Source organism: Macrotis lagotis, chromosome 6 (genome assembly GCF_037893015.1).
Source record: "Macrotis lagotis isolate mMagLag1 chromosome 6, bilby.v1.9.chrom.fasta, whole genome shotgun sequence".
Taxonomy (NCBI): Eukaryota; Metazoa; Chordata; class Mammalia; order Peramelemorphia; family Peramelidae; genus Macrotis; species Macrotis lagotis.
The window spans coordinates 92990148-93062236 of NC_133663.1; the positions used below are offsets into that span (position 1 = coordinate 92990148).

Sequence of the window (72089 nt, forward strand, 5' to 3'; positions counted from 1 at the left end):
TTTCAACACATTCACTTGTGAAGTGAACAATTATGGAAGTTTTATTTCTGTTAAAGTGAAGTATGTATATCAGTGTGACAGTAAGTCAAAATGTGAATCATAATAGCTCTAGAATTTTATTCTCATGATAAAATATAAGTCTGATAAGATGTTAAGAAGTTCCTTTACTAGAAGAGATGATCTCAAAAAGTCATGTGAACTGTAAACTCTGAAGATTCATAAAGAGATTGAATGCCTCCAAAGGAAAAAAAAATAAAAGGGAGAGAAACTAGAGGGGTCTATGTGTGTGTGTATGTGTTGTTTGGTCAGGGAGTGGAATATTCCCAATAAAACTTTCTTAGGGATATTTCCAAAGGAAGACCTCTCGGGACTAAGAAATATTAAGACAAGAACTTATGAGCCACCTGATTTATGATAAGATTATTTTTACTAACTAGGACAGAAGACTATTCCAAGAAAGACCATGCATTTTTAGACATTTCTTCACTTAGGTATAGAAGGTCATTAAAATCTTTTTTGTTTATATTCTCACCATTTAGATGGTGAGGTATATTTTGGAAAAATTTCATTCTTTTCTTTGTTACTGGGTAGATTTTCTTCAAATAAGATTGTACCTCCAGAGACCCAGGCAATGGGTTAAAGGAGAAGGTGGTTAAGGGGGGGCGGGGATCTACATTAGGACCTATATAATCTTGCTTGGTTTGAATCTTGGTTGCAGCTCTTTGATCATGACTCTGCCCTTCTCTCAAGAAAAGCAAATAAAAACTTTCTTTTGTTCAGACTAGTCTTTGAAAATTTTCTTTAGTGTAATTTTATCCCACAAATATATATATATGTATATATATATACACACACATACACATACTTATATGTATATATGTGTGTACACATGCATTTATATATACCTTTATATATGTACACATATACCACATACAAGTGTGTACATATACCTATATATGATAGTTCAACACATTTTTTACAAGGCAAATGTGTGCAAGAATTCTATTTGAGGGCAGCTAGGTGGCACAGTGTATAGAGTACTGGCCCTGGAATTTGGAGAACCTGAAATCAACTCTGGACTCGGATATTTAATAATTACCTAGCTGTGTGGCCTTGGACACGTCACTTAATCCCATTGCCTTGCAAAAAGTAAAAAAAAAGAATTCTATCTGAGAACAATACCAGATCACATAAACTTCATGAAAAATATTATGTAACAAAACCATATATATTTTGATGAATGCTCTGAAATAGACAGGAAGGAACTGTTTCTATTTAGCCATGCAGTCAGTAAAATTCCCAGGATATTATACAATGGAGCAGGGATTTTAGATCATAAATTAATGTGAATTCAATGAATTGAATGAATCAACTCTGATTATGTTTATATACTCACTTTAGTCATGGCTCAACTTTTTCCTAGATTTCTAATACCATAAGTACCAGGATAAGCCTCATGTGAAGCCAGGATTCTATTATAACAAACATCCCTTCACTAATCAGTACTTTTCTTCTGATTCTTATTTACTTTTCTGATTTAAAATTTTTTAAATAAGCAACTTATTGGTAATTATGAACACTGGTTGTTGGACATTTTGTTTCGAGCAGAATTTAGACTTCTACAATTTAATTACAGTTAATGGAGTGAAACTTGAGAAAATCATGATTATCTCTTTAAAGACAGCCTATGTAGAAGGCTTTGGCATATGGTCAAAGAGAGGCAAATAGACACAGAGAGATAAACAGAGACAGAGATATAGAAAAGAGATATTTAGACTGAGAGACAGAGATGGAAAGACAGAGAGCTATTAAATCCTATTTCAGATTAGAACGAAAGTGATTAATAATCTATTAATCATTACCTAATAGATGATACCAGAAATGTAGACAGAAATCTACTACTAAGGATTTGTAAAAAGGACCAAAGGGTTTTTATTTGAATATAAGTTTAAGACAAATTAATAGCATGACATAGCTAATAATGCAATCTCAAATGGCATTAGAGACAATGAAAGGACATAGCAGCAACCATTTTCTATGAACATCAAACATCTGACACTGAATTCATTTTAAGAAGAACATTAACAAAATCAAGTACAACAATAAGAGGATGACAAGAGATATGGATCATCTTGAAGCTTGTCATATGAGAAACAATTAAAGGACCTGAGAATGTTTGGCAGGGGAAAGACATGGCCAGTACATAAGAACAATCTTTCAAAAACAGGGTTTTAGGTTTGTTTGTTTTTTTTGGGGGGGGGGGGGTTCTTTGTTTTGCTGACAACAGTCATCCTTTGACAATTTACTGGAACCTGGAAATGAATGGTTCTAGGATGCTGAGATGACAAAAATTCTGGCAAACTCTGCCAGGAACTGAGGTCTTAAATATGGTTTCATCCTTAAAACAGTTTCTACTATTTGAGGATAAGCCTAGCTGAGTAAGGAGAGGCTTATCACAGTAAATTTGCAACACGGGATTCTTTGGCCATGGTAATCAATGAAACGAAGAAAAAACATTTTGATGGTCTTTTTCAATCCTATGCAACTGTATTTTATACAGCAGAGGGGTGAAAAACATGTAGATGTAAAGAAACATAATTCTAAATATGCAATACTTTTAAGAAACTGTGCCAACCCCCTCAAGCTATCATCCTATAGCTCTCATGCCTTTCACAAACTCCTAAAAGTCATCTGCTCATTTCCATTTCATCATCTCCCACTCAGTTTTCAACATCTTGCAGTGTGACTTCTGATTCTGCCACTTACATGAAACAATCATTTCCTATGTTACTAAGTCTTCTCTCTCTCTCTGTGTGTGTGTGTGTGTGTGTGTGTGTGTGTGTGTGTGTGTGTGTCTGTCCATCTCTCTACCCCACATTGATTCAGCAGATCACAGGTCCCCTACATTTCTATCACCCTTAGTGTTGCTGGTCAAGAATCTGGGTTGATCACCTATTAATCACTAAATCCAGTTGGCCTTTTCTCAGTAATAATGGTTCTTGATCTCAGTGTAACTGTTATCTTTTTAGCATCTTCTGGTGTTCTACAGCTACAAACTATGGAACAACACTGTTTCCAAAGAATAATATTTTGGGTTAACTAAAAGGAAAATGAGCTACCTGGGTAGAACTAGGCCACAACTTATTAACAATGACTGATTTGCTTGGAAGTAGTGGTTTGAGATGTCATCTAAGAGAAGTATGACTTAAGGAGTATGACTTAAGGAAGTAGACTGGACAGTTATCATGCTGCAAAGAACCCCACATGATACTGCAAGACTTACTGCAAGAAATACTTTGAAAACTTACCCTCAAGGTAAGCTTTATGGAAGAATGTGGGCCAGAACCATAGGATGAAAAGGATAGTCAGTAAATATTTAAGGAGCTCACAATCTAATGGGTGAAGACAACATGAAAACATCTACATACAAACAAGATACATATAAGATAAATAGGAAATGATTAACAAAGGGAAGGTACAAGAATTAAAGATTAGGGAAGACTTCCTTCAGATAAAGGATATGATCTATTTATTCTATTTCAGTATCTTCACTGATGAAAGCTCTGATCCATTAAAGTTTTGAACTATTAGGAAAATTTTTCTAACGATTTAGGTTATTCAGAAATGGAAAATGTCATGTGAAATAGTGAGAGATATGAGCTATCACCATGAGTATTAATATTATCAGAATTATTAAAGTAAAGGTTGGATAATTACCTGTCAGATTAATAGAAAAGATCATACTAATGGTCTCTATGGTCAAATACAACTCTTAAGATTTTGTGAATTCAACATGGCAAAGAAAAAAAAAAGGAATATTCTATAATTAGAATCCAGATTCAACTCCTTCATGGAAGCCAAAAATCAAATTTCTGGGATATTCAAAGGCCACCAACATTCAAGGGATTCTCTAGTACAAGGGTGTCCAACCTTTTAGCTCTTCTTGGCTGCATTGCCCAACAAAAATCCCAGAAGAGCCAATCACAATACCCATTCATGAATACAATATAACCTACATCACCTTGAACAAGCCCAGAGCGGACATCACATACACCTGCTCTAGTCTGATGGGTCTATATTCTGTAGCTTCTCACCCACTCTGTTCCAATACTACTAAATGTTTCTCAGATCACTACTACGCAGGACCTCAAGGAAGTTTGTGACAGAATCCAGACATATTTTTTTAATTCTAAAAGAAATTGCTAAAACCTAGATGGGCAGTAGATAATCTTTTTTTCTGCCAAAAGCCATTTGAATATTTATAGCATTATATATAGGCCATATAAAATTTGCCTACTACCTTTGAACAAACATTTAATTGATTTGTACCTAAAAGGGTCCTAGATTTATTGAATTTCAAGTTCCCTCCCACCCCATGGTGGACCTTCCCAGTCCCTGATCTAGATGAACATAGTATTGACTTGAAAATCTTGCCTCTGACACTCAGTAGCTGTGTGACCTAGAAAAACACTTACTTAATCCTTGGGTTGATTTTCTCATCTGTTAAATGAGGGAGTTTAGACTAGCTCATGGCTGAGGTCCCTTCCAGGTCTAATTTTATGAGCTATTGATTTAGAGGAATCACTTGGAATGATTACAGACTGTGACTAAGACATAGGGTTTCTAATAATTTTGGCATCACTTCTTGTGTTTGTCCTTGATTGAATCATGCATATTTCAAAAGTTTTGAAGGAAACTGCATAACTTAATTTTTTCACTCTTTTGTCTAGTCCTGTAATTTCACTGGTATAGAGGATTCTCCATGAAGAAACTGTCTTCACTAGTGCAGATCAGCACCTCTTCTACAGTTTAGAGTCTGAGAGTGATAGACAGTGACTTGCCCAGAGACAAATAAGTGTTAAGTAATATTTTTTAAAAGTATTAAATACCATATGTCTGAACATAAAACATTTTAAAGGGCTAAAAGGTTTAATTGACAGTTTATTTAAAACAGAAAATGGTTTCATGTCTAGTACCAAAATACAAAGGTGATAAAGAAATACTTAATCTAATATTTAATTCATTCTTTTAGTCAAATGTTGTTCCAAGCTTACAAAAAAAAATAGCAATATTACATTTATAAAGACTCCTGGTGGTAAGGTTATCTTTCCTTCTAGATGAATTTTACAATATTAAGTATAGAAAAATTAACTACCACGCTGCTTTTAGAATATAAAATGGAAATTTGTAAGAAACTTAGTGCTATTCATAAGTCAACTCTCCCTCTAATTCAGTCATTTCATGGGTACACATATTACTTATTCCTCCATCTAAATTTGCCACCAAAACATTTCCTGTTTCCAAAACCATAGATATTTATTAAGCACCTGTAACAAGGTACTCTACTGGTTGTTGGAAACACAAAAACAGTCCCTGCTCTTATAGAGCTTACACTCTCCTGGGAAAGTGATATAATATGCAAACAGAAAAGCATACAAGACAATTTGAGGAAGAGGGACAAGTGCCAACAGGGAGAATAAGGAAAAGTTTCTCAGTGGAAGTTGACAGAATCCTTTAACAAGGAATTTTGAGCAGGGTTGAGAAGAAGGTGCATTCTTGTGAAAGGGAAAACATAGAGTAGGAGGTAGAAGATGAGAGGACAAATACTTTCTGAAAGCAACAGAAAGAAATAAGCGTACAAAATGACAGATCCCCTTTTCCAGGGCTAAAAGATGACTTTTTAAAGGAGAAATAAGTCTTCTTTAATATTCACTGGTGATGAAGTACTTTCTCATCAAAGATAAGGCAAAAATATATTCTATGATACCATGATTTTATATCAATCAATTCACGCTTATCTGCTTTGGAAAAATAAAGTTTGTGAGTCATATTTTCCCCAAGCTGGGCCAAAAATATCAAGTATTTTGATTAAATACTTCTTGCTTAGCTGCAAGGAAAGAGTAAAACGAGGTATCACTGTATCAACACAAGACTTATTCAAGTTAATTATTTTAAAATGCAAGATATAACAATTGATTGCCTAGAAAAAGTGCTGCATACAATGAGGTGGACAATAAGTCTAAGGATTATGGAAACTCATAAAAGTGTTTTCAAAATGTTGTGACAAGGGGCCGCTAGGTAGCGCAGTGTATAGAGCACTGACCCTGGAGTCAGGAGTACCAGAGTTCAAATCTGCCCTCAGACACTTAATAATTACCTAGTTGTGTGGCCTCAGGCAAGCCACTTAACCCCATTTGCCTTGCAAAAATCCTAAAAAAAAAAAAAAAAGTGACAAGCCAGTCCTGGAGTCAGGAGGACCTGAGTTCAAATCCAGCCTCAGATACTATTTAATAATTACCTAGCTATGTAACCTTTGGCAAGTCACTTAAACCCATTGCCTTGCACAAAAACTAAAACAACAAAACAAAAAATGTTGTGACAAAACACATTAAACATCTATTTGTTATGTCTAAGATACTTCCCTAAAATTAATACATTAAACAAACATTTTTCTGAGAGCTCAGTCGAAGTTTATGCAAGATCATATATCAAGTCCTGTGGAAAATCTAAAAATGTTGACCTATAACAGAGAAAGGACATGAATACAAATAATTATATATATAGATATAGATACAGATATACATATACATATACATATATATAAAGTAAACTGTGTTAAGTGCATATGAGAAATATAAAGTGCAAAGAAATTTCAGAAGAGGGAAAATTACATTTGGCTTGGTAGGGTTGAAGAGGAGTGCAGGATGGAAGAAAATCAGAGAAGGCTTCAAAAGAACTAGGAAGAGACTCATCTGATATAATCTATAGCAATTAATGATAATATTTAATAGCAACATCCTTTACAATTACAAAGTAATTTACATTTGATCCACAAAACCTATGAGGTAGGTAATAAAAATATTATACCCATTTTACAGATAGAAAATCTGAAGTTTTAAATTACATGCTTTGGCTAAAATTATGCAGAGAATTAAACTGTTAAACTCAGATCTTCTGATTCATAAGTACCAAGTTCTTTCTACATACCATGCAGCCTAATGTACACAATAAATAATGAAAACAATCTCAAAGCATTATCTGGGAAGATATATGCTAATCTGTATAGTAAAGCACATCCAGAAAAAGTTCTTCCCATTAAAATCCTTATCACTGTGAAACAGTTTAACTTCAAAACAGAAATGACTTTATCAATGAAAGTAACATTAAAGATGCTAAATAACAAAATAACAATTACCAGAAACATGGGCTGAAATCTCCTCTATGTGCTTTCTTTCTCTATTAGAAGATAAGTTCCTGGAAAGCAGTAGCTATCTAATTTTTCTATTTGTACCCTCAGTACTTAAGATGGTGTGTTGTGCATAATAAACATTCAATAAGAGCTTTATCTCTCTCTTTATAGTCTTTCTTCATAATTTAACATAGATAAAATTGACCATAGCAGTTCTAAAAAGAATAAAATAAATTTATTTGGTTCAAATTGATAATGAAACTATGAATTTTCTTGAAGATAGGTAACTTATTTTTCAACCATCTAAACTTAGGTAAATCAAATAGCTAAATTTTTTCTTATAAGCAAGACTCAAATAAGCAAAGTCATCCCAAGGGCATTTAATGATGAAATCAGAACCTTATCAGAACATATTATTATTTCCTCCTGCCTCTAACATGATGATCAAGTGACTGTTAACTGTTAGACAAGTTAACTGTTAATCCATATGCCTACTTTACCCATCTAAAGAAAATCTTTATAATAATAAACAGTCACTGACGAAGAAAAAGGCTTTTACCGTATCACAGTTTACAATATCACAACTGACTAAAAGGTAAAGAGAATACAAGATGCCACTGAGCTTACTATCTGACTGTAAACAAGAATTTAATAAAGTAAAAAAAAAACTACCTTAAAGGCTCTCTTCCAAAAACTTGTCTCCCATATGTACATCAAAAGCATGTAAGATATGAGATATTATCCACAACTCTAATTATAAATACCAGATGAGTTATACAACAGGAAAAGACATAACTATCATGGAGGAGATCTGGTGGAGTCAAAGACCTAGATGAGTAGGTCCTGGAGATGGTCATCTGGAGATGACACAGGGTTAACTGAATCAAATAATGGAATATTACAGAGCCTCTTACATAAAAGCTATAATCATTTAAAAGATAATATGACCTATTTCTATCGGGTCTAAAACTATATTATAAAGTAGAAATCATCAAAGCTATCTGGTATTGGTTAAGAAAAAGAGAGGTAGATCAGTGGATTAGATTTCAAAAGAAACAATAGTACCTGACTATAGTAATCTACTGTTTGATAAACCCAAAGACTCCAGCTTCTGGGCTAAGAAGTCACTAGATAACTGCTGGAAAAACTGAAAAGTAGTTTGGAAAAAACTAGGCCTCACTACCTATACAAGATAAAGTTGAGATGGGTTCAGAACTTAGAAATAGTGATATCATTCTTATTTCTAAAATATATATATAAATAACTGAGTCAAATTTATAAGAATACAAGTCATTCTCCAGTGCATAAATGGTCAAAGGATATGAACCAGCAGTTTTCCAATGAATACATTAAAGCTTCTATAGACATATGAAAAAAATGCTCCAAATTATTATTGATTAGGGAAATATAATTAAAAACAACTATGAGATACCACCTCACACCTATCAGATTGGTGAAAATGAAAAAAAAAAAAGAAAATGATCAATGTTAGAGAGGATGTGAGAATATTGGGACACTAATGCACTGTTGGTGGAATTGAGAACTGAGAGCAAATTGGAACTGCACCCTAAGGGCAATAAAACTGTGCACACCCTCTGATCCAGCAAATCCACTAGTAGGCCTATATTCCAAAGAATGCATAAAAAAGGTAAAAAGATCCACAAGTATAAAAATATCTATAGCAGCAAATTATGTAGTGACAAAGAACTGAAAATTGAGGGGATGTCCATTAACTGGGAAATGGCTAACAAGTTATGGTTATATGAATGTTATGGACCACTATTCCTCTGCAAGAAATCATGACAGACTGGACTTCAGAAAAGCCTTAAGACATGCATGAACTAATTCTGATTGAAGAGAGCAGAAGGAGGAGAACATTGTTCATATTAACAGCAACACTGTGAGATGATCAACTATGACGGATGCAGCCCCTCTCAGCAATTCAGTGATCAAGGACAATCCTGAGAGACCTGGTATGGAAAATGCCATCCACATCCAGAGAAAAAAAATTATGAATTCTAAATGCAGACCAAAGCATTACTATTTTCACTTTTTAAAACTTGTTTTATGCTTGTTTTTCTTTCTCTTGGATTTCCCCCCTTAGTTCTAATTCTTTCTTGACAACATGATTAATATGTAAATATACTAAACACAATTGTACATGTACAATCTATATAAGATTGTTTGCTGCCATGGGGAGAGGGAAGAGAAGGGAGGGTAACAGAAAAGTGTAGAACTCAGAAGCTTGAAAAAGGATGAATGATGAAAACTATCTTTGCCTACAATTGGAAGGGAAAAAAAAGAACAAGTATGGTCAAAAAAACGAATATGGCAAAACAATCAATACAGAAAAAAATCAAATAATTGATAAATGCCTATTGCCCAAAATGGGTAGCTATGTGGTGCAATGGATAGAGCACTGCCTTGAAGTCAGAAGGATGGCAGTTTAAATCTGGCCTCAGTCACCTGCCACTTACTAGCTGTGTGACCTTGGGTGAGTCACTTAACCCTGATCATCTCACATCCAGGATCATCTCCATCATCCTCATTCATATCTGGCCACTGGACCCAGATGATTCTAGAGGGGAAAGTGAGACTGGTGACTTAGCACAGCAACCCCTCACTCAAATCCAATTCACATGCTTAAGAATGAGGACAAAAGGGGCAGCTAGGTGGCCCAGTGCAGGGGCAGCTAGGTGGCGCAGTAGATAAAGCACCAGCCCTGGAGTCAGGAGTACCTGGGTTCAAATCCAATCTCAGACACTTTAAAAAAAAAAAAGGAATGAAGACAAAAACCAATTTTAAAAAAATCATTGTCCAAACGAAGATATGAAGTTGGGAGACAATCCATTGACATATACTGTTGGACAAACACCACAAACAGAAAACAATATGGACCCAGAACTGAACTGAATGAGAAGTTCAAGCTAGACTTCTTTTCTTTTTTAATCTTATATATTTAAGGTTAAGTGACTTGCCCAAGGACAAACAGCTAGGGAATTAAGTGTCTGAAGCTGAATTTGAACTCAGGTCCTCCTGACTCCGGGGCTGGTTCTCTATCCACTGTGCCACCTATCTGCCCCCACAAGCTTTCTTTTGGGAAATAGCAAAATTTTTAAATTTCTTTCAAAACAAAAGTCTATTGCCTGATGATGCCATATGGTTGTGTTATGAAATAATACATTCTCCAAGGAATTAATTAAACATCATACGAAGAAAAGATAAATTCAGAAGCATGTGGTATCAAGAGTAATCTGACACTTCAAATAAGGAATTATACAAAAAAAGGGCTTAAAGGAGATTACTAGAGAAATATATAACTAAAAAAAAGTCTATGTCATGGAACAAAACAGAGGGATAACTAATAGTCTACATGTTATACATATGATACCCAGAAGAACATCTTTCAGGTCCCTATCATGACTTTATGGGAATATATAGATTAATCTTCCAAGATGGGCAGGCATGGCAAGGTTATAATCTGCATCACTGAAAAGAATATTCAAATTGATGAGATCTCAGAACCACTGGAATACTGGAACCAGTTGTACAGATGGTGGGGAAACAACCCAGGCAAGCCTTCAGATTTGTACCTGTAAAATACAATATAATCGAACATAAAAAAGATATTTGCTTAAAGAATCAGGAAAAAGCATCCCACCTTACTTTCTGGCAGCATATATCAATCAAATATACTGATATAATATAAATCTATTATAGATAGGAAAAATAAAGAGCATATCAAAATATGTGCATTGTTAAAAATTATTGTGGAGAAAAATACTGATGTATATTCACAATTTATCTTTTGGCTTTACAACATAACTGAAGATATAGGAGTGGTGTAATAAGAATGGAATATTATTCACTGGAATTTACTATTTGTTAGTGTGAATAAAAATCAACATTCACAATGATGCAACATTTCTGTGAGCTTGAATGTTTCTCCAATAGATATTAACTTTAAAAATTAAATTTATTTTCCTGCATTACCTGCAAATAGCTGATATAAATTGGACTAAATATCAACTATGTCTGCACATAGTATTTTAATGACAAGTTGTTCAAAGATTATTCCTTCAGGTGGTAAATAGAAAGATAAACAATTTAAAAAATGAGAAATTTAGTCTCAACAAATCATACTTCCTGGTGTCAACATTTAATGGCATAATATATTCATTAGTACATGCCCCAAGTAAATTAAATCATCCATTATTAATATATAAACACAAATTTTTTTTACAACTGTCATTAAAAATGAGAAATTTTAATCAATAGACTGTAAAAAAATGTGAATTTTGGATTTGGCTATATACTATTAGTAGAACAACTTCATGTTTTCAATATTGTATTTACTCTTCAAAATTTCACTAATGATGGCCAATCTATTTTTCACTTGGGGCTGAAATATTTTTCTCATTTATGTTGGACTACTAGATCTCATAACAGTAAATAAATAGCCTAAGATAGTCAGTAAAATATCATTTTATCACAAGGACATACAAGATTTTAAGAATGACAAAATGTGTATGTGAAGAATTCAATATTCTTCAGGTTCTCCCCTAATGACTATTGACATATCCATGGTTCAAGGATCAAAGACTTTAGAGTCAGAATGAAATCACCCAATATAACTCCTTCATTTTTTTTCCAGACAAGAATATCAAGGCTTTGGAGTTATTCAGAGACTTGCCAAAGAGTACTGAGCACACTGGCAATACAATATAGACAACGACTCAGGCCTTCAGACTCTTGGGCCAGTGTTTTTCCCACCATATCAGCTGCAGTTTCCTTGTCTGTCAAGAAAGTTCTAAATAGATTCACATATATTTAAAAAAATATTATCTTCAAAATTCTTTAAAAAAAGATGAACAGTACACTTAAACATGCAGAAAACAAAGTCAAATTTTATAAACAGTTTTTGAGTACTCACATAGGAATTTAAAAATCACAGATTCTATCTCAGACTTGAGGGAGGTAATATATGGTGTCTCAGTGAGAGCTGTAAGGGAAAGGTCACCTTTTCCCTTTTCTTTACAGATGAAGAAACTGAGATCTACAGAAGGATAAGTGATTGCCAAAGGTCCCACAGGCAGGAACAGAGCTTCACATTCAACACCCCTTGCCAACAGGCAGCTTCACAAGGAAAGACCAGAGTCTGAATTGTGTCTCTGGATGATATGAATTATGAGAGTACGAATAAGTCACTTAACATCTCTAGCACTACCAAGCTCAAAAAATGGTAATGACAAAAGTGATTTGGAACTACAGAAATGTGAGCTATTATTGTTATTATCATAATCTATTAACTAAGAAAAGAGGCAGCTGCCCTTCAGGAATGATCATCTTAGAGAAAATAATGAATAAACCTGTCCCTATGATCTTCCTATACTGAAGCAAATTCAAAATAAAGTTCTGACTATCCCACAAGTAAAAAAAGAAATTATGCAATTATTAGGAATTTAACCCACCATGGAAAACTTTAATTCACAAACAATCTTTTAATGCTTTCTAACTGGGTTTAGTAAAAAGAAAAAAGAACTTACCATACTTACTCTCTAATTAATATGAAGCCTATTTGTGACCCAAAATTATTGCCATCTCGGACATGAGAGAAGAACATATCAGGATGACAGGATGTACAAAGGTCAAGATTTTGGCTGTCAGATTTGGAATCACCTTTAATATTCTGAGGAAGAATTCCTCCTCGTTCTAAAAGAATTCTTGAAAAAAAACAAAAAGCATAAAAAAGGCATCAACAACTTGTATGACAATAACCAAATAATCATAATAGTGTTTACAAGACATTATTCTAGGCAGGGGGAGGTGATTGATTTTGGTATGAGACTGTTCTAGTAAAGATCTAAAAACCAAAAGGAAAATTATATTTCAAATATGATATCGGGTCTATCCTACAAATTAGTTCTTTATCCTTAATCAATACAACCTCCCATATTGTTCTCTATAGATACTTGGTTTAAGTATAACACTTTGGAAACAACAAAAACAATACAAAGAGATACTTACAAAGCAAACATAAGTATTTTTATTCAAGACTCAATTCAATCATAGCATTAAGCTGGATTCAAACATTTAAAAATTGTTTTTAAAAGCATCTGGCATTCTTTTCTTTCTTTCTCTGACTGGATTTTTTTAATTAAAGAAGTGGTATATTATATACAAGGCTATCAAGTAATAAGTTTGGTTCTTAAAGTCATATGTGTAAATAAATTGTATTCTTTTATATTTGTACAAAAAAATTTAAAAAACTCCTTCCAGGTAACTCTTCTTCTGGAAGCAAAAGAACAGAATCAAACAGATAGATCAATGCTGCTATGTGCAACCACACCCAGTTTTCTAAAGGTATTAATAATAAAAACAAAAAAAATTCAAATAGAAGGCTCCAGAAAAATTATCTTTAAAGGTACTAGTTTTTATATCATCTGAGCTAGTTTAAAATAAAGAATCAAATTCCTCTACCCAGCTGATAATAAAAGTGTTCTCTGGTAATGTGCTGCTTTGCTCAAACAGATCAGCTTAATATTTCACTATTCTTGGAAAACTTTATCCTATGTGTTATGCATGATTAAAAGTAAACTTTTATCTGTCTACCTAAAGTATCAAAGAAATTAATAAATCACATACCAAATATTTCTTTTTCCTTTCAAATCAAAAGAGGTTTGCACAAAGTCTAGGAAAAATTTCTATATTGTTTAGCTTAGAACAGGTTTCATTTTTTAATCTAGATTTTTTGCTCAAAATCCATCATTTTAGATAACTGAATTCTCAGCTAGTTAATGTCATTTTGATCTTATGATGAAAAGACTGATACTTTGTGTTCTACAGAAAAGAAATCAAACTTACCGAGTGGCTCTACGTATATCAACATAGGGATTTGGTGAATCAAATAGTCTTACACATTGAGGGTCAAGATTATAAAAGGTCTTTGCTGAATCTCTTGGAAGAGTGAAACAACAAGGTCCCACTGAAGGGCCCATTACAACAAGAATATCTTCCAGATGACAGTCATATTCCGCTACCAGGGCATTGATAGTAGCCATAGCAACTCCTAACATTGTACCCTTCCATCCTAGATAAGAACAAGAGGAAAAATAAAAATTTGAGAATGCTGGATAATTATGACTTGAACAGTATTTCTCACATTATTGTAAAATATCCAATGAATTACATAGTACTAGTTCTTGAAAAAGCTTCCACATTCCAAAATAGTACCAGATTAAATATATAAGAATGATGAAAGCAATCTTCTGAGCACTCCTTAGGACTAAGTAAGTAAGGGTCACCAGCTTTAGGACAGAAATGTAGCAAGATTCAAGAAAGGAAGAATGAAAACAAATATTCACACTTAATTACTTTGAGGATCATTAATTTCATCAACCAATGCAGGAAAAAACCCATCTAAACCTCAGAAGTTCATGAAAAGCTATGGCCAGTTTTGTGGTGACTGGGCTTTCCAAATTTAGCAAGGCTGGTTATTGGACAACAGCCACACAATTCACTGCCAAGCCTTTCCAGGTTGGTAGAACCTACCAGAGTTTGAACTCTTCTCAGTATTTGAAAGTACAGAGTACAATGAGCCATGAAAATAAGACTTAAGAGAAAGAGAATATTAAATAAATGCATATATTATCATTAAGAATGGGATGATTATGGGCGGCACCGGCCCTGGAGTCAGGAGTACCTGAGTTCAAATCCGGCCTCAGACACTTAATAATTACCTAGCTATGTGGCTTTGGGCAAGCCACTTAAACCCATTGCCTTTAAAAAAAAAACCTAAAAAAAAAAAGAATGGGATGATTTGATGATTCTTAGAAATAATAATTAACACTACATATTAACAGAACATTGTGCAATTGATGGAAATATGTTCCTATGATGGAATTACTTCTTCTCAATAATTCAGTAACCCAAGACAATTCTAAAAGACTTGCTTGGGAAAATACCATCCACATCCATAGAAGGAACTATGGAATCTGAAAACAGATTATTTTCAACTTTTAATTTTGCTTTTTTGCTTCTTCCCTTCTCATGGTTCTTTCCTTTTTGTTTTGATTCTTCTTTCATATGACTAATATGTAAATACATGTAACATAATCATACATATATAACCTATGTTAGATTACCTGATCTCCTAGGTGGAAGGAAGGGAAGAGAGGGAGAGAGAAAAACTTTATAAAAATGAATGTGAAAATTATTTCTCTATATAATGGGAAAAATAAATTTCAAAAACTGGAAAAAACATAACTATTTTCTAACTAAAATTTCTAACTAGAATTAAATAGGAAGAATTTAACAAGGAAAAAGAAATAATATTAAAATTTTAAAAATAGGTAGACCATATGTGCTGATTAATACTGAAATAAACTTTGATAAAAGATTATGGATTCCCAATCCTTGACTATAAGTATGATCTGAGAAACCAGGAACACCAGTTGATGTTTAATAAATGTCAAGTATGTTTTCAGTAGTATATTAGAAATGTTAGTTGGAGTTCTACCCAGGTGATCTCAGAGGTCTCTCTTCCAGTCTACAGAGAATTTCAAAACTTCATAAGATAGGGTTTTATAGAGAATGAGTAGGGAAATAACAAATGAGAAGATTCCCTTTACCAATGAAAGGCAGATGCATACCTTCTCTGCTAAATAAAGTTCTCCTGTATTTAAAAACGCAAAACCCATTCTTAGCTCACAAGCCTTATATAAACATAAACCTTATATAAACCTTTTCTAAACAACTGAGAGGATAAGTGACTTGTCCAGAGTCATATAGCCAATATGTGTCAGAAACTGGAACTAAACCCAGGTCTTTCTTGATTCCAAAGTCATTTCTCTATCCACTAACTCCCTGGTTTCTTTTTTTTATGCAATATAAAAGAAAAAATGAACAGTATTTTGAATTTTAAAAGCAAGCATGCTGAATGCACAAGCAGATGTGGAGATTCAGTATTAAGAAGCCATACCTTTCATAGATTTGTTGAACATGTTAATTTGACAGAAATTAGGTATTGTGGTAATATATATATATATATATATATACTCTGATTATAGTCTATTTACTACAGTACATTGAAACCAGATGATCACCATTACATGTCCCAGGAAATGGGGAAAAAAATTTTAAAGGAATTATATGTATGTGTAATTCTTATGCTATTTACATTTACCTCTGCTTTTTTATTCCAATTTATCATACTTCCTTATTCTCAGATGGATGCTACCTCTAAATATATACTGAGATGGTGGTTCTTAATTGGCAAAGATACTGGAGCAATTTGACATTTTCTTCTCCAAGTTCATTTTACAGATGGGAAACTGAGGCAAACAGGGATAAGGATCACATAACTAGATAGTATCTAAAATCAGATTTGAATGCAAGAAGATGAGTCTTCCTCATTCCAGACCCAGTACTCTATCCATTGTACCAGCTAGCTGCCCTAACATTAGTCATGTTTTAATCTGGGACAAAAATTTCCTATCCTCTCTTCAATCTTTTAATTAGATTCTTTTTTTCCACCAAAGAAATGCTCTTAATTCATAGAACTGTTTATAAGAACTTCCAAAAAAAATAGCATAATAAGAAAACAAGTTTCTGCTCTATTTTCACTCTAGACTCTATTTCAAAGTTTTACATTACCACTTCAAGAGCCAATCATATAGAGGCAGTTTCAGGAAATATTTTATTACACAAGAATTTCTACAACTTATGTGATTGTATGTTTGCAGATCTAGATCATATGCCTATTAAATATACTGTTAGGAGTCACATCTACACTATTTCTAATTTCATCGAAGCATGCCTTGTAAACTGCAAATTAATACTTCAAGATATAAAAAGAATGATTCAAATTCAACATAAAGCAAGTATAGTAGACTCTTTCCAAAGTAGAACATGTAAATAAGGGACCTGAATTAGTTCCTCCTAACCAAAATACAATTTTCTGAAAATACAAGGGCATTGATTATTCTTTCAGTCTTTAGTTCACTAACTTGTCAAAAAGAAAGTTTAGTTGAACAGATGGCCACAGATAATTTGCTTTGGTCTTCTCTCGAGGATAGTTGTAGGACCAGATTACAGCTCTCTGAAGGTTATAAAAAGAATGTGAATTTCTTAGGCCCTAAATTTATGCCCAAATTATAACCCTACTTCTAAAATGATAAAAGTGAATTCACTGGCTTCTTATATTTTGTGGTTAAATCAATTTACCTCCTTTTCAAGAACTTGATTGGTTATAGAATATGGAAAGGATTTTACTTTCAAGAGCATCTTGCAAATGGATATATACTATTTCTATATGGTCTGCATCTCATATATTTTAAAACCTCACGAATTTCCAGTAAAATATAAGATTTTTTTTTCTTTGTATTCTTGGCATTAAGTGCAAGTCCTTAATAAATATTTGTTGAATTGAATCTGAGTCTTTGAAACAACAAATAGAACCCAAATGTTCTATCAGGAAATGGGGATAGAGTAAAAACTGTGTTCCCCAGAAATATTAACTTGGCTACAAATCATCAAATGCCATTGTTATAATATGATTAGAAACATCACTGGGAAGTTTTTTTCTTAGAGCTATGATATCTGGAGGCAAAGTAAGGGACTTTCTGAAAGTGAAAAGAGACTTGGTAATTCTGCATAATCCCTGTTTTAAGGAAATACCCTTTTAATTCTTCCTTCATTATTGCCTACTTTCTCTACAAAGTTTTTTAAACTTTTCTCTCTTCAACCCTTCCTCCCACTTCCCTCTTCCTATCCTCTCTTACCAAAGAACCTTATCTCTTATTTTTCAAAGAAAAATAGCATCTTAAACTTAAGAGGCCCAAAACAGAACTTACTATCTTTTACCTCAAACCCAAACTTTAAAAGCTTTCTATTTTTGTCAAAAGCCCCAACATTTTACCAGCCTCCCAGGTTTTCTCATTGATTCACCTCTCATTTCATTTATGCAATAGCCACATCTTTTTGTTTCTACCTCCACCATTTCTATTGCACACTCCTTTCCTGTTTCCTTCAACTGCTGGTTCTCTTCCACTTCACCTTTTATTTAGCTACTTAATGTATTTTTACCTTTGTTTTGTGTATACTTACCTATGCCCTGCTGTCTCACAGATGAGGAGGGGTTGTTGGATTTGTCCTACAGTAATTTTTAGCTTTGAGCTCAATGCTCTGCAGGCACAAGACAGGAGTGCTGATTGACGGAAGACCACACTCAGAGAATCCACATATTGTTCTAAAAATAACTCCAGGAATTTTTTATCCTCCCCAACCCATGCATGCTAGTGATCCTTGCTACTCGGAAGTTTGTCTTTATATTGATTTTAAATTCTTTAAGCTTCAGCTTCTTCTCCCATCCTAACATATCTCAACAGCAGCTGTCCAATATCGGCAAAACCTTAAAGACTCTGGTAAAGAGGGCCTGCAGTGAAATGAATAATGAAACATAGTTACCAGAATGAGCAACGCCACATGCTTTTTTAACAGGATCTGCGAAAATCAAAGGCATGCAGTCAGCACCAAGAGCAGCTATGGTGACACCTTTTTGATTGGTTGTTATTCCATCATAAGATTCAGGCTCTTTCTTGCCCATTATCCAGACACCATTGGCATGATCAGTCTAATAATAGGGAAGATTCAGGGCAAATAAGAAAAAAAAAGTTTTAAAATAGAAATTCATTTATCACTCTGAATGAAATGATGATAAATAAATATTATCTTCAGATTACTACTAAACTGTTAAGTCCATGAGATATCAGCCTCTCCTACAGCTGATAAATTGTCCTTGGACAAACAGATTATCATATCTGATATAAAAATGTAAAACAATATACTTTTAAAAACTTTTTAATGAAAATTTCCATAAATCTTAAAGGAAAATGAGAAAACTCAAAGGTCCCAAAGTAAAAAGTACAAACAGAGGAAGCTAGGTGGCACAGTGAATAGAAGGCAGTGCTTAGAGTCCGGAAGACCTGAGTCACTGGGTCAGTCACTTAACCTATGTCTGAGTCTCTTAGGCTAATAAAAATAGCCATATCCCAGGGTTGTTATGAGGATCAAATGAGATGGTTGGCCAACAGTAAGTCCTTCACACACTCATTTCCTTCCTTCCTAGAAGACATAGGTTTTGCTAGGGAAAGGCAGTTTCCCAGCCATGAGGGCTCCCTTGGATTCTGCTGCTACTTGATGAATTCCCTTTGTGTTTAACCATATCCAACACACTCTGGAAAATCCAAAAAGTCAGCTTGTGAAGCTACCTACCAGTAGGATCAGATTTTACAGTAACCAGGATGGTCCTACAGTAATTTTAGGAGCTCCAGGTACAGATAAATATTATGCAAGATCTATAGGGTTTGAGGTGCTGATTGAAGAAAATCAAGAGTAAATGTCCTTAGACCAAAGGTGGAAAAGATGAAGCAAAAAGAAACCTGATCAAAAGTCACATGGTGAAATGGACTCAATTTTCTTATCCAGGAAACTATAAATACCTTTATACGATGAAATTTTTCAGGATCAAACCCTGCTGCTTGAGCCAATCTGCGCAGATTTTCTTGAACAACGGCTTTGGGATCTCTACGCTTGGTACTACTGAAGAGATTGAAAGAACTGAGAGTGGGTATGTAAGATATCCCACCTGTCCTGGTAGTGAAGCCATGTATGAAAGAATCTGTTGAAAATATTCAGTAAGAGATACAAAATTAATTCCATGCTTATACTTCACAATACTCCTGTCAGATGTTATTGATAAGAGACACTGATCAGATACCAACAAGGACTTTTTTTTTTGTCTGTTGAGATAGCTAGTAAGGATTGAGCTAAACAAATGGGCCTGAGTTTATCTAGTGTAAAAGGCAATAAGGGCAAGCTTGATGGTGCAATGGATAGAGCACTGGCCCTGGAGTCAGGAGGAGCTGAGTTTAGATCCAGCCTCAGACACAATACCTACTTAGCTGGGTGACCTTAGGCAAAAAAAAAAAAAAGCAATGGAAACCTTCTGAAAATCTTCAAAGTTAAGAATTGCTACATCAAACAGCCATTACTATGGGTCTTCTACTGGGGGCTCTGGAGGGTTTAGCTGTTTTTATCATTAGATGACCTCTTCCAGCATGCCATAAATTGTTTAGACACTACTCTAGACTAATACTATGCACCTGGATTCTTGCCCTGATAGCCTACTTTCCAGGAACTGATCCAATCTTCCATGGGAACTGACCCATATTGGCAATCTTTGAGAATAGTTCATTTCTCATGTTGTAACTGACCACGTGGCCTAGCTATGACAGTTTATTCCAAGTCGATATTGTAGAATGGAGGCCCAAACAATGGAAATACAGGTCCTGTGCCCTGCTCCAACAACAGGTAAGTAGAGAATGTGAGCAAAATAGGGAGCTGAGACACAAGTGCTATATAAATCCTAGTGCTGAGGACCCAGATACTTGTATCAATGGACGAAAGCTCATGTACATTCAGTACGGTTTGCAGTTTTCCCAAGCCCCAGACAGAAAGATAATGTAAACATTATTTTTCTTTGACAGGTTCTCATCTATTTTCCCAAATTTATCTAATTCCTCCTTAGTTTCCAGCTCCATGTTTTTCCTCTCATGAACATAGTCTTTGAGGGAGATGAAACAATATTTTTTTCTTTGACAGGTTCTTATCTATTTTCCCAAATTCATCTAATTCCTCTTTATTTTTCAGCTCCATGTTTCTCCTCTCATGAAGCAAAGTCTTTTAGGGAGATGAAACAATATTATGTAACATTATAATTTATATAATTAGAGAGCTTTCCAAAAGGATTGTCACCAAAAGTAACAAAGGAAGAGACTTTTTAAAAGAGTGGCATTCAAGCTGGATTTTAAAGAATGGGTAAGAATTAACAAATTACAGAAGGGGAAGAACATTTTAGGAATAAGAAACTGTATAGGCAAGCAACACCAGAAAAGTCAAACATGCCTTATCACATTTACAGCACAGAACATTTCAGGCTTTTTTTTTTTTGGAGTAAGACATGAAAGGTAGGATAGCATTAAATAATAGTAGAAAAAAATATCATCTGGGACCAGAGAACAAAATGACTTTTTGGATTCAGACTCAGACAACCTGGTCCTGAACTTGTAACCAACCACAAGACCCTGGTGGAGTCACTTATCAGTGACTGTGGACAAGTCAGTTTACAATTCTCTCTAGCCATCAGTCTCATCTATAAAAAGGAAAAAAGTCAGATAACAAGTAGGTTATTTCCAATTAAATATTTGGATTCCAGAGTGACCTCATCAATAGCACACTCTTCATAACTGAGTTAATAAGACAGCATGCTAAAAAAGAAGGGAATGAAAGTTATAAATTTAATACTAATAGGTTTTATTTATTTGGGTAGCCAAGAGTCACAGAGTTAGGGATTCTTATTTTAGTGATTCTAATTCTCTTTCAAACCAGAGGGAGCAGTGTCTCCTCCCAAATAAGACACAATCCTTTGACCTCTTTCTTTTGAAGCAGACTTATGTTATCAGTGACCCACTATTTCACACTAAATCAAGAGTGGTGTACTGATTTTACCCAATCTAGATATGACATTTTGATGCAGATAAATGTGGTTATACATTTAATATGAGAAACGAATGAGGTTGTTTTATATTGTGTTCTCCAGAAGTAAATAATTGTCAGATAATGCTTTAGACAAGTAGTTCCGATTTTTTGATACCATTAGCAGTAAAAAAAAGTTAGAGAAACCTCCAAGTATATTTACTACTATGCTAGCTACTTTGTACGTTATAAAATAAACACAATAAAATTTGAAAATATTTTTATTAATTAAAAGTACAAAAATCATTTTTTATCTTACTTAAAATTATTAACTTAATGACAGCAAAATTAGTGAATGCTTCAGTGGTCTTGAAAATATTTAACACTTTGTACAAAGCACTTCAAAGATCTGGTTTTAAGGTCAGTTTATTTAGAAGCTTGTTTTTAATGACTATAAAAGAAACCTCACAAAGTCACATAGATCCAAGTGCCATACTAACTAAATCTTGATACTCACTGGTACTCAAGTTTACAGAAACATTGCTATAGTTGACACAGGAATTGTTCTCAGCAACCCAGGAAAGAATTAGGAAGAATTCAGAAGGAAAATACTCACAACATGGATGAAGGGGTTGGGTCAGATATGTTGAAGAAAATATAGAATGTGATCCATTTTGGGCACACCTGATTGTTTACAAATGATTTGAGGCCAAGTTACAGCCTCCTCTTTGAAGAAGACTACTTTAAAAAATATAAATGCTTATATTCTTCATCTACTAATAAGGGAGCCATCTTTTTCAAACAAATGATTTAAATTCTAGGGGAAAAGGGGTCTGTGTGTGTGTGTGTGTGTGTGTGTGTGTGTGTGTGTGTGTGTGTGTAAAAAAGTAAATACATCTAGTAAAGTGTTCGAGTATCAAAGAGCTATAAATTCTAACAAGTAGACTATATTTTGAAATATGTTAACGAAATCTTGTCAACACGAGCAAACTAGTCCAGAGGTTGGATTATTTCTATGCTTGCCAAAGATATGAATTTTTTACTTGTAAAATAGCAATGATTTATAATATTTTGTTAGCTAAGAAGAAGGCTATGATAAAAATTACTGCAAACTGCTGCAGACACCAGAGATACAAAGACAAAAAAAATAAATATCAATACAGTGAAAAGCGAGGTGGTTTTAGAGTCATAGAACCAAAAGTTCTATCTCTGCCACATCCTACTCATGACTGATCTATTCATCCTCTCTTGTCCTCAGTTTCTTATCAGTGAAATGAGAAATCTGTATGATATGGCCTACAAGTTCCCTTCTGGCTTTTAAATCCATGACCTTTTGATTCTTTTCATAGCTAGAAAATGTATACAAAAGCTATACAAGGTAGTTTGAGAAGGGAGAGTATTAGAGTTGAGTAGATCAGGATTATGATTAATTTAACTGGAACTTGAACGAAATAAGGAATTTGAACATGCAAAAGGGCCTTAAAAGCCAGAGATTTTATATTTCATACTAGAGAAAGAAATACTGGGGTATACCAAATAGAGAAGTAACATGGTCAGACTAACACTTTAAGAAAAATCACTCATTAATGCAATGACCAAACATAATTCCAGATGACCAATTAAGAATGCTTACTTTCTCACAGAAAGGTCATAAGACTCAAGATGTAGAATGAGACATAAATATTTGGACATAGCCAAGGTGGTAATTTGCTTTGCTTGACTATAACTATTTGTTACAAGGTATTTTTTTTTCCCTCTCTCAATTGGAGGGATAAGAGAAAGAGAAGGCAAATGTCTAATTTTTAGAGAAAAAGGTATCATTCTGAGTGTGTGAGAGTGTGTGCGAGAGAGAGAGAGAGAGAGAGAGAGAGAGAGAGAGAGAGAGAGAGAGAGAATGTGTGTGTGTGTGTGTGTGTGTGTGTGTGTGTGTCTATGTAAAATAGTTTGAAAAAGGGAGAGATTTGAGATGGGGAGAAAGATTTGAAACTGGGAGACCAATTAGGAGGCTCTTGATGAGGGGCTGAACTAGAGTGGTGGCTGTGACAGTATATAGGAGGTGACATGTTTAGAAAATTCAAAACTTTTCTACAGTATTTTAGCACTTTTTTTCTTGATACATCCATAATTTTACTGACCTGGGTACTCCTTTTACCAATGAAATCAAAGTTAGGGCTGATATTTTTGTGATGCTCAATAAATAATTACAGAGTGAATGAATATCCAATGATGATCATATATTTGCATGTAGTTATATATATTTATGTATGGATGTGTGTGTGTGTGTGTGTGTGTGTGTGTGTGTGTGTATAGAGAGAGAGAGAGAGAGACAGAGAGAGACAGAGACAGAGACAGAGACACAATAGTAAGCTATGAAAAAAAAAAAAGACCAAATCAAGTAGAGAGATGTGGAAAAGGTTAGGCAAGTACCTAAAGAGTTGATTATATGTATACATGAAAAATAAATGTGTAGAACCTAAAATACCTGGAATCAAGGAAGATGTGAGAATGGTGAGTTCCCCCTTCAGTCCTGGCAGACTTCTCAAAAATGTTTTGATATCATCCTGGATTTCTTCTAATTCTTGGTTTGTAACAACATTTAGTTCAGTGGAGTCTTTTATATGATTTTCTCCCAAATCTACTAAGTCTTCAAACTCAAAATGGTAAACATCAGTGAAGAGTTGGTCAATAAAAACTTCCATTAATGCTCTTCTCTGTGGTCTTGTCATTATTTTAATACTACTCACATTGTTTTCATCCAGTTTTTGTTTAATTGTATATAAGGTAGCAGCCATACTGGAATTACTTATAATTTCAAATCCCCCTGGAAGGGCTGGCAAACTATTCATCATTTCAAGTTCATTATCACCATGTTCAAGGTCATTTCCACATTTGAGATTATGGCAATGCATTAGGTAAAGGAATTTGGCATTTGTGGCATGGAAGTTCTGGACAGCTTTCAGAGCTTTTAATAGCACACAATTACTCCGAGAGTTCGATTTCAAACCAAAGGAATCGATCAACACTGCTTCTGCCATACTTGAGAACTGAAACTACCTATAAAGAAAAAATGTAATATCAACATACAAATTATATCACCTTTATCAATTTATAGCAAAAAGTTTGTGCAGTATTTAATTTTTAAAATTATATTTGGATATAAAAAACTAACTCATCAAATAATATGACAAATAAAATAATGCCTCCTCTATTTTTTCCAAATAAAAAATTTCAACATTTTTTAAGCACAAATATCTTTATAAAGCAGTGTTTTTACATAGGAGGAGTTAAGCAATTAATAAATCCTAAGAAACTTTTTTTCATTATAGATAGTGTACTTAAAGTAATAGCTTTAAAAACTGACAAGCCTGCCATATAATGTCAATATTTCCTTGAGAAGAAATATGTTGCCAGGAACCTGGAATCAGGTTCTGGCTTTGTCACTTAGTAGCCAAGCCAATTTAACTTCACTGAGTGTTTCCTTATCTGTGAAATGAAGAAAAGATGACATTACTTCTAATGTGGATCCCAAAGAGTATACATCATATGAGATAAAATAAGAGAAGTACTTTGTAAACCAAAAATTTTATGGTGCTGTTATTTCAATCATATCCAACTCTATAATTCTTTTTGGAGGGGTTTTCTTGGCAGAGAAACTGGAGCAGTTTGTCATTTCCTTCTTTAGAGCATTTTTTACAGATAAGAACTGAGACAGGGTTAAGTGACTTTCCCAGGTTCACACTGCTAGTAAACATCAAAGGCTAGACTTGAAATCAGGAAGATAAGAATTTTTGATTCCAGTGCCCAGTGCTCTATCCACTATACCACCTAATTATATAATCGTTTACATTTATTAAACTAGTTCAATGACATCACTATTTTATTTTATTTTTTAATCTTTTGCAAGACAATGGGGTTAAGTGGCTTGCCCAAGGCCACACAGCTAGATGATTATTGTCTGAGACCGGATTTGAACCCAGGTACTCCTGACTCCAGGGCCAGTGCTGTATCCACTGTGCCACCTAGCCACCTCACTTCACTAGTTTATAAAGCAACTTCATCATAAGAATAGCTCATAAGGATCAAAGGTTTGAAAAATGCTTTTCCATATGTTATTCTCATTTGATTGTCATATAAAATCTGTGAAGTAGGTTTGCTATTATCTCCATATGACAAATGAGAGAACTGAAACCCAGAGAGATGAATTCTAGTAAGTTAAACTTATGGAATTTTAATACATCTTATATCTGACCTTTTTTCAAATTGTTCTTTAAAGAACAGTTTAATAGGGATTTTTTTTTACTTCAGATGTACAGAATGATATGTCTACATATTATTGCAACAATAATTAAGACTAAATTAGTATAGATATGCATAACCCTTATTGAAGAGCAGGTTGAACACCAAGTCATAGTACTTCCAGTTCCTATTCTTTCCTTAGGTTCTAGTGTCATGCCCTTCTTCTTGCATCCTGCCCCACTTCTTATTTCCCAGCATTATTTAATTCCTAATATACAAATGTCTATACTTCCCATTCTTATCTAAAGATGCCCTGAGTGTTAATTTGTAACAGATTTTGTCTAAATACAAATGAGAGGATAGGTGGGAGAGAAGAGTGGTAATAGGCACAGTGATTTGTCTCCAAGTCTCAAAGATGGTCCTGCTGCCATCTGCTGCATTTTTCCTTTTCCTACAGTATCAAGGGGTCACTGTTGACTTCAGTTTCCTTCTCCACCCTCCTTTTTATTTCATTATCTATATAAAGTTTATATAAATTTGTGTATATATTATTTATATAAAATATATTTTTATATTTATATATAAATAATTCATATGATTTTATATATTTATATGTAAATAATATGTATAATTTATATAAAATTTAATAATTATCATTTATATAAATCCATTATTTTATTATTATAAAAAGTATTTTATTGTTCTTAAGGTATATCTGATCTTACATAATACAGAATATATACTAAATATATACTAAAATATATGTGTATATATGCATTTACAGTTCAACAAATTTTATACATCTATAGATATTAGCAGATCTATATGATTATGAATATTCAACATAGTTTTGTCATCTCTATGGCTATGGCAGATCTATATCTATCCATGTCTATTCAGTACATATTATACATCTCTACAGATATTGGTGGACCTACATCTACCCATCTATACATTCAACAGATATGTACATCTATACAGATATGGCAGCTCTATACATGCATATACATTCATTTTGTCATTTATACAGATATTGGTAAAGCTGTGTCTCCACATATGCACACTTAACAGATTTTATACAACTATATAGATGTCAGATCTATATCTACATGTATGAACATTCAATTTATCATTTATACAGATATTGGCAAACCTGTACCTCCACACATGCACAAATGGTACATTTATATCTATATGTATATGTATATGTACAGGTATGTACATTCATTTTCTCATTCAGATACTGGCAAACCTGTATCTCCATATATATATACATACACTTAACTCATTTGATATATCTGTACAGATATGGCAGATCTCTATCTACACATATGTATATTCATTTTATCATTTTTATAGATACTGGCAAATATGTATATCTGCATATATTTAACAGATCTGATACATCTATACAGATATGGCAGATCTCTATCTACATGTATGTACATTCATTTTACTGTTTATACAGACATTGGCAATCCTGTATCTCCATATATGTACATTTAACTGATCTGATACATCTATACAGATATGGCAGATCTCTATCTACATGTATGTACATTCATTTTACTAATACAGATATTGGCAATCCTGTATCTCCATATATGTACATTTAACTGATCTGATACATCTATATGGATACGGCAGATCTCTATGTACACATATGTATATTCGTTTTACTATTTATACAGATACTGGCAATCCTGTATCTCCATATATGTACATTTAACTGAACTGATACATCTATACACGTATGGCAGATTTCTATCTACACGTATGTATATTCGTTTTACTATTTATACAGATACTGGCAATCCTGTATCTCCATATATGTACATTTAGCTGATCTGATACATCTATACAGGTATGGCAGATCTCTATCTACACGTATGTACATGCATTTTACTACTGACACAGATGCCAGCAAACCTGTATCTCCATGTACGTACATTGAACTGATCTGATACATGTATAAAGGTATGGCAGATCTATACTTGGATGACCATTCAACAGATTCCATACGTGTATAGATTCTGGCAGATCTACATGCATGCACACACACACACACACGTATGTACTTCACACCGAGCTCCACCCGCGCCCTCTCTGACGCGCACGCCGGGGCCGCGGGCTCCAGGTAAACGCGCGGACCCTGCAGCCTACCTGGGGGGCGCGGCCGGGCCCGGCTCAGCCCCTCCCCCGCTCCCCGGGCCCGTCCCCCGCCTTCGGGCAGCCCCGGCTCCCTGCACGGCGCCCGGCCCGCGCCCGGCCGCCCCGACCGCTCCCGCAGGCCGCACTCCACAGCGCGGGCAGCCGTGCCCGGCGCGGGTGACGGCCGCCTCGCGCCCCGTCCTCGGCTGGCGAGCGCCCGCGGGCAGCCCTTACCTGCAGCCCCAGGACGCGCGGCCGGACAAGCTGGCCCCGGCCCGTTCCGCCGGGGAACCTTCCCGGGAAAGCCCGGCGGGCATGCGCACTCGGCCCCACCGCGTTCCGGGAGGCGGGCCGGGGGCGCTGCAGCTGCGCAGTGCGGCCGCCCGGGTGGAGAGGCCGCGGCACTTCCGGGTCACCAAACCCTTTCCTAGAGCCGGGCCCCGGACGCGGCCCGCCTCCGAGGGCGGGGCAGGAAATAACTCCTGGACCCAGGCTGGGGTAGGGGTGGCGAAGGGAGGGCGCCCCTGGGAGGCTGGGGCAGAGGGCCACGCCGGGGGGAGGCTGAGATGAGAAGGGATCCCGAGGAGGAAGGGCTGCCTCGGGGGCGCGCGGTTCCCCAGGCTGGGAAGGGGGAGGAGGGGGCCAGGGCAGGCCTCAGAGCGAGGCCCCGCCCCCGGAGGCCCCGCCCCCGGAGGCCCCGCCCCCGGAGGCCCCGCCCCCGGAGGCCCCGCCCCCGGAGGCCCCGCCCCCGGAGGCCCCGCCCCCGGAGGCCCCGCCCCCGGAGGCCCCGCCCCCGGAGGCCCCGCCCCCGGAGGCCCCGCCCCCGGAGGCCCCGCCCCCGGAGGCCCCGCCCCCGGAGGCCCCGCCCCCGGAGGCCCCGCCCCCGGAGGCCCCGCCCCCGGAGGCCCCGCCCCCGGAGGCCCCGCCCCCGGAGGCCCCGCCCCCGGAGGCCCCGCCCCCGGAGGCCCCGCCCCGAGGTGTGTGAGCGGGTTTCAGGGGCCCCATGGGCCTCAGTGCCCGCCCGTGGTGGGCAGGCGGGCTAGGGGTGGGCTGCTCCTTCCATTGCCTTGGGCTGCAGACCTAGGGTCACCCAAAGGGAGCCCGCAGCCTTTAAAACGGCCCCTCCGAAAAGGAATATTTTTCAAAATAATGATATTGCAATCAGGACGGTCTGAGTTCAAATCGGACCTCAGACACTCAATAATGACCTAGCTGTGTGACCTTGGCAAGCCACTTAACCCCATTGCCTTGCAAAACCCTAAACGAAATCTAATGATTTTGTTTAACCAGTTTCCCGTGTTTTGAGAAATTAATGTTTCAAACCCATCTGTAAATTCACATGTTTGTGTGAATTAAATGTCATCTTAGATTTCAGCCCAACGTTCTAACTGGTTAAGAATTACCTATAAATATAAAAATAGAGATATTCTATGTAGATATATCTGTATTACATATTGAAATAGTTAAAGGTATGTTCTATAGGGATATAAATATATATGTCAGTATTATATGATGATTTTGATAAGGTAGCGAATCTGAATTTGGGGACTGGAGAAAACCATGGCAAAAAGTCAAACAGTAGCAAAAAATGTTAAAATAAGAAAAAAGATAAATGAATAAATATATTTCCAACACTCAGGGAAACTATCAATAATATCCCTGTGGAGGGAGGTGTAAGGGCATTTAAAAGCATCCATTATGGGTTTGATCTGAGTAAAAGCATCTCTAAGCTAAGTCACTGAGGTACTTTTTACAATGAATTCATTTTTTTTGTCTGGAAGCCAGCAGCAATTGAGTCTTGAACACTGGGGCATCACCCAGTTATTTAGCACTTACTCTACACTTAAGGGTAAACAAGGAAATTCCTGAGACTTGGGTTCAGATAAAGGTTGTTTGTTGGCTTAAATTACTTTATTTAAATAATCTCATCAGCAAAATTCCCGTCTGTTATACTTCCTCCTAGAACCCATTCTAATGCTTACCTTAGTCAACTGTTTTTAATATAAATTCAAATTAAAAACCCATTTTTTTCTTTGCTCATAAGAATTAGAAATGAAAAAAAAAATCTTAAGAGATAATATAGTCTAGGGTGGCTAGGTGGCACAGTAGATAAAGCACCAGCCCTGGAATCAGGAGTACCTGGGTTCAAATCCAGTCTCAGATACTTAATAATTACCTAGCTGTGTGGCCTTGGGCAAGCCACTTAACTCCATTTGCCTTGCAAAAACAAACAAACAAAAAAAGATAATATAGTCTAAACATTCCATTTTTATGAAAAGTAAACTGAGGTCCAGAAAAGCTAAATTGCTCCCCAAGGACATATCAGTCAATAGTCAGTGGAGATAGGTTCTGAACCCAGATCAATTAATTAATAAAACTTGTATTTTCCACCAGTCACTGTGCTAGGTGCTAGGAATATGAACCCAGATACATTATAAATAAATAAATGCAGCCCTTCAAGGAGTTTCCTTTTGTAAGTCCTCTGACGCTAAGGTCGATATTCTATTAAATCATATTGCCTCTAGTTCTCTGCTAAGTAGAAGAGCAAAACACAGGATAAAACAACAGTCTCTATAAAATTAACCCCCCCATTTACTCCCAGAGGCTATTAAGTCTCTTTAAAACTAACCCCCCAAAATCACAATTACTGTATGTCTAGAACTGAAGTCATCTTTCCCTCTAAGCCTACTCTCCTGACTGCATTTTCTGTACATTGCCATGATTGACATGCCGTTCACCCTATTTCCTATGTTTGAAACCTTGGTGTTATCTTTTACTTCCTTCTCCCTCGTCTGTGTATAATTCTCAAGGCCCATATCTCTGGAGTCTATTGTCATTTATTCTTTCCTTCCTATTCCCATTGTCAGCATTCTAATACAGACCTTTCATTAGTATCCTTCTAGATTATAGTGATAGATTTTATTGTGTCTTCATATCTCCACTCTCTCAAGATACTTCAGTGCATCCTTGAAGACTCACAACTTCTTGAGAGCAGGAATTGGCTTTTGCTATTCTTGTGCTCACATTGTTTAGTGTAGTGTCTGGCACATAAATAGTAGGAGTTTACTACATACTTAATGACTGACTACCAGAAAAATATACTACACTAGTGAATTCTTTGTTTTTTAATGACTTAATATTGCATGCCAAGTACGTTTCAAACTCCTTTACCTAGTAATCAAAGACCTATATAATCTGGTCCCCACATTTCTTTTTCTGCTAGAACTCTCATTGCTCCCCCAAAATCTCTGTTCTAACCAAACTAGTATCTACTATAAAATTAAATACATCCTGCCTATTTCATCTCCGCACCTTTGTTCATACCATTTCTGCTACCCTGGGGAAAGTGCTTGTCACAAGAGTAACATGAAAAAGATAAAATTGAAATAATTCTGGCCCTTAAGAAGTTTACATTCAGTTGGGGGAAATAATGCCATGTCATATGAGGTTCCTCTGAAAAAACTCTGCTTAACCTTGAGGTGAGGAGATGATGGGACCATGATAATTTTCTACATGCTTGGAGAACTGTCATATGGAAGATATATACATATTTTCTTTACCTCTAGAAAGAAGAACCAGAAGCAAGGGTTAGGCTTTGAAGACAGTTGCATTTTAGCTTCATTTATATTTATAAAAGTAGAAGGAACCATTCCCAGGAGTAATGAATTCACTATCACAGTAAGTCTTCAAGTGGAAGTTGTATGACCACTTTTCAAGGATATAATAGAAGGCATTCCTGTTCAGATATGGGTTAGACTCTGAACTCTGAGGTCCCTTCCTACACTGATATTCTATAATTTCATATCTTGGATTAAACAAGACTTATGTTGCATATTCTGCTTTCTGTGGAGACTTCAAAGCATGGGGTCTTTATTTTCTTTTGGTCATACACATATAAGATTTCTATGCCAACAATTCCTTTTTTGTTTTGATCTTTCCTTATTCAAAACTAATCAATGGGGATGATCAACCTCCCAAACACTGGCAATGATTCTGTCATCTGTCCTCTGTGTCAACCAAATCTCCAAGAAGGTTTTTCCAAAAAAAAAACCAGTTTGTTTGCCTCACTAATACCATTCCATTATGATATGTAAGAGAATAGGGGAGGGGGGGGATATAATAAAGGTGCTCCTTCAGCAAATCAAAATTCCCATTCTAAAATGAATGTAAAGAATGGAATCCCTTTGATACCCTAAAGCAATCAAAGAAAAAGGAAAATGACTTATATGTACAAAAACATTTATAGCAGCTCTTCTTGTGGCAAAGAATTGAAACTGCTCATCAATTGGGGAATGACTGAATAAGTTGTAGATTATAAATTCTGATGAATACATTGTGTTATAAAAAATGATTAACATGATGAACTTTCAGAAAAACCTGGAAAGATTTATATATGATCTGATATAAAGTGAAATGAACAGAACCAGGAGAACTTTGTACACAGTGACAGCAATACATTGCGATGATCAACTATAAATGACTTATTTCAGCAATAAATTGATCTAAAAACGTTCCAAAGAACTTGTGATCTACTTTTAGAGAAAGAACTGATGGAGTCTGAATGCAGATTGAAGCTTACTTTTTTAACACTTATTTTTTTGGTTTTCTGTCTGTTTTCTTTTGAAACATGGCTAATATGGCAATGTTTTGCTTGACTACATATGTACAACCTATATATTAAATTCTTTGCCTCCCTCAAGAAAGAGGAGAGAGTATTAGAAATTTAAAATTTTTACAAACAAATGTTAAAAATTTTGTTTATAATACGTATATAAATGATAGAGAGAAAATGTTGGGATTCAGAGATTCTAAGATTCTCTTAGAAGTTAAAAATGGTCTTGTGCCTCTACTTAGTTGATGAATAGGAAAAAGACTCACAGAAGCTTAGTACTTGAAGGTATCTTAGAGGTCATCTATCTCTCACTCTGTCAGACAGTCCCTAAGGTTCCCATTTCCATTACTTCATATACTGATTAAGAATCCAGGATGAGATATCATCCAACTGTGCCAGTCAATATAAGATACAGGGTCTGTTGTCTGCTGAAATGTGATTTCACACAGAGCAAAGAGATATTAGTTTACACAACAAGTATAAAAAGTACCAGTGTTTTATAGTCAAAGGTAGAAATTAATTTTCCTTTCCTTTCTAAACCAGACACTGGAGAAATCAGAAAAGTAATATTTCAAAACAGCAAAACTGTCATGGGAAAAAGATGTTCTTATATACTATTTACATATCTTTTCTCCTCGCTATGGAAAAAATATCAAAGATAACATAACTTCTCTTAAATAAATGTGCCTCAAAAGATCAGTAGTCCTTTCAGCTAAGTATTGTTCACCATTTGGTTAGCATCTCAGAACCCTATTGATGGGTCTCTGCTTATATCTATGACTGCCTCAGTAGCTCCAACTTTTGCTCAAACTGAGTTACTTTGTACTTTTTTGCTGGGCATATTTCAAAATAATTAAAAATTCCCCAATTGCATTAAATAACCTCTACTCTAAATATCTCTTGTTACTAACCACCCCCCCCAATCCCTTCCAGCATCAGCTTTAGATTTGAAACCTTAGATTCAAAGGAACCAATTTCGTGCATATGTGTGTTTGTGTGTGTGTGTTTGTGTATTTGAAACTGATTTATTCAATAATTTTTGAGTACATACTTTGGAAGTGCACTCTGAGAGGCACTGGAAATGAAAAGATAAATAAGAATGCTAGCCACAAAAAAATTTATAATCTTATAAATAAGAGTATAAAGTACTGTGAGATCACATGATGGAAAGATTGCTTCTGAATGTGTGTGTATATTCATATATTCACATATATATTATATATATATATATGAATAAAAGGCTTCAGAGAATAAGGGGTATGTAAGTTGGACTTAAAAGAGCAGATGAGGAAGTCAATAAGCAGAATATATATAACTTTTTTTAAACCTATTTTAGAATTAAAACATCAAGGAAACAGGGTGAAGTAGGGTGGGAAAAAAAGCATATAGGTAAATATGACTACTGACAAGATCACTTCCTTCTTTTGGCCTTCCAATAAAAATATTAGCTAGAGTTAGTGAGTATATAAAGTAACCTCTTTTTATGTTTTTCAGTGCTAGAGGCCAGAAGAATTGTTTTTAATATAATGTCTTCTGCCTTACATGAATATGTTTGATGTATTTGTAGCTTTATTATTTCAGTGGTGCTATTGAATATGGTGCTCCAATGTTATTTTTAACTTTATGGCTATGCTGTTTAGAACAGAAGTTCCCTGCATTATTTTGAAAGTGAAACCCTCTCCTTTTAATGTTAAAATATTGTATTCCCTTAGAAATAGTGAGGATAACTATAAAATTGTGATAATTAAGATAACACTTAGCTATTGTCTTGTCTTTTGATGGATTTATATTTTAATACATCAGCTTCCACATATATTTGGAAAATAGCAATATGTATATTACTATTATAACATATATAAAATATATACATATATATATATTAATATGAGAGGAAGAATGGGTAATGTTTAGGCTCAAGGACTTGAGGTTCAAGTCCTAGCTCTGAGACCTATTGACTGTGTGACCTTAGACAATAATTTAACCTTTCAAGTCTATAAATGTTAGAGGAGGTGAGGATTTAAATTGGTAGTTTTCTCACTGGGAGTTTCTTTTTATTAGTTAAAACACAGGCTTAGACCCAAAACAAACATATATATGTGAGACTTTTTCATTTATTCAGTCTTCCGAAGTTATGCTTGATAAAGATCAAAGTGGAGTACTTAGTGAATACATGTATTCTAGGGAAACCTTTATAACAGTTTCACAAACCTCCCACCTCCACCAATGTCTGGGATTCACATTTTGGAAATCAATTACTATTGGAAAACGATTAGTATTACTATCTCTATCACTTATTATTATTATCAACATCATTTATAAAGCACCTTAAGATTTGCAAAGCACTTTTACATTTATCGCGTTTTGACTCTTGCTACAAGCAACTCCCCTGTGAAGTTTTATAGAGAAGTTGAAAGAAGTTGAGTGATTTACCCAAATAATAAGCAGCTACCCTAAATTATATATGCATGCATATACATGTGTGGTCTGTGGTCTAAGTTAATAAATATAGGACTTTTACAAAAAATATCACCAAGTCAACACTGTTGGATCCCTTCAGGATTTTAGTTAATTCATGCTTAACATTAGATGGCAGGATTTCCTTTTTTTTAACCTTTTGATTTCCTCTCTTATAAATTGCAGGAATTGATTGTAATATCTGATGTGTTTGTCTCAACAACTGTATGTCTTTATGCATATATTTATCTAGTATAAACATACCACTGTTTTGTTTAAACCTATCTTAAATATTTTCAGATTCTTTTCTTAGGTTTTCCCTTTAGTTAGGAAGATCTTGGGGAGCAGCTTATCTTTTTTATGAACTGTGCAGGACCCAAAAGAACCAGTCTATGCCCTTTGGTGATGTACAATCCAGTTTAGATATGAAGTGAAAATGTAAGGGCTAAGATCAAGAAACTTGAAGATAAGTTCAGCACAATGGAAGGAACACTGGATTTGGAGTCAGAATTTGATTTTGACTTCTGTTTAGTCCCATTTGAGCCTCAGGGGAATCACCTAACCTCCATGAGACAATTTCCTCATTTGTTACATTAGATAGATCAGGAATTCAAAAATTAGGATCCTTGAACTTGCTTGTTCTCCCCTCTCCATTATACATGCATACATTTTTGAATTTTATATTATGCAACTATTCTGGGTTCTGAATAGTCCAGAGGCTTTTGGCAAAATGCCAACAGGGTCAGTGACCCAAGAAAGTTTAAGTCAGTGGCATAGATGATTCATGCATCTTATGATTAGAAATGTAGCCTGTGGCTATATGAATCCAATTGTCTCATGGGAGATTTTTTTGTTCTTGGCTTCATTAACTCTGTGCTACAGCAAACACCTAAACTAGTAAACTACAAATTGTTTATGTATACAAAGGCAGAAGGAGCAAATGGGGTGAAAAAAGTGAATGATATCTTTTAAGCAGAGATTAGTCTTGAAGTGAGGTTAAAAGAAAAAGAAATATAGATTGACAGGGAAGAACCATGTGGACCTAACATCTCAGTGATGGTGGGATACTAACATAACTTCCATAATTTTCTGCATAAGGATGATAATTTAGGAATTATTAGTTATTTAATAAAGGAGTGAATTAAGGGATTCCTATTGTCATTTTTACAAAGAAAATGCTATATTATTTTTTAAAATTCCAATGGCTTCATTGACATTTATCTGTCTTTCCAAATTCCTAATAAATATCTTGATTCAGGAGGCTTCCTTCCCTTTTTTGTTTTCTTTCATTATATATATACATTTTTTTTCACATCAGATTTTTACAAGTGTAGGGTGAAAGAGGACAGACATATATCTCTTGAGAAGATATTTCTTTGTTCAATACTGGATTTGACTTCATTTGTGTGCAGGTATAGTTCAAATATCTTGCTTAATTCGTATAGAGTTTAAAGAGGTAAAATTTATTTAAATCTTTCTTTTAATCTGTTTTCTTAGATTTTCTCTGAGTTATTTGTATTAACTACTTTTAGTTAGTGAGTGAGCATTTATTGTATAATCAACTTAACATTCCACATGTTGAACAGATTCAGACAATCCGATCTGTTCTCTTCAGTTCAAACCCTCCCTCAATCACTTTCTGGAGGAATTCTTCTTGATTTGTATTTAATATTTCAGTTTATATAAGTGGTAAAGGGGTATAAACCTGTAACTGATTAAAATTCTTATGTGCTAATGTACCAAGCAATAAGTCAGTGGCTCAGGAAAAACAGAATTTCCTCTTGATTGATTTCCTGAGTGATTTATCTAGTATTCATACATGTGCATGTTCTTGAAGATAGAACAATTCTGTGCTATGTCTGCCTTTTTCAACTCTCTACTTGCTCCACAGAGATAACTGGATTTTATAGCAAAGACCAAAATACTATTTTTAAACTACTGAATTTGAGGTTAAAAAGTCTGGAGGACTTTTGAAAATTAAGATGAACTTCAAGAGTAAAGGTTATAATGGAGAAAATTTTATAAATATCAGTCTAGCACTGGCAAATCAGTTCATTAAAATAGAACAGGTAAGCCCAAGGAGGAGAAATGGGATACTGTACAGATAGAAGAAAAAGTCTATATGGACTGAAATATCCTGTCCCAACCAAGAAGGAATGGGAAAGAGAAGAGAGCAGAACAAGGCAAAAGATCAGTCATGGGAGGTCTGGGACAGTGCCAACTGCAAGAAGGGGTAATTCTGTCAAAAGCAACAGGAAAGTGTTCTAGATTTGACCAGGAGGAGGGGAATGTGGTGTTTAGAAAAGAATTGTAAATGTTAAGACATGTATATGATGAAGGTATGTCAACTTTAATTATAAGATGTCACTTATTATGTTACTATAATTATAACATATTAAGAAATGATCTGACATCATGTTCAATTAACTGCATCAGAAATCCATGTGGAGAGTTCAGATGATCTGATAATTTCTTTTGGGTTCAATTAAGATCACAGAAAGTTATCTTACTGGTTCTAAATCTTATGTAAAAACTTAAGAGCTTAGAAGAAAGGAAATAAAATTTCTCAGCACTAGAATATTTATATCATGTTTACTATGAGGCAGGTACTGTGCTAAGTACTTTGTGATTATTATCTCATTTTATCATTTGTATTTTAATTCATAATTTCAAAATAGACCTAATTTTTCTCTCCAGATATGGCTAAGAAAAATGATTCTTCATTCTCTGATATTGTAAAGGAAGCTGTAGAGCAACAGCAATCTCAAACATCTGAAATAGAGAAAAACAAAAAAATTCTGTTCCAGTTGCAGGTAATTTCATTCATGATGCCCTTCATAAGATATTAAATTTATTTAAAACTACTACATTAGTATAAGAGAAATGATTAAAGGTGATATAATATTTCATTTTTAGGATACTTTTTGAACCATTCAGTTGTACCTAAATTATATTTCTATGAACATTCTAATCATGTGGAAAATGTGTCATTTTGTTACATAAATTAACACAAAATCCTTAAATGTTTTATAAAAGCAGTCACAGTGGTACAGTGCATGAAGGGGAAGATACGGATCAGGATGACCTGAATTGAACTATCCCTCAGACATTTACTAGCTATATGACCATATAACTTCTCAATGCCTCAGTTTCCTCATCTGTAAAATGAGGATGATAATACCTACTTACTAGAGTTGTTGAGAGGATCAAATGAATGAACATGTTAATATATATATATATAAATTATATATATATATATATATATATGTATATAGCCTAGATATTATAAACTCAGGGTTTACAATATGTGTGTCTGAATTGTTTTCTTTGTAGTTGTTCCTAAAATGTTTAATTCAGTTGACAGTTTTTACCTCGATTATTTTCAAAATTGTAGACCACTATGACATCTTAACCTAAATGGAGCCTGGGGGTTTTCCTTCATCTTTGGACATGGAACAATTAATTGTGCATACTCTGCCTCTGCTTCCTTGGTACTTTACAATCTGGCTTTTGGTCTAATGACTCAACTGAAACTCCCTCCAAAATTATTAGTGCTATTTTAATCACCAAGACTGAGGGTCTTCTCTCAGTAGCAATCCTTCTCGATCTGAGTGCTTCATTTGACATTGTGGATAGCCTCTCCTTCTAGCTACTCTTTCCTCTCCAGATTTTTGAGACACCTCTCTAGGTTGTTACTCTTTCTTAATCTCCTTTGCTGGATCATCATCCTCATCATATCCCCTAGCTGTTTATTTTTATCCTGGGTTCTCTTATTGGCTCTCTTCTTTCTCTAAATAAACTTAACAGTTCTGATGGGGCTAACTATGCACAACATTTCTAGATCTATATATTTAACCTAATTTTCTTGACTGAACTTCATTCAGTACCTCTTAAGCTCGTTTTTATTGTTGTTGTTTGACTGACTTTTCTTGACTCCAGATCTCACAAGACTTACAAAGATGAGTGATTTCAGCCTTGGCATTCTATCCACTGCCACCACCTAACCCTCCCTTTTAAACTTAATGCTGTTTCTCTAAAATGGAAATCCTTTTCATTCTCCCAAATCCTCTCCTCTTCCAAACTCTATTTCTGACAAAGATACCACCATTCTTCCAGGTCTCAGGTACAACTCTTCTTCACCTCACATACCCAGTCAGTTGCCAAATCTTGCCATATCTACACAACATCTCTCACATTGGATTCATTTTTTTCTCTCCATGCACCTGCCACCTTAGTTTATAATTCCCCCTCTTACCAGACTGTAGCAACAGCCTTCAATGTTTTCCCAGCCTCAAGCACTCTGCTGCCATAGCATTTTTCTTTAAGTGCAGATCTGACCATGTGCCACCAGCCATCAATGATGACTTCCTATTGATTCTAAGATAAAAATCTAAACTTCTCAATTTTACTTTTAAAGCACTGAACACTTGGCCCCAATCTATCTTTTTAACCTCTTTGTACTCTATTCTTCTTCTCACACTCTGCAATCTAGCCAAATTGACCTCTCTGTTCCTTTCTCACAACACTTCATTTTTTATCTTCATCCCTTTGCACTAACACTCATAGTGTCCCTCTCTTCCTTTAAGACATAGCTTTGGCTTCTAAATGAAGCCTTTCCTGATTCTTCCAGATTCCCCCAGCTGCTGGTGTCCACCTTCCCATAGTTCCTTGTATTAACAACATTTGTGTACAAACATATTTATTTTTTATTTGTACTTCTTATCTCTTTCATTGAAATGTTAAGTATTAGGTGAATAGGTATCTCATTTCCGTTCCTAGTGTTGATTGGTTGAATGCTTGACATGAAAGCACTGAAGATGATTACAATTCTTGGATGTGCCTAAACAACAAATTTACAAGGAATAGAGTTTAAAAGTCTTTGTACAGAAATTTTTAATTTTCAGCTGTAATTACCATTGATTCTAGATTCCACATTAGATTTGTAGCAAACTCACATTTTTACTGTTGAAAATGAGTTACACTCTACACCACTGCTGTCTCTTAGAATTCTTGTGTCTAAGTCACTTTCAAGTCATAAGCTTCAGTGTTCATAAGGTAGTTCTTTGCTTTCTCTTATTATGATTAAAAACAATAATATCACCCTTCAAAACAGAAAATTATGAAGTTTCAGTTTTAAAGATGCTTCTTTTTTATCTCAAAAGATTCATGATTTTATCCTTTCAGCATGGTAGTCTGATATATTAGAAAGATTGGGGGCGGCTAGGTGGTGTAGTGGATAAAGCACCTGCCCTGGAGTCAGGAGTACCTGGGTTTAAATCCAGTCTCAGACATTTAATAATTACCTAGCTGTGTGGCCTTGGGCAAGCCACTTAACTCCATTTGCCTTGCAAAAACCTAAAAAAGAAAAAAAAGACTGAATCTTTTCTCTGCACCAACTACTTGTATAATCTTGGCAAGGTTAAATCCCCTCAACTGGCCTATCTTTCCTTTCACAGAATAAGAGGATTAGAGTGGGTGGACCCTATGGCCTTTCAACACTCTTTACAGGGTGGCTAACTTAATGAATTTAGAATAGACTGGTCTTTGGAGAGCAGATACATAGCCCATTGGCCATGAACCCAAGACTTTTTAGCCTGATGGGACTTTTCAGAGTCTGAACTCCACTAGCATAATCTTTATGAACCCAACATCATGTTAAGTGATTGGAGGAAGACTTTAGCAGAAAGATCTTCAAGAATTAGATTTTTATGTGAAAATATATGATCACCACCATTACTACTTCCAACAACAAAAATATTAATAATGATGAATGCCATGCATTTATATGAAGTCACTAGTTTTCTTCATGATTTCAAACCCTGTCTCAGATACTTAACTAGCTGTGTGACCCTGGTCAAGTCACTAAGCCCTGTTCATCTCAGTTCCTCATCATTGCAGAAGGAAATGATACACCATTCTGGTAGCTTTGCCAAGAATACCCAAAATGGCTCAGGAAGAGTTGGACATGACTAAAGCAACTTGCCAATAATTCATATGCTTGGAAATGATCATTTTCAAGAACATTTTAATGGAAATTATTCCTTAGCAATTTATGTTTTTCCTTTCTCTTAAGCTTTGGTCAAGTGACATAAATTAGCATAGTATCAAGGTATCAGCTGTGATGTGATGATAATGATATCGGTATGACAACATTTTTTTGTTTGTTTCTCTTTTGGTTTTTGTGGGTCAATGGGGTTAAGTGACTTGCCCAAAATCACACAACTACTAAGTATCAAGTGTCTGAGGTCAGTCTTCCTGACTCCAGGGCCAGGGCTATATCCACTGAGCCACTTAGCTGCCCTGTACTTGACTTTTCTAACATGTAACAATAAAAATATGTTCCATTCTTTAAATCCGTGCCACACAATTATCTGATTTATCCTAATAACAGCTCTATGAAATAGACTGAAGATGAGAAAAATGAAATTCATGGGTTAAAAATCTTCTCCAAGGGCTCTTGGCTAAGCCTAGACTCCAAGTATTAGGGTACATAATTCAGTGCTCTTTCAATTTTAATAAACACAATCTCTGTATTCTATTATTTCACAGAGTTATATTCATTAATACATAATTTTAAACACACTGCCAAAATAAAGTGTTCAGATCAAATAATAAAAACTAAGTAGCTAGAAGTCAGGGAAAATTTTAGAAAACAGAACTCCAAGTTGTAAACTAAATTTTAAAAAACCACTCTAAGATTTCATTGTATTTCTCATTTTCTTGTACATCAGTTTTTCCAGAGCTTATAAATACATATTTTTCAGGTTGTTTAAGTGATTTTCCTGCATGTATTATATATCAAAACAATAACTTCCCTCTGATGTTGAATATCATGAATTAATAATGATAATGTTGAACTATATTACAGAATGAAATTCGTGAGATTGAGAAACAAATAAGATCTGTCACAGCAGAGACCAAAGAAACAGAAAATCACATTTATCAACAAGAAAGTGAGATAGAAAAAAACAAGCTTCATTGTGGAAGCCTAGAGTCTCAAATCAAATCCTTACATGCAGAAAATGTAAAACTCAAATTTTCTATTGAAGCAGCACAAGAGGAGTTTGAAGAGTACCTTAGAAGAAATAATGCATATGATGAGAAAATAAGACTATATAAAGAAGGTATTGCTGAGGCACAAAATAAATGGCCGTATATGATTGAACTCCATCAGAAAAAAGAACAAGTTAAAAAATTAATGGCAAAGAAAAAAGAACTGATCCATGGTCTCCAAAATCCAGAAGGAAACATGATAAAAGAAACACAGGTTTGAAATATTCTTTTTTAGAGCTCATCCTTTTTATTATTTTATTATTATTATTATTATTATACATTAACTGGTAAGAGAGTGTTAACTCAATTAAGCAGTAGGTCTACTTGTAAAACTCTGTTTTAATTAGGTTCATACACTGCTCAGATGACTTTCATAATTCTTTTCAAATTTGTCAAGTGTTTTAAATAAGTGACAACAGTGCTGAGTATGTGAAGGCATACCCCAAAATGAAATAAAATTAGATTTATAGAAATATATAGGAAAAAATTCCTGAGAAATTAATCCATTTGTGGTTAAAAATTGTGATTCAAAGAAATGCTAAAGCACTTGGTTCCAGACTGATAGATACAAACCAACTCAAATCAATTTAACATGCCCAATACTGATATGGAAATAATATGAATTAATGATTATATGTTAAGCCATCTTCCTTTTTTTGCTGTTCTGTGAAGACTGGAAGCTACAAACTTTAGGATGTCAGTTATTTTTTAGTGCTATTGCTGGATAATAGCCACCATGACTATCACTTATCTTTGCATCTCATTTCCATTTGATTCTTGGTTGTGTTTCAAAATCTAAGGGGTTTTGACTAAGTTTCTAATTTTAGTTGCATAGAATAGCAATATGAAATGATGCTTAACAGCTTCTAGGTAATGTTTTTTAAATTACAATGATAACTGTGTTTTAGATTTTATGTACTAGTACTCAACTTCAATTTACTTATGTACTTTTGATTTTATATATAGGAAGAAATTATGACTCTAAAAGATAAAATTGTAACCGTAAAAGCATCTATCTCTATAAAAACTAATTTGCTTGAGGAAGAGAAAAAGGCACGTGAAAAACTGATAAAAGAAATAGAGGTAAGTTTTGAATTTTTGAGTTAATTTTTAAAACCCCAGTTCTATATCACATAATAATTTTAATATAGTTAATTGTCAGTTATCCATTCTAATGAAGGATAGAGGAATCCAAAAATTAAAAAAAATAAATCTAAAGTCTTTTGTTTAATTTTGAACTATGACCAGGGAATACTCCTTTTCAGAGACTCACAGAACTTCACCACAAAAAGTGTACTGGCCCTGCTCATTTTTATTATTTTTAAGCTGTGGTTCATTGATTCATACAACTACTCTGTTATCACTGAATAGTAGAAATGGAATGCAGTCTGTTAGAACTTGGAGGAGCCTTAGCATACACAATGTTATATATGGAGGAATCCTGGGACATTGTCTGATCAACCTTAGGCTAAGAAAATGCCAAAATGCAACAGCCTTGTTCAGAAACGTCTAGAGAAAAGAATTAGAATTGAGGTTATTTTTTTTTTAGGTTTTTGCAAGGCAAACAGGGTTAAATGGCTTGCCCAAGGCCACACAGCTAGATAAATATTAAGTGTCTGAGACCAGATTTGAACCCAGGTACTCCGGACTCGAGGGCCAGTGCTTTATCCACTACGCCACCTTGCCACCTTGCCACCCCCATGAGGTTATTTCTTATAGGCCTTTAGTTGAGAGTTAGAGAAGTCAATCTGTATTGTCTTATATGAAGTCCAGTCTTCTTTCTCAAATTTCTCCTGGACAGGATTCTGAATTAAGACATTGTCATACAGTATGAGATATCTCATCAGAAATAGGATTTGAATCCAGAATATGCCACTTGTTACTTTTGGTCAAGTCACTAAATCCCACTTCTGGGATTCAGTTTTCTCCACTGATAAATTACAAGATTGAATTTAGTGACCTCTAAATTTTCTTACAAACTTAAATCTGATCCTTTATGACTTTCTTCTCACATAAGTAACCCTCCAAACAAAAAAGCCTTTTGATGCCTTTCTCTTAAAAAATAAGTTCTGTTAGAACCTATTTTTATTTCCATCGATGCAACAAGACCTATTGTGAGGGTTTGTTAAGGTTTGAGGTAGAACATTAGGCCTGATAGATTCTGTAGTTGTTCAGTCATATCTGAGTCTTCCTAACTCCATTTCAGGTTTTCTTGGCAAAGGTACTAGTGTTTTGCCATTTCCTCCTCCATCTTATTTTACAGACGAAGAAACTGAGGAAACAGGACTATAAGTCACTTATCCTGGTCCATGCCTAAGCTTATCCAGCTTAGAAGGAATAAACAAAACTTGTGTTCTACTAACCCAGTTTTTGGAAAACTCAAGGACATCTCCATGCCACAAGGAGACATGATGGGCTTTAATGAAAGAATAATCATATATTGTTTTTTATAGAACACATAACACTTTAAGTAGGACTGAATTTTATAGTAGTATGTTACCACAGAGAATCTTTATTGACAATTCATTTTCAGATAGTTATAGGTGGAAATTTAGAAGAGAGAGAATAGTTTAAAAATAAAAATCTTCAATGAAACTACAAATGTGAAAATAATGCAGCTTAAAGTATTAATTTAGAAATGGATCATGGTTTCTAAAAATATTGCATCTAATTCAGAACAGTGTCAAGGTACAAACTGAATGTTACATAGTATCTATCCCATAAGTATAATTTACATTTCACTGAGAATAAAAGTAAAAATTACTTTTCTGGACAGGATTAATATTCTTAGATGTTAAGTCTTCTGTTTTTAAAGGTTCATATCTATTTCAGTGGCATTGATGTTTAGTTTTAGACACAAGGGTGTATGAATCTGAGACTTTCACTTTTTAACACTTCAACAGATAACTTCCTGCACTGAAAATTAATGAGCTGTTTCAAAGCCTTAGAACAGTCAGTTTTGTCAAGAATATCTTTTCCATTAGAATTTTACTTTTATTACTTAAATACATTTAAAAGTAGTTCTGTGTTAACTACCATAATATTAAGTTGGAAAAAATAAAACTTAAAAAAATTAGATGCCCTAAGATTAAGTTTTAAAAACAGGCTCATATTTTGTTATGAATATCATATAATAATAATAATCTTAATAGCTTGAAAACATCCTCTCCATTAATTTTTCTCTTATCTGAAGAAATTTCAGTAAAACATCAGCTAAAAAGCATTCTTGAAATAACATTTCTTGAAAGTATGTATGCTTCAAAGCTAAGATAATTGTGTACTGGCCATCATATCTTTTACTTCTTAGAAAGACACTTGATGATACTGTGGAAAGAATACTGAACTTGGAATCAAGCAACAAGCATTGATTAAGTGTCTGGAGTATTCTGGAATCAGCTAACATAAGTTTGACTCACACAACTGACAATTACCAGGTGTTTTACAATGGCTAAGTAATTTATTTTCTCTGAGCCTCTGTTTTTCACATTTATGAAATATAGTGAAAAATAACTCAAGGTTGTTGTGAGACTCAATTAAGATAATGTTCATAAAAATCTTTTTAAACCTTAAAATGCCACATTAGTGCCAACTATTATTAATTCTACTCCTTTTGCATTTCTCACTTTCATGAAATTCCTACTCAGATATCTCACTGGGGAAGTAACTCTGAGTACTTAAATCAGTTAATTGACAAACTCTTACTAAGGGCCTGTTACATCTAGAAATTGAGGTGGAGATTCTCCCAGTGGAAACCAAGGTCCAGAAGGTCTTACAAAGCCATGAAGGTTTGTTACATCATATGTCCAGTGACATAAAATGTGTCTGACATTCAAAGACAAGTAAATTGCTTAGAGAGGCTCAGGAACAAACACTTGGGCACCAGGTGATCAATATTTTTTGGCTATAATAATCCATAAAAGAATGACTCTTAAGCCTGAGAGAGAGTATGTTCTGCTCAAGTAGAGGGAGTAGCTACACAGAAGAAATTAGAGATGTGTTGAAGTACTGCCCTCCTTTATTTAGCACTTATACATTTCAGGTTTTTAATTCTTTCAGATCTTTTACAACTTTTACTTTTATGCTTTCTATATTAATATAGCTTTGATAGAACTTATTCAACTTTTCTTGCTAAATAAATTATTTTAATGTGTTTTTAATCTGGATGTATATGGAACAAGCACTTAAAAATATAGTTTCTTTTTCATACATCTTGGGAAAATGTCTTTAGATAAATCTGATTCAGACAACAAAAGAGATAGATGGCAAAATATCAAAAAATAAAAACTAAATAAAATCCAAGCACAAAAGCATCAACTTTTAGGAGGCATAAATTGTATTTGCCAAAACCATGACTTTGGGAATTAAAAGAGACTTTAAAAGAAGAAGGCAAGCAGGCATAAATTTGTGTTAAAAAGCTATGCAAAAGGATTTTTGCCTATATTATATAGAATTCTGAACTCTGCTACTTAAAAGAACTAAAGAAATTGGAGAATATTCATTAACTCTTAACTCCTAGAGTTCAAGAGAGGATATTTAGCCTACTTTGTACAACATTTATCAATTGCATTCTTGTGGAATAGGTACAAAAGTGATTAAGGATTTGGAAAATAATACTTAAAAGTATTGTACCCACAAGGAAAAAGGTATCAAGGCTTATTTAAGACTTTAAAGAATATGAGGATTTTAAGTCTATTCAGAAGGAGGAGACGTAATTTGGCATAATAGCTGGAGAACAGGTATCAACACCAAGTTCCAATGCTCACCTTTCCCATGTTGTCTGCGAGACAACATCTTCTAACTCTCAGAACTCAAATCCCTCTAAAATGGCCCCTGAAGAGGAAGCAGAACTTTTCCCTTGGAGCTCCCTATTCCATTGAAGTCACAGTAACCAAAATCAGAAAACAGAATTTGGGGCCCAAATATTTTCTACTAAAAATAGAGACAAGAGGAAATAATGATAATTTTTTTTTTAGATTAACACACACATTTCAGAAATTTTTCCATCCCAAGTCATCTTTTCACTACACTAGGGGTAGATATTTTTAATCTACATTTTAAGAAATAAATAAATTCATATTGTCTTTTTTTCCTGGAACTTGAAGAGACCTCTCACCCAACTCCTTCATTCTGCAGATGAAGAGACTGTGATAGGTCAAATGAGTTGGGACCATCAGACACAGTATTTGATCCAAGTCCTCTGATCTCTTAAGTCACAGTTTATGAGTGACAGAACTGCTAACCGCAATCCAACTTCTATCCAGCAGCTGAAGTGATTTTCCTAAAACTTGGGTCCAACCTCTATATTCACTAAACTCCATAGGCTCCTATTATCTCCAGAATTAAATACAGAATTCTCTATTTGGTTTTCACAACCCTTTATAATCAAACTCCCAAATCCCTACCTTTCTATTTTTCTTTAACTCACTCTCTCTCTCTCCCTCCCTCTCTCTCTCTCTCTCTCTCACACACACACACACACACACACACACACACACACACACACACACACACACACCCCCTCTCTCCAAAAAATTCCCACCCCTACCCAGGGCACAGAATCATATATTTCAGAGATCTGTACCTGTACTTTAAACTACACCTCCTATATCATCATTATAATCCAAGTTTTGATAGTGTGTGTATGTGCATGTTGGATTAGATCAGCTTTCAAACTCCTCACTAGCCCCATGATTCTATTCTTTTATTTGTTTAACAGTTAATGACCTTTAAATAATCAGTATTAACATCAGAGAACTTGAGTTTTTCTCTTCAATCTCTAAAAACATACTGTGATATACTTGTGTTACTTGGCATTTTATTTTAATCTCAAGTATGTGTGATATATGCATATCTCACAAAATACCCTAAAATTAATAGGCAACATGTGGAGAATAATTATTTAATATTTTAACATTTAATATTAACATTTAACATTTAATATTTTACTTGAGAGGAAAACTCCTGTTTAAAACCATTCTTTCCTTAGAAATCTGTGAAAATGAGAAACACAGATTTTAAATATTATCACTAGCTTATTTGATGTAAATTATGGGACATGAATTGTTGATTTCATCTTCTGTAAGCCTCCTGAATTCATTATAATAATAAAATAATAGATTTTTAGAACCAGTAATAACCTGAGTTTGCCACTTCCACATTTTATAGAAGCAACAGAGGCCAAGAGATATTAAGTGGCTTGCACAAAGTCATGCAGCTAATTTATCAGAGACCAAGATTAGTATGCACTTTCAGGGTAGTATTTTTATTTTTCCTACTTTACTATATCACAGTATCACCTTATCCCTTTTCAATGCATGCATGGAAAACCATACTATGCCTATTTCCATTTATCAGTTCTTTCTCTGGAAGTAAATAGAATCTTCCTTCATAGGTCCTTTGTAGTTGATTTGATTATTTAGAATTTAGCATTTAGAATAACTTAGTCATTCATAGTTACTCTCTGAACAATATTGCTGTTACTGGAGACAGCATCTTTTGGGTTCTGCTCCTTTCAGTCTTTATTATTTCATGCAAGACTTTACATATTTTTCTAAACTAAACAGCTCAACATTTCTTACAACACAATAGCATTCCATTCCCATCATATTCCATAACTTAGTTGGCCATTCTCAAATTGTTGGACATTCCCTCAATTTCCAGTTCTTTGCCACCCCAAAGAGAGCTACTCTAAATATTTTAGATTCTTTTCCTTATTCACTGATTACCTTGGGAACCAAAGAGTATACACAGTTTTATAATTCTTTGTACATAACTCCAGATTACTCCCCCCCAAAAAAATGGTTGAATCAGTTCACAGTATCAACACCAATACATTAGTTTCCCAATTTTTCTACATCCTAGCCAAAATTTGCCATTTTTGTCTTCTATCATTTTGGCCAATCTGATCACTATGTGATCATATCTTAAAGTTCTTTTAATTTAGAACATCTTCCCCATATTTTTCATATATACATATACATTCAAATACACACACACACACACACACACACACACACACATACACATAAACATATTTGATTTTTTTCATCCCAAAACTGCCTATTTTTATCTTTTGAACATTTTTCAATTGGGGAATGATTGATATTCTTATAAATTTGACACAGTTCTCAATGTATTTGAGATTTGAGAGAGCTTCATCCAAGAAACTATAATTTTTCCCTAATTTTTTGTTTTTCTTCTAATCCTGGCTATATTGGATTTATTTTTATAAAAACTTTTTTTAAATTTAATGTAATAAAAATTATTCATTTTACATCTCACAATTTTACATCTCTCTTGTTCATTCATAAAATCTTCTCATATCATAAAGCAATAGGTAACATGTTCTACATTTTTCTGCTTTACTTAAATTTTTCTTTAGGTGAGGTATATATATTTTGACCTTATCATAATAGATGGCATAAGATATTGGTCTATACCTAATTCTGCCAGACTGCTTTTCAGTTTTCCCAACAATTTTTTGCCAAATGAGAAATCTTATTCCAAAAGCCTAAATCTTTATATTTGTCAAACAGTTACTATAATCATTTACTGCTATGTATTGTATTTCTACTCTGTTCTACTGAACCATCCTTTTATTTCTTAGCTAGTATCAGATAGTTTTGATGATTTACTGCCTTATAACAGTTTGAGATCTGGTACTGCTAAGTCTCCTTTCCTTTATTTATTTTTTTCATTAATTCCTTTGATATTCTTGACCTTTTGTTTTTCCAAATGAATTTTCCTAGTTAAATTAAATAATTTTTAATAATTAATTAGGAGGGCATCAAATAGGTAGATTATGGAAACACACATATTACCTTATATATATGCATTTACAACTATCTTTATCTTAACTAGGATGATTAATTTTATTAAGTGATTATATCCAAGCAACTTATAAGGTCAAGGATATTTTATCCCTCCTAGTTTTTGGGTGAAGAATATTAATAGAGAAACAAAATAAACTGCAATGTTAATTCATGGAGTCCACAATTTATAGCATAAGCATTTTAACTGTACTGGAGATAAAATGATATGTATGAGGAATACAAGTAAACCAATCTGGCTAGACTACAGAAGGAAAGAAGGGAAGTGATGGTCCAAGCCATTTAAACACAGTTACCCTGCCTTTATTCAGAATGGCCCCCATGCTCCTAGTTTGTTTCCATGTCAACTTGATCTCTTGGAATTCCTTGTTTTCTTCAATGCTGATAGACAGACTTGCCTCTTATATAAGACTTTTCCTGATCTTCCCTCAGATACTGATCTTTTCCCCTGAATTTTCTCTTGTAATTTTGTTTTCATATTTTATATCTACATATACAATTAGTCTATCAATGCAGCAGCACTTACTGAGTACTTACTGATCCAGGAAGATCTGGACATAATGACTGGCCATGGGACTGAAGACATTTTACTAAATTCCTCCATGTTCTAATCAACTCTCTAAGAGGGTGCACAGTTGGGAGCTCCCTTTTCTGAGCAAGCTTCCTATACCAATGGAATCACAGTTACAGTTCCTCTCTCTGAACTATTAGATCCCAGGCAACACTAAGTGCTTGAGGTACAAAGGAAAGGTGAAAGTAGTCCCACCAGCAAGAAACTTCTATTTTAATGATGAAATCAACATATATATATATATATATATATATATATATATATATGTGTGTGTGTGTATATATATATATATATATATATATATATATATATATATATATATATATAATGACATACAAAATAAATACAGAGGAGACAAGAAGGGGAACCTTAGGGGGAATGGAGCAAATATCTAGCAGGACCTATAGAGGCAGTGTCACTTAAGCTAAGTCATCAAGAAGACCAGCACCTCTAAAGGTTGGAGGTAGAGGTAGGTATGGAGATGATGGGAGGCTAGGAGAACAGCCAGTGGAAAGACATGAATGCCAGAGATGGGATATTGAATGTGAGGGAAAGAAAGGGGCTGGTACAGCTAAATTACAAAGAGTGTAAGAATATTGGAAATGTGGGAAGGGGCTAGCTTGGGAAGAGCTTTTAATGTTATAGGATTTTATAATTGATCCTGATGGTAAGAGAGAGCCACTGGAGTTTACTGAGTAGGCAGGTAAACTGATCATACTTATGTTTTAGTCAAATCAATCCATTGTCAACCTGGTGCAATCTTCTCCATTTTCAAGGCTCAAATAAAATTCTGCTTCCTCTGAGATTATTTTTATAAACAGTGGAATCCAAAGAATTACTTATTGCCAGTATTGTCATGTAGTATTTAACTTTTCATGTTTTATCTTATGTCTCAACTAGAGTCTTTATGTCATATCTTTTAAATTATGTGTACAAGTATGTCATATCTTTTAAATTATGAGTTCAAGTACTTATGTCATATCTTTTAAATTCTCCAAAGCACCTAGCACTTGTACGTAAGTAGATACTCAATAAATATTTGCTAATTTGAGTTTTATTTGGTATTATTTAGTATATGTTTATTTTTATTATTATTATTATCATTATTATAAAAACCTACTAGGTCCTTGTCTTTCTGACCTATCTAGTTTTACTATTAACCTGCTAATAGAAAGGGAACAGACTGGGCATCATCCAGGTTCTTTTAAGAATATAATTATGTGAATAACTGTATAAAAGGGATATTCTTCTCTTTTAACCTATAACCTATATAGCCTATAATTAATGAATGTGCAAATACTTTGAGAGGCCGAGAAGGCTAGATAAACGTAAGCAATTTTTATTCATTGTTATCACTACCATTTTTCAAGAATCCTTCAGTCTCTGGTTTTCCTATATAAAACAAAACCATAGTCTTGAGTAGTAATAACATCTGTCATTAAAGCACTTTAATGTTTGTGGGGCAGATAGGTGACTCAATGAATAGAGCACCAGGCCTGAAGTCAGGAAGATTCATCCTCCTAAGTTCAAGTCAGGTCTCAGACATTCACTAGCTGTGTGATCCTGGGTAAGTCACTTAACTCAGTTTTTCCTAGTTTCTTCATCTGCGAAATGAGCTGGACAAAGAAATGACAAACCATTTCAGTATCTTTGCCAAGAAAATGGGGTCACAAAGAGTCAGACATAACTGAAAATGACTGAACAAATTAACATTTGAAAAATATTTTTCTAGTATTCCTTAATTCTCACAAAAGTCCTGTGAAATAAATTCTACATATGTATCCCCATTTTACAGATGAGGTTTATAGCAATTAGATGACTTATCCAAGGTCGCATAGCTAGGAAATAGTAAAGGAAGAATTTAGGCCTCAAGCTCTCCTATCCCATACTAATTTATTACTATGCTCAATTACTATGTATAATACTTCTCCAATCCTATGCTAATTTACACTTTACAACATTGCTTCCTTATTGCTGAGAGTTCTTCACTTAAGTATTTATTATTTATTTAATTATTTAATATTTATTATTTATTGCAAATCATATAAAATTGTACTCTTTGTTTCAATAGGTACAAAATAAAAGGTATGATGCCATTTTAAAGCGCCTACATTGTCAGGTGAACAAGCTCCAGGCAAAGAGAAGACAATGGCAATGGAATATTCAACAGATGGAAAAAACTGCAGAGGAACTAAGAAGATGCATAGAAATGAGAGAATAAAACAGTCCTCTGGCAAAAAGTGACAGTATATGTCATCCTTGGCATACGATAAAATAATTTAGGAAATAAGCCTTTGGATCTATGACTAACAGGGTTTCTTTCAAAGAGTCTTGCACAGTTAATAAGTTTCCTCCTTTTTATTAAAACTAGCTCTCAGTTGTTAAGGCACAACACTTGAGAACAGGGATGTGGTAGTGTGTAGAAATTTTGAGTATATAGGTGGGGAACTATCTTGATTTGTGCAGAGGAGTTCTAGAGAAAGATGTCTTATCTACAGTTGAAATATATGGATGGACTAAGTGGGAAAGAGACCTCTTAATGCAAGGAATAAACTCAGCTATTTAACTATCTGAAAATTGAGTATATTATTCTTTCTTTCCTTTTTTTGTTTCATTTTAGTACCAAAAACTGTAAAACCTTGGCAAGAAAATAATACTTCTGAATTTACAATAATTTCAATTTAATGCATAGAAAGAAAACTGCTATCTCTTTTATCTAGATATCCATTTTAGCAGTAGATGATAACAAAGATATTTGCATTAATTTCATTGTTATGGTTCAAAAAAATGTAACTTTTCTATTTTGTCCAGTAGGTGGCAATTTAGTACCATTTTAATCATTTTCTTTGTTGTAATAGAATGGAAATTGATGTGTTGGAGTTGTGGTTAAAAAATAACAAAGAGCATCAATAAAACTGTTTTTCAGTATATTTCTTGTACATTTGTTTTACAGTAGCATGCGTTTTTATTCTACCAATGTAACAATCAATTTTTAATGTCAACCAAACAAACATTGCATTCTTAAAAGGATAACAACAATTTGTTTGAATTAACCAATTTTCCTACTTTATAGAAAGGTAAATAAATATCATGGTAGTTTAAAATGAATTTTAACTTATCACTTTGAGAGGAGTGAATGAAAAGACATTTATTATATGCTAACTACATGCCAGTCACAATGCTAACTAAGCACCCTGGGATAAAAATATAAAAAAAAAATCCTTGAGGACTTTACCTTCTCATATGGGGAGATAATGCATATGAAGCAAGTGATGGCTAGGGACCAGTGAGTAGAAAATAGAATAATATACTCCTCCCCAGCCATTTGTACTGTTTCATCTCTTAAGTAAAATACATTTTAGTATTTATATATAAAACCCCTTATTTAAAGATTTCTTAGAAACAAAACAAAAACCAACATCACCATTTATGGGATTTCTTGATTTAAAACAGAAAATGTAGTAGCTATCCATTTTCTTCATCATTTATATGACTTTCATTGTTCCTGAGAGCTAATGAGATCATTTAAGACTAAATATTTCTGTTCTAATCCTATGATTAAGATGCATTGGCCTATTTCCCAAAAGAATGAAATGTAAGAGAAAAAGAGCATGTAAGTTAGGCAAGGTTAAGAAGAAAGAGTTGGGATCCTTGGTAAAAAAAAAAGAAATATGAGTTGTAGGGGAAATACAAGACAGTCAAGAAAAGAACAAAAATATATATTGTAAATGAATTTCCAAATGGCAGAAGATACCATAACTTAAAAAATTAAGAAAGCCAGAGTAATAGCAGAATAGACAGCAGGTAGATACATATAGCTTTCTATGTTTAAGTTTCTACTATCAATCTTATTTCCTCCTAATTTATATTGCAGTAGTTGCCATAAACTGTGTTTCAGTTTAGTTTTTTTCAGTAGTAGCTAAAAACTGCTTCATATCTGTCTTTTATCCAATGTTTGGCTTATAACCAATATTTAGATTTTTCCCAGACATGAAAAACTGAGCACAAATAAAAATATTGTGTTATATCTAACTACTTTGGATTTTTAATTTAAAATATTAATATATATTTTATATTTTACTATATATGCTAAATATTAATTTTAATGTTTATATAACAATTTTGAGTCAAATCATAGAATATTTAAAATAGAAGTGAATGTAATATATAACAATTATCTCACTAAACTTCAAATGTTATCAATATGGTTTTACTACCCTAAGGAGAAACTAACCTTGCCAGGCAGAAATATGAGACACCATGCTATATAGTGGGAACAGCACTAAACCCTTTTTGGCTGGGCTGTCACTTGAGTCGCACACACACAAACACACACACACACACACACACACACACACACACACACACACACACACACACACACATTCAAAACTGAGATGACCTTAGAAGATTATGAGTCAGCAGACTTGGCTTTGACACTTAGCTATTTGACCATGGACAAATCATATAGCACCTCTGAGTCTCATTTTCTTCATCTTTAAAAATGTAGGTAATACTATAGTCAACTCACAGTATTATTGTGAGAAAAGTGCTTTGTAAATCTCAAAATGCATTATAAATGCATCATTTTCAATTGTCCCTACCAGATTTAGACCCTTAGGGGGATTGAGGTCCCAGAAAAAAAATCTTCCCTACTTCATACCTCATTATGGATGTGACTCATAATCTTCTAAGGTCATCTCAGTTTTGAATGTGTGTGTGTGTGTGTGTGTGTGTGTGTGTGTGTGTGTGTGTGTGTGCGTGCCAAGTGACAGCCCAGCCAAATTCAAATAGACAGTGTCAGATTGGCAACAGAAAGATGAATTTTTCAGTCACAGCAACTCTGAAAGGTTGTCTACAAAGACAAAGGACGTTAAAGCTTGTTTAGTGAAGAGAATCCCCATAGCAATATATAGGAGGACCCCAGCCTTATACTTTCTTGGTACAAGACGGCAGAGCTGGCTTTCCCAATGACTTTTTTCCTTACTCTCTGCTCAGCACCAGCAATATAGCTCTCACCTCCAAGTGTTTTGGGGAGACAATTACCCCAGTTTTCTGTTCCCTAGACATGACTGTGCACTCATCTCCTGTGCTTCTAGAAAAAAAAATCCCTAAGCTCTAAAACTTCACCCAGCTTCATTCTCCCAGCTTTGGCAATGCCAAAGGTCCTTAACTATCTATTTGTAGTTTATTAGAACTAAAGTGTTCATTTGCTATTTAGCAGTCTTAATCCTCTCTAGCTATTCTAGTCTTCTAATCCATTCCCAAACCTACCTTATTTTGATTTGCAAGAAAATGAGTTTCCTTAAAACTGTCTCATCTACATGTTTCTTCATCCTTTTCCTTTCATAATCAAAAGAATTAAAGACCCCAAATCATAAAACTTGTTGAGTATCTTTTTGCCAATTAGATGAAGGTTACTCAGGCTTACACTTCTATATGAATTCCTCTCCTTTGAAGCTTAATGTTTATATGTAAGATACTTTGAATGACTAGTTAAAGGTATCCTTTCATCAGCCTACCAACTGCCTACAGTTACTTTTTCCCCCCTTTTTAAAGTTGCTTCAGATCTGAGACTGCTTAAACAGACAATTTTTTTGGCTTTCTGAGTATTTAAACAACAACAACAAAAAAAAGGAGGTGAGGGAGTAGGAAATATCCACATATTTAAAACATTTTTAGGGTAGTTTCCTTACAGTTTACAAAAGACACATATGAGAAAGTTATAGATATCCCTGATTCTGTCCATGCACTAATCAGCAACGTGTATACTGTCACATGAGAAACATCCCACTTTCACTTATTGTGGAAGATAGGCCAGTTAGGCCAAGAACTTTTTTACATTTGTAAGGTTATTATTACCCATTTCCCATTATCAATTATTTGTCCCAATAGGTCAGGATTCAATTGTTTTCATTGTGTACCATATCTTTTACCCAATTTATAGCTTTCTTTAAATACTAATTCTGATCTTTGTCCTAAGGCAGTGGCCTAACTATACAAAGACTACCAATTCAAGGATGATTCCCACATCAATAATGAGTTTTCCCATCAAAGTATGATCAATTTCAAATTTTTCATTTAACTATTAAAATTTTTATAAGTATTTAAACAAGTAATTGTTCATGAAAATCTGTAATTAATATAAAACTGTCTATGGCAATATAAATAATTTTATATAAAAATTTAAACTAATGACCATAACTGTGTTAGTTATATTTTGTTCTGATCCCCCTGATAACAACCCTCCCCCAATCAGTCTAGTAAGAAAAGTTCTAAGTGTTGTTGTGTCGTTTCATTGTGTCTAATTCTTCATCACCCCATTTGGGATTTTTCTTGGTGAAGATAATGGAGTAGTTTTGATTTCCTTCTCCTGCTCATTTTATCAGTAAGGAAAACCAAGGCAAACAGGGTTAAGTTTCTTGCCCAAGGTCACATATCTAGTAAGTGTCTTGAGACTCGATTTGAAATCAGGTTTTCTTGACTCTAGCCCCAGTGTTTTATCCACTGCTCTTAATTTCATAGTGAATTTATTTAACAATAGTGGGAAGTAAGATGACAAGGGAAACCCAGAAGTCACAAAAAGGTCATTCTAAAGATCAAAGGAGACTAATTTAGGGGCGGCTAGGTGGCACAGTGGATAGAGCAATGGCCTTGGAATCAGGAGTACCTGGGTTCAAATCCGACCTCAGACACTTAATAATTACTCATCCGTGTGGCCTTGGGAAAGTGACTTAACCCCATTGCCTTGAAAAAAAAATTCTAAAAAAAAAAGAGACTAATTTGCAACCCATATCATATGTTAACCAAAAGTCATATCCTGAGATTATGTGCTAAATAAGGAGATACCATCTAGACTTTTCTGATGGAGTCTTTGGTCCTATGATATATACCCTTCAGATAAGCTCCAAACATCTGAAGCAAGGTAAGGAGAACACTCAGTGGTTCTGATAAACATTTGAGATGATGTGGATATATAACTTCAAAGTTTTACTTACAATTTTGAGATGATATGGATAGGAAAATGAACTAACCTCAAAATGACATGAGTTAGTGTCTGTCCCCCCATCAAAACTCTATAAAATGAGATCCCCATATTCTTGCAATTCCTAATACTCTTTCATCTTCACCTGGGTCTATGCTGCTAAGTGCAGCCAACACTGTTCTATGGTTATATGAATTACTCTCTGTGACTTTCACTCTCCTCATTCTCTTCCCCATATTGTCTACCTTTCTCTACCGTTCCATCCCTGTCTTCTCCTCTGCCTTGGAATTCCACTTCCACCCTCTATTTGTCATTTGTCTTTATACTTTCTGTACTGTTTTTCCCTCTTTGTCCCTTATTAGAGTGTGATTAGAGTCTTACTCCCTGCTGCCATCATGTTCTTTCCTGGTGAATTCCAAAACAACCAGGCATAACTGACCCATTTCATAATTCAGTAAATTAATGAGCAATTCATAACTTTAAAAAAGTATTAAAGTATTTTACTTAGCAAATATTTGACTTACTTGACAAAAGAATTGAAAGATCATATTAAAAATATTTTGGGAAGAGATTTCCATTTACATTATTTTTTTTTAGGCTTTTGCAAGGCAAATGGGGTTAAGTGGCTTGCCCAAGGCCACACAGCTAGGTAATTATTAAATGTCTGAGACAGGATTTGAACCCAGGTACTCCTGACTCCAAGGCCGGTGCTTTATCCACTATGCCACCTAGCTACCCCTACATTATTTTATTGTATAAAGTTTTCCTTTCTAATTTGCTTTCATCAGTTCATAAAAGTTTTCCTGTGCTTTTTTATATTCTTTATTTTTTCATATGGTAAAATAATATTTAATTGTGTTCATGCCCCACAACTCATTTAACTATTTCTCAATCAATGGGCATCTGTTTTGTATGCTGTCTCTTCCTAATACAAAAAGGTGCTAAAAATGCCTTACTTTATCATTCACCCCTTTGGGAATATTGCCTAACAGTGTAATTTCATAAGTGGAAAAATTATGAACATCTTATTCACTTGTTTCATAAAGTTTGAAAGAATGATTAGACAACCTCAAAGTTTTTACAACATTGAATTAGTATACTTGTCTTTCTACAACCTCTCCAGCTTTGATTGTTTCCTTCTTTTGTCATCTTTGCCAATTTGCTGGGTATGGAGTAAAAATCTGCAGCTTTGAATTTTTCTTTAGTGAATTATTTGATCAAATTTTTTGGTCTATTTTGTTTTAGAGAATAGCTGAAATTTTAATGACAATGACCTTAGGAAAAAAAAGACCAGAGAAAGTTCTTGCTCCTTTTTTTACAAAAATGGGGAACTATTGGTATGTAGCATTACAAATAGACTTTGATATGTTAGTTTTGTTGAACTCTCTATTCTCTCTCTTTTTTTTTGTATATAAAGGATGCCTTGGAGGTGGGGATAATACATTGGTAAATCTCAAAGATGTAAAAGAAAAGATTTGTTTTTAAATAAAGATAATTTATTTTTAAATTTGTACTTAAATTTATTTGTAAATCTTTCCATTTTTCTTCTTTTGTTGTCCTATTTTCATCCTTAAATGCCACTATTTCTGTTACATGTTTATGAATCTTTGATATCCCAACCTCATGAAATATTTAATCCAATTATTTTCTCCAATTGGCCACTTCTCTTCTTATCCTAATTACATTAATTCTATACAGAAGCTTTTCAATTCAATGTAATCAAATTATTTATTTTAACTCTTGTAATTGCTTTTTCCCTCCTTGTTTGCTTAATAATTCAAATTTCTAACCACAGTTGTGTGACAGTATTTCATTTGATTCTCTCTCTCCCCTCTCCGCCCTCTATTTGTGTGTGTCTGTTTGTGTGTGTGTGTGTGTGTGTGTGTGTGTGTGTGTGTGTGTGGTGACCTTTAATATTCAAGTCACATAGTCATTTTGAGCTTATTATATTATATGATGGAAAATGTTAGCTTAAATCTAATTTCTGTCAAATTGCTTTGTACTTTTCCCAGGAGTTCTTGTCAAATACGAAGTCTTTTCCTAGGTAATTTATATTTTCAGATTTATCATATCCTACCTTATTGAGTTCAATTATTTTTGATTCTTTCTTGTCTAATCTGTTTCATTGATCTGCTTTTCTATTTTTTTAACCTGCATTAAATATTTTGATGATTGCTGCTTCATACTAATTGTTTGAGGTCTAGAAATGTTTTTTTTGAGAACTTCCTTGGAAAATATCTAAAACTATTCAAAATAGTTTGATTTGAACATCTATAGAAGAAAGATCAAATGAAGGAAGAATGGCTGTTGCCTAAATTATAATATTCATTGTCTCAGCAACAACTAGCACTTTTCCATCAGGATATATGTAAATTTATGTACATGTATATACATAAATACAAAATATATATATATATATGTATGTATGTATATACCCATCTATACACCTTTCTATCTATCTATCAATCTATCTAGACAAGTACAAATGAACAATTTCATTCAAGAATAAAAAAGGGGAAGGAAAGAAGGCAAGATTACCTTCATTAAAAGCTCCTTTATTTACCTCAAGCATTTTTGGGAAACAATTGCCTTTTAAAATCAATATTTTACCACTTTTTCTATAAATAGGAGACATGATACATTATTATTACCAAAGAATTAAAAATAAATGTCATAGAGAGCAATAGAGAAGTGCATATATAATATATGTGAGCAGGCTGCAACATATAATCACTGATGAACTTCAAAGAACAGGAGTAAAAGATGCCACCAGGGAAATGTATAGTGGGAAGAGAAGATAGATCAACATATGGCAAAGGTGATGGATGACAGGTAGACAGATCAAATGCTTCACTGGTCTCTTTGGGATGTCAGCAGGAAGCAAAGAAGGCTTTCATTGTAATTGGTGGATTCTCTATGGTAAACTCATGGAAAACATGGACAGGTGTCACACATAGTGATTAGGCATGGAGAGATGCTATTTCCATTATTGGAGGGAAGACACAAACAGATGAGATTACAGATATATTTGGATATTTTTAGTTTTTATATATGTCCAAATACCTTAGACAGTTTTTCTTGTTTTAAAAAAATAAGGAAAGGGAAATAAGAATTTATTAAGAATCTACTGTGTGTCAGTTACTATTCTAAATGCTTTATGAATATTTAATTTGATCCTATCAATAACCTTTCAATAATAGGTGGTATTATTATTATTATTACCATTTTACATTTGAGGAAACTGAGGCCATTAAACATATTAAATGACTTGCTAAGCATTAAATAGCTTGTGAGTATCCAAGACTGGGTTTGAATATATGAGATATTTTTAACTCTAAGCTCAGCTCTCTAGCCATAAGATCACTTTGCTGTCAAGAAAAAATACATCAAAATAAATATAGAAAGGCTCCAACTTAAGGGGAAAAATTTCAAAATATAGGTATAGATTGTGACTTTCCAAAAAGATAATAACCTATTATTAGACTTTGTCTATAATGCATTTATTATCACCATCTGCACATTTCTTACTAAAGGAGATTATAAAAAATATTTTAGTTTTTGCAAATAGTTGTTCTTTCTTGAGGGCTGGGAACTAATATTAGAAACAGATGAAAATTTAATCTAATTTCTAATGATAGTCCAGTTAACAATTTAATTCACCTCTTCTGAATTTCCCATAATTCTAAACAGATTCCGTGAGAAAAATAAAAAGGATTTCTCTTTTCTTCTTGCCCCATTCTTTCCAAATATGAGAACCTTTTTGGAAAATAGAAATGATTCAGATTAACCTAAAAGGTCTAAAAACTGAACTTTCCTTCAGGGCTAATGTTCAGTCTCTAGAGAAGCCACTGTGGAGAAATGTGAGGAAATATTCCAATGCAAAACACACTTAGGCATAGGCTTTATGGTTTGAAATCACCAGACTGGAACACATTTGAGTCTGTTATTTCAGTCATCTTAACAACCAAATTGAATTGTGTCATGGTTAATAAAGTCAAGGCACCAGTGATGGTAAAGATTTTGAAATTTCCTTCTCTGCCAGACAGTGACTTTTTGTAGAAGATGATATGACCCAGTAGAGAAAGTTATGGAATTAGAATGAGAACACCTGTGTTTAAATGTCATCTCCATGGGGTGATCTGAAGTAAGCCACAGAAACTCTTTGTGCTTTAGTCTTCATCTGTAAAATGGGGTTCACTATTCCCTTTATAAGGTTGTTATGAAGATCAAATGAAATAAATGATGTGACTCTGCCAATGTGACCACCAGCTAGCCCTGCTGCCTCTGTCTTGACTATTCAAGCACTCCACCCAAGCATCATTTACTTTACCCAGTACTTCACCTAACACTTAAGGAAATTTCAAGTTTTCTGCTTCTCAAAGAGCTGGCGACATGTTTCTCTAGCTCTGCCTCTTTCTGTATGGCATTGCCTGTTGCTTTCATTTGGGAATGGTCAATAGGGATGGATCTAATATAAAAACAGCATCCCACCAAGGAAAAAACCAGGGCATCTTCTGTTTTACTGAGTCTTAGGCACATGGGCAAATCAAAATGGGATACAAAATGCTATCCAAGGGTACTAGCTACAACATTTGCATTTTCTTTATTCGTAGGCATATTTCAGCATCTCCTCATCAAATCCAATTCACTTGCATGTCATGGCATCAACTCCCTTTTGTTATGGTCTTTTTTGAGGATGAATGACATACAACAGCAAAAGACATTCATATATAGTTGACAGACATGTTGACTAATGGATATCAATCTGACCTCAGGGCAAGGAAAATCTGGATTTAAATCAGGAAAATCTGCGACACACAATAGCTGTCTGACCCTAGACAAGACACTTAATACTTCAGTGCTCTGAGCAACTTTCCCCAAACTATGTGATGCAGATCTGAATTGGTAGAGAGCTCTGCATCAGGAGCCCCCACACCAACCAAGTTACAAGTCCCAAAGATGGATCAGGGGGAGATTAACAACAAAGCAGATATGACCATATTTTCTTCTATAGTCTAGCTTTCCTCAGTCCAGGAATTTCACAGTTTCCACTTCTCATGCTCAGCAGAGCACAAAGGGTTTCACATTTACCTTCTGAATGGTCATAGCCAATTATTGAGGAACTCAGGTTGGCTGAATTCTTCATGGAATAGAGACGTATAGCAGGGGAAAAGAGGCTCCTCTGGTCAAGAGCAGCAAGGTTGTTTAGGTCTGTTTTGTTCTAACCATGCTTCTATTGTGGCAAAGTGGGTAGAGTAATGAACTTAGAAGTAAGGAAGACCTAAATTAAAATCCCTTCTCAAACACTTTCTAGCTTGGTCTCTCTGGGCAAGCCTCCTAAGCCTATGAATCCCAATTCTCTCATCTACAAATGAAGGACTCAGACTTGATGACTGCTAAGGTCACTTCTCTTTTTAAGTCTATTATCCTATGACCCCCTTGCTTCATGAATCTAAAGGCACAAAACTTTCAAACAAAAGATGGGCAAGAAGGCAGAATAGATTCAATGTCTCAATTGTCATTTTGCTTTCTCTCTCACCTACTTGTTCTTAAACAATGGGGACCATTTGTCTCTCTTTGCTGCTGTGACTGGGTCATACCTCCCCTGAGCTACTCTTATCTTTTTTTTTTAAGTAGCTCAGTTTTATAGGCATAGACACCCTGAAATGCTTAAGGAGTAGGAGCCCCGGGAGACATAGAATCCAGGATCCCTAACTGGAACATAATATAACCTCTGCTACATAAATATAATTTATGACTGTGGATTCTCTTTTGGCGTGATTGACCTTGCCTATTCTGAACTCCCAACCACATCTGACTTAAGGAACAAGAAACTTCATCCCAGGGTTAAATTCAAGTTTATTACAAATATGAAATCATAATTTACTTCCACATTTAATCCATCATTTTAATGGCTCATAAACCAAAAATGGAATTGATCTGAGTTTAGTTGAAATGTAATGAGTTTTATGGTGAAAAGCAGTCCCCAGATGAATGGAGATCATAGCACAATCATCAGAAGAGGAAAAAATTTGATCAAAAACATTGCTTGAAATCATGATGCCCACAAAAGTTTTGCTGTGATCTTTTAGATTCATGTAGGAGAATAGTGTTAAAGAGCTCAACCCTTGTGCAATATTGCACAGTAATTTATTGGTTATAAAATCAATCGTTTTTATTTTCCCTGAAAGAATGAAAATACTATATTGACCCTATGGAAATATAAGGCTATTGTGCATGAGGTCAAAGGGTCAGGAGAATTTGAAGGCCCACCACTGGAGGCTAGGGGTTTATACTTGATCCATCTTGAATCGATATTCATGAAACACAAATAGTCACCGACATTAGGGGCTTATAACATTTTCAGTATCATAAATATTTTATTTTTCATTAGCTAAGCTAATGATTGCCAAAGCTAATGATCAGAAGCTAAAGCTGAAGTTATGGGCCTATCAAAATAACCTATGCTGCACACATTTGTTTATTTTAATTTATTATGCATTCCTTAAGGAAGGGACCTTTTTTTTCTTACTGAAATACATTTGCAATGTGAGGAGTCAAGCTTTACAATGCATTTCCTATATCATAAACATCACCTCATAAGGTTGTCTACAGTAGACAGGGGACAAAGGGTTTGGAAGAATGAAAGAAAACATTGGTAAAATCCAAATCATAAAATGGTTCCTCCAAATTGAATTTTTTTTGTACTATGCTACATTTTATAATGAATATGAAGACTAGATCTTGAGAAACATAAAAATAGCAGATGATTTGGTAATGACAGAGTTGCTGTTTACATACTTCAGTGAAGATAGACCCAAAGTAATGAGTCTTCTGCCTCTTAATTAATGAGATAATGTACTCCAAAGCCAAAATCAGAATTCATATGATAAATAGTTTTAATAGGTTCCTTACCCCAAAAAGCTCTCTGGCAGAGAAATCATGCTGAAATAGAAATAAAGAGCAAAATTACAAACATTTTGCCAGTATTACTGAAACATGTAGCATGTGGTAGTTTTGTGGAAGAAGCACAAAGCCAGTTTAGACTTCATTTTAAAAATATTTCCTGAACCAAATATTTGAGTCAAGAAATATTATCTACCTCCCCATTTGTTGATATTTATTTCTCCTTCTATGACATTATTTCAATAAATATAGATTTGACATTCTTCCTCCTGCTAAAGTGACTAATACAGGCATGTCTACAAGAGGTGCATGCTTTCCAAATACATTGCTTTTTAGGATCCAAGATATTTTGGGGTTTTCTCCATGTTCTACCCCACCCACCCTTCTCATAATATTTGTGTATAAGGGAGACAACAAAGTATTGAGTAAATACTTTGCTTGAGTTGTTTTGTCCTCAATATTCCACTGCTTTCAGTATCTCATACAGAACTGCACTACCTGATATCAGTACATCTCCCTAAATGAAAAAAAAATCCAAGGGTTTTTACCTTCACCTTTTTCAAAGTCACAGTCATTGCCTGGCCCCCTCCAAATCACCTTCAAAAAAACCTCATTCTAAAATCAGTTTTCAGTTCCATTTCTGCCTTTCCCAATGGTGCCAATTTGGATAGAGAGTATCAGGCTCTTTGGAAGGCCTTGGCCATGGGTCTCCTGCAGTGATAATTTAAGTATTTATTCCAGTCTCTTGTTGGTCTTGAATTGCGGTACAATTCCAAGAAAATGTAATCTGTTTCTAACCTATCCCTAGTAAACAGTTTTTCAGTATTTCCCATTGAGTTTACTCATTTTCTAAACCTAACTCAATTATGATTATTGGAAATTCACTTTTATTCTTTCTCCTCACTTTATCAAAATTACTACCTCCTCTCTTCTGTCACTTAACCTTTATTACTGGTCTCATTAATCTCTGGACATCTCACCAGTTGTGTTATCTTCCCTATCAAATTCACATTTTTTTATTGTCATCTTTAAAATTGCACAACTCTCCACTGAACACTCTATTTCTACCTTTGTGACTTTGTCAATTTCCTCCTGTGTAAAATAAGGGGGTTTGACCTGAGATTTCTTCCAGCTCTAAAGCTATGATTCTAGTTGATAGAGTCTATTTACATTTTTTTCATTTCCTGTTTTTCTCCACCAATTTGCTTAAAGTCTAGTGCCTAAAGATTTTCTTTGATCTCTTACATGCCTATAAATGAGCTGTCTCTGGCAATCTAACCTCTTCTTTGAAATCCTTTTGAAAGAGGAGGTCTCTTAAAAAGCCTTAAAAATATAATTATGTAGTAAAGGTCTCCATTCCTCTCCTTACTTCTCTCCATCACTTCCCCAACACAAAACCAGGGAACTTTGCACCCCTGATAATTTTAACCATTTCTATTTGATGTGGTTACTTGGGGCAGGGGAATTAGGTGCAGTAAAATATTCAATGCATCTAACTTGAAAAAAGGCCTGTAGGGCAGGTACTTTATTTTCTATGTTTAGTACAATGCAAAGTGCACTGTTGGCTTTCAGAAATAATAAATTACTGCTTCTTATTATTAATCTCTGTCAGTGTGCTCAGGGGCTACCATGCAGGCACATCCAATAAATCTAATAAATAAAAACATTATGATAATGAAAGCCCAACTTCCAGTTCAGGATATTTACTCAACTCAGATAACATCATAAACCTGATTTTAGAACTGATATACTCATTATTATAGGTACTACAGCTGTCTCCCCCTACCAATATTTTCAAGTGGCTGAGAATGCAAAAATCTTTGAATTTAACTGAAATTAGTCTTTGTGTTTTATTTTTTCAGATTTTTAAATATTAAAAATTAAATGCCATGGTTTAATTATGCTGTTCTACAAAATTTTCCCCTCCCATAACATCAAAAGATTTTTGTGATACTCTTATATCTCAGTTTTGAAATAACACCTATGCTAGGTACTCTGGTGGTGGTAGATATAAAGACAAAAATAATAAGAAATTACCTCTCTTAAGGAATTGACATTCCATCATGAAGAAGGGGTTATTGGAAAGATAAAATCAAGAAGACATCAGACATAAATAGTATTATGGAGGTTAAACAACAGTCCCTTGGTCTCCTCTGGCTAGTTAAAACCCCATGGATTGCTCAGTTTGTGCCAAATTATTTCAATACTGAGCCATATGTTTCTCCCAAAGTGGTTAGGGTGTAGACTCAGCAAACTGAGACACCTCCCTCTCCACCAAGGGGCTTGACTCAATTCTGGATCCACATCCTGGACCAGGTTCAAACCTGGGGAAGCCTTGCCTCTAATGGTAGAGTTTCGGCTCTTTTATATACTCTTTGCTGCCTTTTATCTCCCAGTCCAAAACACTGGGGAAAATTTAGGTTTCTTTTTGTCCATAGGGTTCCCCCAAAGGGTTAAAGAGAAAGTCACTGTGTTTAGTATGAACCAATTATAATTATTTATTTCCTTCACACAAAAGACGTGCTAAACTTAAAAGAACATACATGTTAAAAACACATTGCTGTAACATAACTTCTTTTATATCGTCCCAAGAGGTTGAGATTTAAACCATCAAAGTATACCTAATGGGACTGTTAAATAGTCATTGTCCACATTTCCTCTTGAGTCATCTTGACAGATTCATCTATCTCCTCAAAAGTCCACATTTTCTGCCAATTCAGGCCAGGTCTTAGGACTCCTCCTCCTCCTGTTTAATGGTTATCTTCTTGAAGAAGAGTAGATGGTTGTAGAACAATCAGTTCCAATTGAGGGATCCAGCACCTCTGAACTGCTTGAATTTCAAGGCAAGATAAGTCCATCTCCGGATCACTTCAGTCATCTTTGCCCAGGGAAGAAACATAAAGAAGAGGCATCTAGTAACTCCCAAAGTGGTTAGGGTGCAGGCTCAGCAAACTGAGAGACCTCCCTCTCCACTAAAGGGCTCATTTCAGTTCTGGATCCACATAACTGGATCAGGATCAAAGTGTGGGCAAGTTCAAATGCACTTAAGCCAATTTATGTGCTTTGGTTACCATGTGATCCAGTTATTTCCAGTAGTAAAAAGAGCACTACCTTATCCTCCCTGAGTTTGAAGAAGTGAAATGCCCTACTTTGAGTTATAGGAAGAGAGTAAACTGGAAGATATCTCTTCTTTTTAATTGAAAGAGTACCTTTGCTACAGTATTAGGGCAGGAGGAAGGACCAAAAGTTCACTCAAGTCCAGAAGTGTTCAGAGTAGATGTAACACTAGACAAGTGAGCTCTAATCATAGCAGACCAGACCTCTCTATTTAAGTAGCATTTGGGAAAGAATGAATTGAACATCTGTCTATTGCAAAATCAATCAATCAATAATCATTTATTAAGTATCTGCTATCTACCAGATATCTTATTAAGTGCTAGGGATACAAAGAAAGGCAAAAGACCCTCAAGGAACTTACAATCTAGTGGTGGAGAGAACAAGCAAATAAGTATGTGCAAACAAACTATACAAAAAATAAATAGGGAAAAAAAGAAAGAAGTTCCTGAGGTTAAGAATGGGGGGAGGGGGCAGGACCAAGATGGCTGCATGAAGGCAGAAATTCCCAGAAACTCATTCCCCAAAAAACTCCCAAAACTGTCAAATTATAACTCTAGCCAAAATTTAGAGGGGGAAGAACCCACAGAAAGACAGAATGAGACAATTTCCCAGTACAAGACAACTTAGAAGTTCTGCAGGAAAAGTCTGTTCCATTGGAACTGGGGACTAGAAAGAGACACAACACAGCACAGCCAGGCCCAGAACCTAAGTCTAGGGCAGAGGGGGCAGTTTCCAGACCTCTTGGCCCAAGGATCATTGGGGACAGCCAGAAGGGATAGTGAGAGAACTCTGCCACACCAGAGTGAGTACAGAGTACAGCTCTGGCCTCAGAGCAGCCCTACATTGAAACCCTGCAGTGAAAGTCAGCAGAGCCACCCAGCACATCCAGAGTTCTCAGCCCACAGATGGTAAAGGGGTTGGGGGAGATTGCAGAGATCTCTCTGCTCTCCCTGGGGCAGGACTCAGCTGTTTGCCCACACTCAGATCCAGGTTGCAGTCTGGGCCCCCATACCACCATAGTAAAGCAAGGACTCTCCTCACAGTCTAATGGTCATCCGTATAATAAAGCACAGGCAAGAGAGCAGTCAAGCCTCTCATAAGACCTTGGAGGAATTAAGGTCCCTGTGGGTTGCTCCCAAAATCTCCCAAAGCTTTGGAAGTGCAGTAAATCAGTCATAGGCTGAGGAAATGAGCAAACAACAGAAAAAGAAGAATCAGACTGTAGAAAATTACTTTGTTCCCACGGAGGATCAAAATATACACTCAGAAGATGACAAAATCTAAGCTTCTGCATCAAAACCTCCAAGAGAAATAGAAAATGGGCTCAGGCTATGGATGAGCTCAAAAAAAAAGATTTTGAAAATCAATCAAGGGAGGTAGAGGAAAAATTGAGAGGAGAAATTAGAGCGATGCTTATAAATCATGAAAACCAAGTCAGCAACTTGGTGAAAGAAATATAAAAAAACACTGAAGAAAATAACATATTAAAAAACAGTTTAGGGGCAGCTAGGTGGCGCAGTGGATAAAGCACTGGCCCTGGAGTCAAGAGTACCTGGGTTCAAATCTGTCTCAGAAATTTAATAATTACCTAGCTGTGTGGCTTTGGGCAAGCCACTTAACTCCATTTGCCTTGCAAAAACCTAAAAACAAACAAACAAACAAAAAACAGTTTAGACCAAATGGAAAAAGGAAAATGAGGAGAAGAATGCCTTAAGAAGCAGAATTGGCAGGCTGGAAAAGGAGATAAAAAATCTCTCTGAAGAAATAACTCCTTCAAATGCAGAATGGAACTAAAGTAAGCTGATGACTTTGCGATATCCAAAAAACCCCCAAATTAGAAGAAAATGTGGAATATCTCTTTGGAAAAACAACTGACCTTGAAAACCGATCCAAGAGAGATAATTTAAAAATTATTAGGCTACCTGAAAGTCATGATCAGGAAAAGAGCCTAGACTTCATTTTTCAAGAAATAATAATACACTAAAATTGTGCTGAGATTCTAGAAGCAGAGGATAAAAGAGAAATTGAGGGAATTCACTTATCACCTCCTGAAAGAGATCCCAAAAGAAAAACTTCCAGGAATATTATAGCCAAACTCCAAAACTCCCAAGTCAAAGAGAAAATAGTAAAAGCTTCCAATTCAACTACCATGGCTCTATGCTCAGGATTACACAGGATCTGTCAGTATCTACATTAAGGGCTCATAGGGCTTGGACTATAATATTCTGGAAGACAAAAGAGCTTGGTTTACAACTGCAAATCAACTACCCAGCAAAACTGAACATCCTCCTTCAGGGGAAAAGATGGACTTTCAATGAAACAGGGGACATTCAAACTTTCCTACTGAAACAACCAGAGCTGAACAGAAAGTTTGATCTTCAAGTATAGGACTAGGGGGAAACATAGAGGGGGTGGATGAGAAGGACTAATTATGAAGAACTTAATGGTGTTGAACTGTGTTTATTTTTGCATGGGAAGAAGATACTGATAATTCATTTGAAGTTTCTCATTTTTACAAGCAGTTAGAAGGAGCATATATAGAGAAGGCACAGGAAGGCATTGAATATACTGGTATAATATAGTAAAATAATAGAGTCAATGGGTGATAAAGAAAAGTACTGGAAGGAAGAGAAAGGAAAGGAAGAAGGGTCTAAGATATTTCACATAAGAGTCAAGAAAAAAGCTTTTACAATGGAGTGGAATGGGGGAAGGCAAAGGGGAAAGAGTGAGCCTTCATTCTCATCAGAAATGGCTCAGAGAAGAAATAACATACTCACTTAGTAGGGTATGGGGCAGCTAAGTGTTACAGTGGATAGAGTCCAAGAGGACCTGAGTTCAAATCCAGATTCAGACTCTTAATAATTGCCTAACTGTGTGACCTTGAGTTAATCCCATTGCCTTAAATAAATTAAATAAAAATTAAAAATGAATTAAAAATAGGGTATAGAAATCTATCTTACACTAGTGAAAAATGAGAGGAAAGAGATGGGATAAGGGGAAATGGGGGGGAGGGAATGGGGGAGTAGGTGATAGAAGATTGTGGGAGAGAGTAGTCAGATACAACACACTTCTGAACAGGGACGGGATGAAAAGAGAGAAAAAATAGAATAGATGAGAGTGGGGAGGAATAAAGTGGAAGGATGTACAGCTAATGATAGCAACTATGGGAAAAAATATTGAAGCAACCTCTTTGGTGGTTATGATGGGGAAGGTAACTCATCCCAGAGACAGAGCCATTGGAATCTGAGCACAGAATGAAATATACTTACTCTCTCACTATTCCTGAGGTTTTTCATCTCTTTTTTGGGGAGGGGAGTTTATGATTACTCTCACAATAACAAAAATAATAAATACTCTCAAAACAATAAAATAAAAAATAAAACAAAAAACAAAGAAAACAACCAAAAAAGAATGGTTGAGAAAGGCTCCCTATAGAAGCTGGGATTTTAGTTGGGGCTTGAAGGAAGCTAGGGAAGCCAAGAGGTAGAGATAAGTAAGGACTGCATTCCACTGCTGAGAGACAGTCAGAGAAAATGCCTTTGGTTGAAAAATGTGGAACATCAAGGAAGCCAGTGTCCCTGGATCAAAGAGTAAGTGAAGAACCATCAGCAGGCATTATATGTAAGGGGGAATAAGATAATCAGGGATGAAACAAGGCTGCTGCTTATCATCTTTATTATTCAATATTTCACTAGAAATGTTAACTTTAGCAGTAAGAGAAGAATAAGAGATTGAAGGAATTGGAATAGGTAATAAAGAAACAAAACTCTCACTTTACAAATGATATGATGGTATACTTAGAGAATCCTGTAAAATCAACTAAAAGATTACATAAATCAATGAACAACTTAAGCAAAGTAGCAGGATATAAAATAAAGCCACATAAATCATCATCATTTCTATATATGACCATAAAATCCAGTGGTAAGAGATGCAAAGAGAAATTCCATTTAAAGACCATAGACTACATAAAATACTTGGGAGTCTACTTGCCAAGACAAATCTAGAAACCATATGAACACAATTGTGAAACACTTTTCACACAAATAAAGTCAGATATAAATAATTGGGAAAATGTCGTTTGCTTTTGGGTAGGTAGAACTAATCTAATAAAAATGATAATTATACCTAAATTGATCTACTTATTTAGTGCCATACCAATCAAGCTACTAAAAATGATTTTATAAAGCTAGAAAAATAATATCAAAATTTACCTGGAGGGCAATGCAAAGGAAGGTGGCCTAACTGTTCCAGATCTAAAAACTATATTTTAAAGTGGCATTCATCAAAACTATTTGGTACTGGCTAAGAAATAGCATAGTAGATAGTGGGATATATTAATACAAATGAAGTAGTAGTAAATAACTATAGTACTCTATTATTTGATAGTACTCCAGGTTCTGTGGTTAAGAATTCACTATTTATTAAAAACTGGGAAATAGTATGACAGA

The 72089-nt window shown here is 34.8% G+C and overlaps 2 protein-coding genes across 7 annotated transcripts; one reads left to right on the forward strand and one right to left on the reverse strand.

The window, feature by feature from the left end:
• Positions 1-5000: 5000 nt before the first annotated feature.
• On the reverse strand, positions 5001-28444 carry LACC1 (laccase domain containing 1). Of its 2 annotated transcripts, none has more exons than XM_074191710.1 (7): positions 28346-28444; positions 24207-24778; positions 19690-19868; positions 18656-18821; positions 14054-14279; positions 12745-12912; positions 5001-10782 (listed from the first exon to the last, which is right to left on the reverse strand). In XM_074191710.1, the coding sequence occupies exons 2-7, from the start codon at positions 24757-24759 to the stop codon at positions 10692-10694; spliced, it is 1383 nt and encodes a 460-aa protein (XP_074047811.1). In that variant the 5' UTR covers positions 24760-24778; positions 28346-28444; the 3' UTR covers positions 5001-10691. The 2 variants fall into 2 exon arrangements, with proteins under 2 accessions (XP_074047811.1, XP_074047812.1); XM_074191711.1 differs by having other exon boundaries at positions 10694-10782; positions 12736-12912.
• CCDC122 (coiled-coil domain containing 122) lies at positions 28430-53549 on the forward strand. Of its 5 annotated transcripts, XM_074191712.1 has the most exons (7): positions 28430-28609; positions 31678-31789; positions 36496-36589; positions 37875-37990; positions 42046-42444; positions 43197-43313; positions 52702-53549. In XM_074191712.1, the coding sequence occupies exons 4-7, from the start codon at positions 37877-37879 to the stop codon at positions 52849-52851; spliced, it is 780 nt and encodes a 259-aa protein (XP_074047813.1). In that variant the 5' UTR covers positions 28430-28609; positions 31678-31789; positions 36496-36589; positions 37875-37876; the 3' UTR covers positions 52852-53549. The 5 variants fall into 5 exon arrangements, with proteins under 5 accessions (XP_074047813.1, XP_074047815.1, XP_074047814.1 ...); XM_074191714.1 differs by lacking the exon at positions 36496-36589 and having other exon boundaries at positions 37856-37990; XM_074191713.1 differs by lacking the exon at positions 36496-36589.
• The last annotated feature ends 18540 nt before the right edge of the window (positions 53550-72089 follow it).

Coding starts and splice junctions, on each gene's coding strand:
- LACC1 (XM_074191710.1), bottom strand. CDS start 24,759: ATGGCAGAAGCAGTGTTGATCGATTCCTTTGGTTTGAAATCGAACTCT. Junction 18,822..19,689: donor AAAAATTTCATCGTATAAAG/GTATTTATAGTT, acceptor CCCTATTATTAG/ACTGATCATGCCAATGGTGT. Junction 14,280..18,655: donor ATGTGGCGTTGCTCATTCTG/GTAACTATGTTT, acceptor GTTCTTATCTAG/GATGGAAGGGTACAATGTTA.
- CCDC122 (XM_074191712.1), top strand. CDS start 37,877: ATGGCTAAGAAAAATGATTCTTCATTCTCTGATATTGTAAAGGAAGCT. Junction 42,445..43,196: donor ACATGATAAAAGAAACACAG/GTTTGAAATATT, acceptor TTTTATATATAG/GAAGAAATTATGACTCTAAA. Junction 43,314..52,701: donor AACTGATAAAAGAAATAGAG/GTAAGTTTTGAA, acceptor TTGTTTCAATAG/GTACAAAATAAAAGGTATGA.